Below are 72,089 nucleotides of genomic sequence, written 5' to 3'. Positions count from 1 at the left end.
ACTCTTTCTTGAATCCTGATCTAGGGTGTTTTGTTTTTGTTTTTGTTTTTCCTTATTTGCATTTTGGGTCACACCTGGCTATTCTCAGATTTATTCCTAGCTCTGCACTCTGGCATTACTCCCAGTGGTATACAAGAGATCACATGGGAAGTTGAGGATCAAACCTAGTATACAAAGCGAACACCCTACCCTCTATACTATTACTCCAAACCCTAGAAATTATTTTTTCATAAAAATATAAACTAACATTTTCATTATTTACATTTCTGACTGATGATCAGTAAAAAACTCATGTAGCTAAAAGAAGGTAAAACTAAAAACAACATGAGTATTTATTAGCGATGCAGATAGAGAATTCAACTATTTGTCTATGTATTTCAGAATTAATTTCCATTGGTTATATCACTAAAGTTAATTTATACAGTGATAGGGGAAACATATGTGGTTCCAAGGATTAAACCTAGTTAAGCCATATACAAGAATAGCATTTTACCAACAGTATTATCTCTCAGGTCCAATTTCCAATTTTAAGAAACACTGTAAGCAAAAGGGTTAACACATAGTTGTAGTGAGGTGAAGAAAAATATGTCAAATCAGACTATTAAATCCAGCTAATTATCTTGGAAATATTAAAGATATATGTTTTACCAAAAGCAAAAGTTGAAATTAGAGATAGCTCAATAAGAAAATATTTTTAATTTTTTGAGTTAAATAAACACAAAGATAGATGAAAAATGAGGTGTACCCAAGTGTCTGAAACCAGATGTGTGGGTAAAAAATGTGGCACATATACACAGCTATTAGAAAAAATTAAGTCATGATATTTTCTTATACGTGGATGGATATGGAAAATAGTATCCTGTGCTAAATGAGTCAAAGGGAGAAGTAAAGACATAGAATGTTGCATTCATTTATGGAACAAAAAATGGTAATAATAACCAAAATCAAGAGATAAGAAGGCCAGGAGGACTGACCCAGGTATAATAGTTGGAAATGATCACTCTAGACAAAAACTGGGTGCTGAAAGCAGGTAAAGTGATATATATGAAATCCCTTCAGAAACTATATTGCAAAGCACAATGTTTAAAAAAGAAGAAAAGAAAGGGGAGAGGCTGAGGGAATGGAGGAAGAAAGCAAACTGAGGACATTGGTGTAGGATACACAGAGATGAATGGATGGGTATTAGACATTTTAAGCAAACTCAATCATGAACTTGGTAATTGTATTTCAAGGTAATTTAATTAATAATTTATTAAAAAAGGAATTTAAAAAGGCTAGGAATGTAGCTTAATGATAGAGTATAATATTGCTACTTACATGTGAGGCTCTTGGTTTGGTATTTGATACCCACAAAATTCTTATTATAAAAAAATTAAAATTACAAATTAAAATAACAATTTCAAGTATACCATGTATATAAATAAAAATGTTAAACTATATTAAATCAAGTGAGAAAACAATGGAATAAAATATTATAATCTTAAAAATAGTTTAAAATTATACTTTTTAAAATATACTGTTATACTTTTAAATATATTATAAGAAAACATAAAATATAGAAAGGTAAACCTATTATAAACCATAGAAAACATTTTGGGATAAAATGAAATACCAAAAGTTAATAATTTTAAAACATATAACAGAAACAAAGAGTAATGAAATAAAAAGTAGACAAGTAGAAGATTTATCCAATCAATATCACCACATGTAATTATAATATAAATAATATTAAGTTAAATACTTCTTTAATGTACATATATGTAGGGATATTTTTGTGCAGATATTTATGAAGTGTTTATTTTGTTATTGGAATACATAAGAAGATCCACTGGATCCAATTATCAATTCTGTACACAATACAAATAATCACTACAATGTGAGTGGATAAAGAAATTTTATGGTGTGTACACAGCAGTAAGAAAAGACAAAATCCTGCCTTGTTCTATAACTTAGATGGAAGTGTGGAGACACTGGAAAGACAGATGTTGTGTGATTTTACTCAGATATGGTATACAAAGAAATATAGCAAGGGAATAATCAGTACCCAATGAAAACAAACCCTTGGATTTGATAACATAATTGAGGTTACAAAATGGATTTTGCATGGGACTAGGTTGGTAAAAAAAAAAAAAGGTGAATTATAAATGACATAAAAGAACAGTAGTAGAGGGTCTTTGACACTTTTTGGTAATTGAAGTTACAACAATGTAGACCAAAAGCATTACTATGACCTCAACTATGTATGTACCCACAATTAAAATTAAGTATAAAAATGAATCAAGGTAACTGGTATGGCTGTATGAAAACAAGAGCCAATGAAATAGTGACTACAAAAAAGTCACTTTGGATTACAACCATCTATCATTTTACAAGACTTTAATCAACATCTCACTCAGTATAACAATGGTTCTATAACAATAATCTGTAGCCTAGTATGGAGAATGTTATATAGCTTCTATAATTATGCTTTATGCTGTTCATAAAACAATTAGATCATCTAAAATGAATTTCTATATCTACACTAAGTATAAAAAATACAAGAGAAGCCATGGGTCATTATCAGTTTTTACGGCAAGAATTAATTTAAATATTAGAGAAAATTTAATTAAAAATAAGAGAATTAGTTTATCATGAATATGTAATCCCTATTTATCCATGTGGCTAATAACAAAGCTTAACAAAACATAATACTAAATTTGACATAACTGGATAAAAAGTACATACTCATAATTGTAGGTAAAATGCTAGCTCTTAATCAAACCAATGTCAATGAGAGTTAATCAAGAGACCCAAACTATAAAAAGCCATACACAAAATGGACCCATTATGCTAGAGTACAGGAGGCGAAAGGGGGAGGTACCGATGCATGCTGGAAGTTATGGGTGGAAGGAGGTCAATTCAGGTGTTAGGAATGGCCCCAATTCACTGGTCCTAATTCAATGTTATGAAATTCAACTGTGAAAAACTTGTAAAAAAAATTTTAAAAATTAGATAAAAAATGCTAGCTCTTCATATGATTGACTCAATGAAATAGTTATTAACTAAAATATATTTATAAATCATTTTGAACCAAATTTACCAAGTTGATACTTTGTAGCACACATATTAAAAGATTACAAAATACTCTAGTCATATGGATATTAGACATTCATCATTATAGATCACATCATGAGTTACAGAATAATCTCAATAAATTTAGAGTTTAAAATCATATAAAATGTTATTTGATTATAGCAAAATTAAAATTAGAATGTGTATAAATTTGAAATTAAGCACATATATATTCCACAATCCCAAAATATAACATTATATACTTCATTAAAATATTTTAAAGAGGAATGGAATAGTCTTATTTTAATTTTTAAATATCACTGACTTCTGTGAAAATAATAACTTCTGAAGATACAGTATTGAAGAAGATAAATAAAAACAGCAAATTATATAAGTACTTCAGATAAGATATAATAATAATAATAATATGAACTAAATTCAACATTAATGAGGACAGGAAAAAGAAAGATTTTAGATAAATTCCAAGCTTGAATCACATACTAGAAAGCTAATAAAGCAAACTGACTGGCAAGAAACCAACAAAAATATTAGTATGATGGTCACCAGAGAAAAAGGGAAAGTAAACTTAGGAAATTAATGAGAGAAATTTATTTTTGCTAAAGTGAGATTTATTTTATTTTGTTATTTGTTTTAATTTTTAGACATTGTTATTTACGATACTTTTATCAAAAGATAACTATACTTATAAGATGGAAAATCAATCAAGAAAAATGTCAATACAGGTCAAATCCAAATGGGTTAAAGAACTTAATATCAGGCCCGAAATCATAAGGTATATAGAAAAATATGTAGGCAAAACACTCCATGACATTGAGACTAAAGGCATCTTCAAGGAGAAAACAGGACTCTCCACACAAGTTTAAACAGACATAAAAAAAAATGGGATTATATTAAGAAGCTTCTGCGCCTCAAAAAGAAATAGTGATTCCCACTGTAGCTTCAATTTGTCCCCTTTCCTTGCATCTTTGTCCTCATAAAATAAAAATTAAAAAAAATATTGACTAGCATACAAAAGCTACACACAAAATGGGAGAAACTATTCACCAGTACTCATCAGATAAGGTTCTAATATCTAATATATACAAGGTACTGACAAAACTTAATGGGGGAAAAAAACATCTAAGTCCAAAAACTGGGGAGAAGAAATGGACACTTCCTCAAAGAATGGTCAAAAGGCACATGAAAATTCTCCACATCACTAATCATCAGGGAAATGCAAATCAAAACAACACTGATTCCATCCCACACCACAGAGAATGGCACACATCACAAAGAACAAGAACAATCAGTGCTGGCAGGGATGTGGGGAAAAGAAACTCTAATTCACTGCTGGTAGGAATGCCGTCTAGTCCAGCCTTTATGGAAAACAATATGGAATTTCCTCAAAAAGCTGGAAACTGAGCTCCCATATTATCCAGCTATACCACTCTAGGAACTCAAAAACACAATAAAAATGCCTTCTTCACACCTGTATTCATTGATGCGCTATTTACAATAACCAGAATCTAGAAACAACCAAGATGCTCTTCAACAGGTAAAATGGCTAAAGAAACTGAGGTACATATGCACAATGTAATATTATGTAGCCCTCAGGAGAAATGACATCATGAAATTTTTCTATACATGGATGGACATGGAGACTATTATGCTTAGTGAAATAAGAGGGAGAGAGATAGATGCAGAATAATCTCACTCATCTATGGGTTTTAAGGAAAATAAAAGATATTATTGTAATAGTACCCAGAGACATTAGAGATGAGGGCCAGAGGGACTGGCTCATGATATGAAGCTCTCCAAGAAGAGTGGTGAGTGCAATTAGAGAAATGACTATACTAACTATCATGACAATGTTAATGAGTGAAAAAAATAGAGTGACTGTCTCAAATATAGGCAGGGGGCGGGGGATGAGGGAGATGGGGGGGCATTGGTGGTGAGAATGTTGCACTGGTTAAGGGACGATGTTCTTTTTATGACTAAAACCCAACTACAATCATGTTTGTAATAATGATGCTTAAATAAAGGTATTATTTAAAAATATATACTTATCGCAAAATAATCAAGAAAGCCATAAAATAGAACATAGAAGCAAAGGGGTTGGGGAAAATTGTAGAGAGGCTATTTTAAAGAATTGGGGGGGGGGGAATTTTAATATTAAAATTAAGAATACAGTCTCTGTATTTATTCACTTACATGAGCCTAACAAAAGTAACTTTTCCATGTTGTCTTCATCTTCCAAAATTAAGAAGTTGGTATAGGTTCTCAAGATACTAAGTTGGAAAACTATATATACTATTTAATGAATAAGTATAAGTTAAAATAAACATGCTATTTCATCAGTGTTTATGATAATAAATCTCCTTGTTTCATAGTTTGCAAAGCAGCATATTTGTAAATGTGTCACTTTTGACTCTGATACTGTCCTCATCTTTTGCCTTGCTGAAAATATATATGCTTATTTCTTCACTAATTTTATTTCTAATATTTTCTGCTTTGGGAATATTTTTTGACTTTCTGATCTAGCTATCAATATATTATAACATGATATAATTTCCATTATGCAAAATTCAATCCCAAAAGTAGGCTAAAAAAAGTATGTTTGACAAATGTGCAGATACATAGTATTTCATTCCACAAATAAAGAATGTCATTCTAGAAAATAAACCTAAAATTTACTTTCTTATATCCATGCATTTGTAGGATCAAATTTTTTCCACTTGTATAAACTGTTCATAATTTGTTGTAGATAATTAAGTCCTTAAAGTTCATTTTCATTATGCACAAACAAAATGTTGTCAGCATTCTACCAAACTTAGATACCATTATTATGCATAATACAAATAGCACTATAATGTCCCTAAATAATAAATAAAATAAAAATTTTACAGCATTTAATTTTTTATCAAATGACAAGAAAATTATACTCAGCTGCATCAGTTTCAAGTATTGAATGCATAAGTACATAAGTACATAACTATATCTTCCACTTTACTTCTTTAATTTTGCTTCTTTTTTTGGGGGGGGGTCACATCTGGCAGTGCTCAGGGGTTACTCCTGGCTCTATGTTCAAAACTCGCTCCTGGCAGGCTCTATAGAATGCCAGGATTTCGAACCACCATCCCACCATCCTTCTGCAAGCACGGCAAACACCTTACCTCCATGCTATCTCTCCGACCCCTTTAATTTTTTCTTAATTACTTTCCACTCATAGTTATTAAGGAGCTTTGGTATGTTAGGACTTAATAGACCTAACACTCAAGTAATATACCAAGTTTTTTTAATATTATATTATTTTTTGCTTTTGGATTTTACCTAGTGGTCCTCAGAAATTATCTCTGGCTCAGTGTTCAGGGATCTCTCCTGGTGGACTTGGAGGACTATATGAGGTGATAGATATTGAATTTAAGTCAACCATATGCAAAGCAAGTGAACTATCCACTGTATATATGTCTTGGACCCCTGGGATTTAAGTCTAAACCAGATAAACAATGCCACTTCTGTATTTAACTGAAGAAACTAACTTGTTTTTCCTAAAACACCAATTAATTCAACTCATAAAATGGCAATCTTTTTTTAGATAGCTTATTAATCTGTGCTGTAATTCATGTAAAAGGGACGAGGTAGGTTATATAATTGAAAATTCATACTTAATAATGTGGCATTGTAGATGACAATTTTGCTGTAATAAGCAATTATTTTCACAATGAAATATGACATTAGCTCCTATGTATTGAAATAGCTGCATTTAATAAAATAATAACAAAAATTAATAACACAAATAAGATTATCTAACTTGTCCCCTAAATTCTTGCTACTCAAAATATGTCCATGTATCGGTTAAACTGGTTGTTTAGAATCTGACCCTTTTTACTGAGACTTTAATTTAACTAGCTTCACCCAATTGTACACCTAGATATATTTTATGTGCAATAACATATTTTTCACATATATTAAATTGAATAGGATATTATACAAAAAGGAATATTTTCTAACTTAGTTGTAACTGTGTTTCCAACTAAAAAATATAAGCTTACTAACTTCACCAAGTTTCATATAAGTATTCAGACCAGTTGATAAATGTTTTAATTTCTCAAAATCAAAAGGCAAATTTTTATAAATACTAAATGAAGTCTCATTTTATTTATTGGAATAAGTAAAAATGAATTTATGGTTTCTATATTTTGTAAAATAACTTCTGACTTCATATTTCAAACTACTTTCTTTTGCATTATAAATGTCTGCTCTGTTTAATCATCTCAGCAACAAAAAGAATAACTAATCAAAGATATATTTAGGATATATATTTATTTTATCCCATATATATCAAAAATCATTCTACTTAAAATGTAAATTTGATACTTATCTCCAAAATATAAGCAAATATCTATGCTAAATTTTAGATAAAACAAAATATTTTATTTATTCCAATGTGTTATAAATATTTAGACCTACAAAATATAGTTGTACCCTAAAATATTCATAGAAGTACAACATAAGGATTAAAACCATAATAGGTCTTCTTATCCTAAAATTAGATATGACTTAAATTAAAACAAGCCAAAAAGAAATAGACAAGAGCCAGAGAAGTTTTTCAGACATTCTTTATTGTGATTGGCTCCATCTGTAAACTGTATTAAATTTTTAAAGATTAGAATGCAGTAACTACAAGATACCATTTCTTATCCAAAATCCTTGCCTCACTTAAGATGTCAAAGAAGACAGGTAAAGACTAGCTGAGTAAAGGACAATCATAGCAAAGTCACTCTGGATTGTCACTTACTTGGTTATTATAGAATTCCTTACATACATAGGTGACATTACCATCACCATACCAATCCCTAGACATACAAAAATGTCAAGTAAAAGTAATGTTAGTTGTAAAAATATTTTAAAGTGGTCCTCTTAAAGGAGAAATATATTATACAGCAAAATACACTAGTTGACTGGAAGCAATTCACAAAATGTCACTAAAAACATAAGCTAAGTCAACTGAAATGGTAAGCACTAGTTGAAATCATGTGCTCAAATCTATAGGTTTACATTTGGCTGAGGTACAAATCTGAATTAAAGACTTCTCATCTGTACATTTATGTATATATTTTTTATACATATGATTATTCTTATATGTATTTTATTTGCTTATAATTCATGAAGTACAATTATTTTCTTATGAAATATTTGCATTATTTAATATAATGTATTAGGAAAATTCTAAACTGAAAAGGTGAAATATTCAAATGACCATTTCACTGAAAAGAATTAGACCAAAAATGATCTTGCAATATTTGAGGCTGACTGACTTTGTGGAGTAGGATATTAACTTTTCTTACCTTTGCTACATGTATGGCAGTTTTTCTATTTTTAACAATTTAATTTATAAGTTTAAATGTCCAAAATTATTCTGAGTTTAGAAAATTATATTAATATTTTACAATATTTAATAAAAATAACCACAGCTTATTAAATGTAATAACATAAAGAGACTAAAACCATTATATTAGACAGATACTTTGTAATTCTATGTAAGCATCTTTCCAAATATGTATCTTCTCTCTAATCTTCTTTATCTTTATCTTTCTTGTTTCTTGTGATATCAAACAACTCATTAATTCTTTCATTCAACAATATGTATTGAGAAATTTTTTTTTGTGGTTTTTGGGTTATACCCGGCAGTGCTCAGGGGTTTTTCCTGGCTCCATGCTCAGAAATTGCTCCTGGCAGGCACGGGGGACCACATGGGATGCCGGGATTCGAACTGATGACCTTCTGCATGAAAGGTAAACGCCTTTACCTCCATGCTATCTCTCCGGCCCCAATTGAGAAATTTTTATGTTCAATGTACTTCTGCACTGGTGATACAGCAAGAAAAAAATAGACAAAATGCCTTGAACTTTCATTACAGAAGAAAATAAAGTACAAAAATAATAATAACAATATTTGCTATGTTAGAAATGATGTGTTATGGGGAAATGATAGGAAATAGCAAACATAAAAGGGAGAGAAATGACTAACGTTAAAGAACTCACTGATTATAACAGCTGAGCAAAAAAATTCAGAAAAAAGAGCAAGAAAGTCATGCACTAGGAGTGAAGCTGATTTTAGATTGGAGCAGAGATATGTCATGTAGAATATAAAATTAAAAACTTTTTGTATTGAGCACAATGTGAGGATGATGGAAAATGGGCAGTAGGAGTTGTCTATAGTCTCTTGTTTTCTATTTTCTTTAGTATATTTTCAGTATTAGAAAAATAAATACTGTGAGCACAAACATAAGAGGAGTTTGAGACAAAATGGAGAAAAGATAACTAGGATAAGGCTGCTATCTGAGTCTAGTGTTTACAAATATAAAAAAGACCAATTATTCTCATTGATATTTCTCCTTATGTCTTTCAGTTTATTGGTTTATAGATGAATATAAATGGAATTAAGACTTTGTCATACACAAGGTAAAAGTATAGTAAGGAACTTTAGAGAACATTCAAGGGAATTATTCTATTTACTGACAAGCATGGCAATAAATTAAGCATTTGAATATATAGGGGAAAAGAGGAATACAATATATAGACATAAATATCTGAAAAAAATACTGAAAAAAGGAATTGGAATTAGATACAAAAGGGAGTATACCAGAAAAATAACAGGTAAGGCTTAGAGAGTAAAATTTTGATGTTTAGATTATGAAGATGTACTATAATTAATCGTGTCATATACATGTATATAGATAGAAAGCATATTCATGAAAGTAAGCAACTAAAATGAGAAGAAATAAATGACCAGATGGAAAATATTAAAGGAAATAAAAACAAAGGAATTCTATTACAAAGATATTACATTAGATTACAAAGATATCAAAGTAATACGCTAATAATTGTGATCTAAATAGTCTCAGTTACAATGACAGTAAATCAAGAGTTAAACACTATCAAAACTAAAGAAAAATGAACTAGGGGATTGGTAATGACAGTATCAAGTAATTGTAAATGGTTTAATCACATAGGAAGTTTCACCAGGGAAGTTTCAGAAGCAGGGAGAAAGAATAGACTGGAAGAGAACAATAAATTTTTCTTGGTTCTATGCCTAGAGACAAAAGATTACAGGAGACAAGGACAAAGAGTTTATAAAGAGACAAGGCATACGTACAAAATATAATATCACTAATTCCACTGTAACATGGCTGTAACTAGAGGACATCATGTTAAGTGAAATAAATCAGAGCAAAAAAGAAAAACTATCTCTTTCATCTGTGGAATGGAAGCAAAAATTAGGAAAAATATAGCCTGAAATAATGAAAAAAATCTGGACCTTGGATTGAAAAACTCAGTTTACCTGATGTGTCAGGGGATTTGGGAATTAAGTGACTAAGTAAAAATGATTAGAGGAGCAGAAAGAAAAGGCATTGTCTTCTGGTAAAAAAAAAAAAAAAGTAAAGAAAACACGTCATTAAAAATGTAATTATGAATTCAATGAATGAGCTTCAGAAATTGGTAGTGATTGACAAATATTATAAGGGGAATAAAAAGGAAAGTGCACAGAAAAACAGGTAAGAGAAAAATAATCTACGTATAAATGATACCAGAGTCTGGAATTTAGAGTGACTGATTTAGACAGGTTTGAAACCTATCATAAAACTATTTCTTATCTTCTCAAGGTGGTAGGCAGTGATAACACAAAGTAGGAGAAGACGGAGATGGGGCAGAGATGAAGGCCCAAGCATTCTTTGCGGGGCAGAAACCATCTTTTACAACAGCTCCAACTTCTTGATTCAAGAACACAAAGATAGTGATGTAAGACACTTCCGTTTTTATATGTGAAACTATTTACACTTATAGATAAAAGAACTCCAGAAATTTTTCTATGAAAAACACAATACTAAAAATAAAATGATCAAGAGGATTCATTAAAACCTTTATTTAATTACTTTATTCTATTATATTTGACTTTGTGCATGGGGTGACTCTCCAAGTGACAGATCAAGGCATTGAAAGGAAAGGATTTCCGAGGATTTTTTGGTTTGTTCTGGTTTAGGACCAAGCCCAACAATTCTCAGTTGGTGCTCCTGTTTTTACACTTAGGAATTGCTTCTGGCAGTGCTTTAGGGCCCATTTGGGACAAGAATTGAACTCAAGTGGACTGCATGCATGCCAATTGTCCTATCTGCTATATCTTTTCAGCCTCTATGCCAATAGTCCAACTTCTCTACAAATTCTGGAGCTCCTAGAGCAAGTGGCCACTCAAAATTCCACAATACTGAAAGTCCAGTAGGAATACATCAAATTAGATGTTCCTGAACCACTGTATGTAAACTCTAAACTAATGGGCTCAGATCAATAGATACAAGACTAATTATGGAACAAATGCAAGCCAAGCTGCTAAAATTCACAGGCCAGCCCAGTCTTCAGGCTGAAAACTCTGGGGCGCCCTCTGGAGGGAAGTGTGTGAACCTTAGATTTGCTGAAGACCCAGCAGCCACACCCACAACCCACAGCCTCCTCTATGCCAATGATCCAACTGTTCTACAGATCCTGGGCCTTCTAGAGCACGTGGCCACTATAAATTCCACAATACTGACAGTCCACTAGAAACACATCAGGTTTGATGGGTAACTAGCATAGAAGCCAACTAGGCTCAAAAATAAAAATAACAGAAAGTTCAGCAATCAACAAACCACTTAATAAATCTCAAACAATAAAGTCATGACTCTACTGTGAAGTTTCACAAATTTTCTTTTACTGAAATATTTGTTTACAATGTCATTAGCCATTTAATTTTAACAAGCAATATAAGATAAATTATTTTGTGCCTTCCAAGGGGGCAGGCTTAGCTGGGAAATTGGGGACAATGGTGGAGGTAATAAATAGCGGTAGGGTTGATTTTGGAACAACTATACTATGAAAAACGTTGTAAACCACAGTGTTTAAATAAAGTCCTAAACAAGAGAGAAATATCTAACTTAAAAAAAATAAACAAAAACAAGGGGTTGGAGTGATAGCACAGCGGTAGGGCATTTGCCTTGTTAACGGCCTATGAACCGTGGACCTCAGTTTGATACCAGGCATTCCATATGGTCCCCCAAGCCAGGAGCTATTTCTGAACACATAGTCAGGAGTAACCTCTGAGGGTTACCTGGTGTGGCAAAAAAAAAAAAAAGAAACACAACGTTTGACTGACATACAAAGTTGTTCAAATACTGGACTAATATGGAAGGTAGTGACATTCACTGTCGTCATATTCAAATATAACTTTAATAACTCCTTTTAGGGCAGGTGGCAGAAAAGACAAAAAATTTTGCCAGATGATCAATAATAGTAACGATACCTTCAAACTTTGTGATTATTTTTACATCTCTCGAATGCCAATCAAATATGTTTAATGAAATGCTATGCTGACTTTGTTAAAATCAAGATTGATTTTTTTTAAACTACTAACGCTCAACAATCCAACATCAGACTAAAAATAGCTCACAAAACTAAGTTATAAAGGTAATTCTACTACCAGAAGGGAAATATCTATTCTTCATTTTTTAACATTAACTATCCTCTGCTACATAAATATTATATTACAGAGTATAATTAATATAAAAATAAATTATGAAATTACCTTATTAGGCAGTTAGAAATAAATTCTTTATAACATATATTAGAAATTATTTCTTTTACTATACTACTTTTTACATAAAAATAAAGGGCTAAATATCAACATGAGTTTTATTTTATAAATAAATAAAATATAAATTTCACTTAAAATTGTATTATTTTTAATACCTTAAATAAAAGCAGTGGATTTCCACACTTTTTATATGTGAAGAAATATTTTGTATTTATTTTTCTATGTTGGCTTAATAACTCTAAAAGGATATTATTATAGTTTGGAAATTTAACAGTAAATTGCCTGCAAAAATATACATTTCTTTTTAAAAGAATAAATAGAATTTATTTCAGCCATTATTTTTTAAATGTCTTAGAAAGTGACTTATTATAGGAACCACTTTTAGCAGAACAGTATAAAGTTAGAAGCAATTCCTACCATATTTTGTCTTTGGCCCAGTAATCTGGGGCACTAGAGCCACTCCCACTCATGCTGAAGAGTCCATATTATGTTAGGGAGCAAGCATTCACTCAGGGCCTTTCACGTACTTTAGAACTTGAGTCATCTTTTGTGTGTCAGAAAATTACTTTTCTAAATAATCTTACTGGATGGGTAGATAAGGACTATGTAGCCAACTGGTATAAGAAAAATCCTGACATGTAAGTAAACACATAGAGAAATGTTCACCCATGCTAATAAACAAATTTATAATAAAATAATGAGCTGTCATTTTCTACCTATTAAGTTAGAAAATAATATTTTAAAAACAATACTCAGTATGGATATGATGACAGTGAAATTGATGCACATTGCTGATAATGTCGCAAATTAGAACAATATTTTTGGAGATTACATGACAAGTGATAATAATAGCTAAATTTCCTTATTCATTGATCTAGAAATCCAAAAATTTAGAACAAACCCTAATTAAATAATGAATAAAATGGTACTGGCATTGATATTCATTCCTGAGTAACAACTAGAATTTTCATAGTCAAGTAATTATTTCATATACTACTTCCATTCATTCATTGTATGTATGAATGTATATATATATATTCATTGTATGTATGAGTATATATATTCATTAAATGCAAATCTAGATATATACATACATAACATGGCCATTAAACCATGTAATTCTAAAGTCCAGGAAAGTGTTATTGGCAAAAGTGCCTGCTTTGCAAGTGTGAGGTCAAGTGATTCATCTTCAATGATGCCCACATTCATCAAGCCTGAAATTAATGATTACGCTGTTTGAAACCTCCAGCTCAGTAATAGTGTGTGTATCTCAGGCACACAGATGTCAAATGATCTTGATCCTTTAATCAAAGATTAGGTCCCCAGGAAGTCAACACATATAAATTGTACAAGCATTTCAGCAAGGTAAGTGGCCTACAGTGGGAATATGTGTGAACATTACAACTAAAACTTAGAACCCATAGTGAGCACAACAATAAAATGTCCATGTACTAGTGGAACCTAGGACTCTAAAAATGAGGATCTACTGAAACACAGGTCTGGAAGCAAACTTTGATGCAGGAAATAATCCACACAATAAAAAGGTACAAGATCGGGTTCAGGAAATTCTATAGCAAGGAATCCAACCACACAAGCTTTCTACTCCTAAGAATAAATGCATTTGTGAAAGAAGACATAAGACCTGCCTTCCTCAGACCCTTGCTTTTATTAATAAGAACCATGACACACCCTAGGGTGGGAAAGGAATACCAAGTAGGGAATAATCCAATATCTCATCACCACCCTAGGGTGGAATACGAATATTGATTAGGGTAGGACCAATATATATGAAAACCATAACTAAAGAGTAAAACCCAAGGAAACAATTAAATAACTTTATTAGCTTGAGCACATACTTTGCATGCAGGAGATCTATTCAGTTGTCAGCACCGCATGCTTATCCAATACTTGAAGAAGCAGCCACAAGTCCTACACAAAGAGCAGTATTTATAGGCCAATAAGTATAAATTTAAAAAGACACCAGATTTAAAAAAAAATATAAGTGAAATCTGGTGGACATGTATTTACTGCAACAGAAGTTTGCAACACCATGAGAACATCAAGGTCAAGAGTGTAAGTAATACAAGCAAGAATTTCTGTAAATTCTAGTTATCTCAACATTAGCAAAACACAGAGATAGAAAGTTATTACTCTATGCTTGTTTTCATTTTTGTTTTCCTTTTTCCCTTCGGTTTTGGGGTCTTACCTGACAGCACATTAAGGTTACTCCTAGAAGTCTACTCAGAGATTCTTAGGGACCAGTTGGCACTGAGAATTAAATCTGGATATCCTGTATTAAAAAGATGGGCTCAGTTCATTGAACTACCTTATGGACCTGAAAGAGAATCATTTAATGTAATCTAAATATTATATAACAACATGGGACTAGTAGACATTTGACTGAAAATGACCTCAGAACTACATCTATACTCTTATTATACTACTAAACGTATATGTGAACAAGGATTGAAAATAAAACATGAGCAAGGGGAAATGATGGTTTTTTAAAATTTTGTTATGTTTTTTGATTTTGTTGCTGTATCACACTTTAAACATTAAAGAATGAATACAGTCACACTTGGCCTTCTGTTTGAAAGGAACCATAACTGTTTTTCAGCTGTCATATCAATTACTATGGTTTCAGATTTTTTAGTTTACATTATAAATATTTGTATACAATTTTTTCTCAAGTTCTTTCTAGTTTTATTTTTCCAAAATTCTAGTGATCTATATAGGGAAGTCTATGTTAATTGAGAAAACAAATTTTCCTAATGGGAAATTGGCCTCTAAGGATAGATCCTAAGAGCACAGATATGTGATAAACTTCATCTAAAGTCACAATAATAGTTCAACATAGTCAGTATTTATAACATACCAGACACTAAATTTGGGATTACTTTAATTTTGCTATGTCATTAGTCAAAATTATTATGCAGTTAATTTTTCACTTTTTTTTAGAAAAGTAAACTGAAACTCAAAAACGCATTTTAAAATTTGCATTATTTCACAGATCTTACTGGCGAGGCCATACTTTAAATTTTAATCTTTATCTTATATTCATATTCTTCACATCATGTTTTACTATTTCCTAGGATGATATCAGTTGAGGGAAAATACTCCAGTTTCAAGAGAGAGATTTCAACAACAGATATTGCATCAAGTAATAATTAATTACCCTAAAAGATCATCTGAAATAATGGATGCCAAAATGCTGATCACTGGGCTGATATGCTGTTAGAACCAATATGCTCCCTATCTGAATGTAATGGAGCATCGTCTCATGTTTTAAGCAGTCACTGGCTAAAACTACACACTGACAACTCCCCCAGCCACTGAATTCAAAGATCCTCCATGTACCTGTATGTCCATTACCCATGACAGGGACCCTCATCAACTGAGGTCAGTTTTGAATACACTCTGTTTACAGGTCCTTGGAATCTAAATAGACCTCTCAAGCCCCACTGGTCATGCCAACATTAGGAACCATATGGACTGCTATCCCACACCAATCCCACACATTCTGTGAGCTTCTAGGAACAAACAAAACCTCAATTTAGTGCCTGAATGCCCCTGTAAAAGTCCTAGTAACTATCCAAAGGAATTAATTCTACTCCTACTTGTTTCACTGAAAAATCACTACATAGTAATAGGAATAGAATAAAAGAGGCAGCAGCAGTAGCCTGGTTATATATATATAATCATATCAGTACTCAAGCAAACAAGAATCTAAATCTCCACTGTGAGCAACAAAACTTTAAAAGTGACAGGACAGTTAAAGAACTCAACTGCACTACCAGGCAGAGAAAGAAGTCCTGGCAAGTCTGTAGTCCAACATAATTCTTGAACCTGGTCAAAAAACCTCAAAACAACACTATCTGCAATGGAAATGGAAATTGAGCCATCATTGACTCAATTACTCAAGAGAAATTAAATCAACTCAGGAACAAAATGATTCAGAATATTAAAAAATCTAGAAAACAGAACTGAAGTAGCTAAAGCATAGCAAGCCACTCTAACAACTCCAAATGTGGAGAATATTTCAGTGAACTGGCAGACAAAATACATAAAGCAGCAATAATAAAGTGGTAATATAAAACAGAAATAAAACAAAGGAATAACATATGTTACTCATGAATAGGTATAAATAGTGTTAATAATAGAAATAACAGGAGAGAAAAAATGAGAAAATGAAATAATAAGAAAAGAAAAACTGTTAGAATAAATATTAACTCATAACTTCCTCAGTCTCTAGAAGAAAGCTTCAGCATAGGTTCAAGAAATCCAAAAGTACCAAACAAATGTTTATGTTTCAAACATAAGATCACCAAGACACCTTGTAATTAAAATGGCAGAAAAAATTCAAATAGATACAGAATATTTTTAAGCATCAAAAACCACGTCATGGGGCCAGAGCGGTGGCACAAGTGATATAGCATTTGCCCTGCATGCACTTGCCTAGGATGGACTGAGATTTGATCCCCAGTGTCCCATTTGATTCCCCAAGCCAGGAGCAATTTCTGAGCACATAGCCAGGAGTAACTCCTGAGCATCAGTGGGTGTGGCTCAAAAACAAAACAAAACAAAAAAAAAATAACTTCTAATATAAGAAAAGCAACATAAGAATTCGGGGCCAGAGCAACTGTGGAATGGAAATGATATTTTCCTTACACGTGGCTAAACTAGATTTGATTACTGACATTTTATATGGTCCACAGAGCCTACCGAAAGTGGTTTCTGAATGCAGATCCAGGAGTAACCCCTGAGCAGTGCTGGGTGTTACCCAAAAACTTAGAAAAAAATAAAAACAATAAGAATCACAATAGATTTTTCACATAAATCTATACCAGCAAGAAAAGAGTGGAGTGGGAGATATACAAAACACTAAATGAATAAAAGTTTTAATCTTCCCTGCAAAGCTGTCATTTAGATTGAAGGAAGGATTTAAAAAATGCAAACAAAAGAAAGTGACATTTGATATAGCTAAACCAACCCTGCACAAATTATGAACATGCCACTTATGGAAAGCAAATGACCATTTGGAAAACAACCAAATTCCCAAAAAATATCTACACAACCCTTTATATCACTAATCTATCTTAATGTCAATGTACTAAACTCCTATCAAAAGTGGCTAAATAGGGGCTGGAGAGATAGCATGGAGGTAGAGTGTTTGCCTTGCATGCAGAAGGATGATGGTTCAAATTCTGACATCCCATATGGTCCCCTGAGCCTGCCACGAGTGATAACTGAGTGCTACTGGGTGTGACCCCCCCCCAAAAAAAAGTGGCTGAATAAATGAGGAGATAAAATCCATCAAGGTGCTGCTCACAGGAAATACAGTCCAACTCACAGAATAAATATAAGTTCAGAATTACAGATTGAAAACAATAATACAAATCAAAAATAAATAAAATATTGGACAGTAATTATTATATCATATAAATACAATTTACTATAATGAAAGTGATCACAGACAAGGATAGATACTAATAGGTTAAGATAAAAATATTGATCAACAAGTATTAACTCTTATCCACATAGATGCCCTAAATGATAGATCAAGGAAGTTTATAGTCCTAAAGAAATACATTGACAGAAACACAATAGTAGTGGAAAATTTCACTGTACTTTGGTCAGTAGACAAATAAACCGGACAGAATGTCAGTTAAGATACAAGAGCCCAGGGGTCAGAACCATAGTACAGCAGTAGGGCCTTTGCCTTGCATGCAGGATGGACCTGTGTTCAATCACCACCATCCCATATGGTCCCCCAAGCCAGATGAGATTTCTGAGCTTATAGCTAGTAATAACCCCTGAGTGTCACAAGGTATGGTCCAAAAACCAAAAACCAAAAAAAAAAAAAAATGGGGCCAGAATAGTGGCACAAGCAGTAAGGTACCTGCCTTGCCCTTGCTAACCTAGGACAGAAAGCAGGTCCATCTCCCGGCATCCAATATGGTCCCCCAAGCCAGGAGCAATTTCTGAGCACAGAGCCAGGAGTAACCCCTGAGTGTCACCAGGTATGACTAACAAACAAAACAGTAAAAAACCAAAATGATACAAGGGCCCAATAGTCCCAAGAAACTGTGGGAGAAAGACAGACTGAAAGTGGGGCCACTTTGTGACTCAAAAGAGTTATTTTCACCCTAGATAGGTCAATTCTCCCAAGAACAGTGCAACCATTCTGCTTCACTTCATTATAGTGCATTTCTGCTATTCATTAACCCACAGCACAATGCATAAAAAAACACTATCACACTACAAAAGTCACAATAGAAAACCAATACAGAATGCCAGCACGCTAAATGAAAGAGGATGGTAGTTCTGAATACCAAACTAGAGCCACCTATACAGCATCAATAATAAGGAACTCAGAGAAGACATTTTGAAGATGTTCAAGGAATTCAAACAAACCATAGAAAATACAGGCCTCGGCTGGGCTCAGAACACTCCGCATGCCAGGATTTCGTGTGCATTTGACTGGTATGATGGGGGCTCTGGGCAGGACAGCTAGCCATAGGACCCCTGGGCTGACCACTTAGTCCAGGTGAACAAGATTCCCCCCACACCAGGCGGGTCTTCAGGGCCTTGTTGATTAACGCCTGGTTAATCGGGCCTTGGGGGGAGGGGGTGAGAAATTCCTCCCTAGGCATCCAAAAACTACAGAACCGCGTGGGGGGCGCGTACTTCATGTATTCAGAATATTCCTTATTCTATGTTATGTTTTGCGTATACAGAATGTTCATTTTGTATTCTGCCCTTTCCCACACCCCTACAAAGCTCTTTTTTACTCCTTAACTCTCTAACCCCCTCTCAAACATCACTAACCTACATTACTCTTTTTAACTTCAGTAGTGTACAATCCTAATCACAGTTCAAAGCTGTGCATTGTGTGTGACAACCCCAAACTATTTCAAGATACATAAAATAGACACGTATTTCTTTAGAATATTTTGTGTTTTTCTCTGACAGCTATAATTCTTACTACATGTTGTCTTATACAGTGATGATTCTAACCACTTTTTATCTTCTGTTTTTGAGCTGTTTAACAAGGAATTTTGGTGGAAGAGTCCCCCAGTTTAATGCTTATGATTGAACCATGTCATGGGAATCATTGGAATTGTTCTTATGGCCCCCATATGCGCCAATAACACCATGTGGCATTGTTTCTTATTTGCATAGGCACATTAAAATGGGAAAATACTATACATACAAATAAGATCCTATCTAATAGAGATTGGAACACACAAATCTTGTAGTGCAAGGGGACCTTACACCCTGAACATTGACATAACGACCTGGCACAGACCTCAGAAGAAAGGGCATAATCCATTCTCCCCTGAACCAGGGAAGCCATCCACGAAGCTCAGACTTCGACCTGCTCAAAAGAGACTTCCCTTAACACTGAGAAGACTTAACAACAACAACGACCTGCTTACAGGACAGGGCTCCCTGCATTGCCCTTTGATTGTGAGGTGAAAGGAGAGGATGCTCCACATCCTGACTTCAATGTAAGATATGCAGATTCCAGGATCTTTAATACAGAAACATGATACCAACAACAGAGACTGTGTGAAAAATAAAAGTGCGTTGGCACTACAGACAATGTATTGGATTGGACGATCTAGCTTGCCTGGAGCCTAGACTTGGTCTTGTGCCAGGAAACTTCAGGGGTCTGGTCTCTTTGTACTTAGGCCAAGGTTATTTCTTTCCATGTCCCTCATATTTTGGTGGGCCTATGCAAACAACAATTGCCACTCTAACACCATTTTTACTGTGCTCCTTTGACTCTAATCCTTAAAAAGAACTCACTTAAAATTTGAGGTTAACTTAAGCTAATATGCATGTATATGGAAATGTAAGAAAATACTATGCCTGTAATGTTTAAGGAGTTATGTAAGTTTTATGGCTTTAGATTGCCTTGTGTACTGTTAAGAAATATTATAATGTGTTACAATCTGGGGACTTGAGGGACAAAGTAATTGTACATGGATTCTGTCTTATTTATCTTAATGTTCTTTGGCTGAAAGTTCAAAGTTAAGGGGACTTCTGAGAATTATGTTATGGGTGATTGTCCTTCCACTGTAACTTTACCTTGTCCTCTTTCTTTGCACCCTTGTTCTCATAATTAAAAATAAAAATTAAAAACAAAAAAAAACAAAAACAAAAAAAACAAAAAAAAACAAAACAAAAGAAAAAAAAAAAGAAAATACAGCCAATAAGACTCAAGAGGATATGGGAATAGAAATGAGAAAACTTTTAACACCAAAAAAAAAAAAAAAACAAAAAAAAACAGAACTGAAAAACTTGGTATGTTTATTGAAAAAACTCACTGGAAGATCTCACAAGCACAGTAACAGATATGAAGGACAGAATCAAAGATCTAAAAAATCAGTTGCATAAAACCTCCAGACAACATCAGAATGTGGAAAGAATCTTCAAATAAAGAGAAGTTACAAAATATCCTCCTTATGACTGAACCTCAACTACAAACACGTTTGTAATTATGGTGCTTAACTAAAGATATTATTTTTTTAAATCCTCAAAATAAATTAATAGATGATAGCACTTTGGGATAAATTTAACTAAAACAACATAAAAAATTTGAGTAAGAGATTGTGAAGAAGAAAACTCCAATTAAGAAGCAACTGTTAGGGGCCGGGCGGTGGCGCTAAATGTAAGGTGCCTGCCTTGCCTGCGCTAGCCTTGGACGGACCGCGGTTCGATCCCCTGGTGTCCCATATGGTCCCCCAAGCCAGGAGCAACTTCTGAGCACATAGCCAGGAGTAACCCCTGAGCGTTACCGGGTGTGGCCCAAAAACCAAAAAAACAAAAACAAAAAGAAGCAACTGTTAAAGACATCATTGCTAAGAAGTTCCCAGAGTTGAGGAGAGTATACACCCACATCCTGAATGTCCAAAAATTACCATCTAAAAGAAGTCCAAAGAAAAGCATCCAAGAGTACATTCTATTTACAATGATAGAGATAGATTACTGAAAGAAGCAAGTTCAAAAAAAGGAAATAGCATATAAGGAGCATCCATACAATTAAAGCTAATTTATTAAAAGCACCCCTTTGGGATTAAAGGCAGTAGTGGAATATAGTTAAAATAGCAAAATGAATATCACCATGAGTAATTCACTTACCCACTTCTTTTTTTTTTTAGAAGCTTGAAGAAAAGATATACACAGCTTCACAGATAAACAAGAGCTCAAAAATTTACAATCTCAAAAGTACCTTAAAAAAGAGAATTTGGGGCCGGAGAGGTGGCACTAGAGGTAAGGTGTCTGCCTTGCAAGCGCTAGCATAGGACGGACCGTGGTTTGATCCCCTGGCATCCCAAATGGTCCCCCCAAGCGATTTCTGAGCACGAAGCCAAGAGTAACCCCCTGAGCGTCAAAATGGTGTGGCCCAAAAACCAAAAAAAAAAAAAAAAAAAAGGATTGAATAGAAAACTTTAAGACAAGACAAGCCCTATGAACATACTAAACTTTTACAAAGAGATGATCTACATGATAATAATATCTCTCAAAGTCAATGGAATGAATGTATCACAGAATGGCAAAATGATTCATTTAATTTAATCCAACATTCTCCTGCATGAATAAGCACATTAAAATGTCAATATTTCCCAAAGCAATGCACATATACAATGCTATTCCTACAAAGAAAACATCACATTATTTCAAAGAAATAGATCAATCGTTCCTGAAATTCATGTGGAACTATAAACCTCTATGAATAACTAAATCAATCCTTAAAAATAAGAAATTGGGTGGCATCACTTTTCCCAAGTTAAAACTGCACTATAAAGCAGTAGTCATTAAAACTGCATGGTCCTGGAATAAAGACAGAATAAAGAACTGAAATAAAGGCAGAAACTCAGATCAATGGAATAGACTTAAACATCCTTATACTAGCCCTCAATATGTGATCAAGTATTCTTTGATGAAAGAGCAAGAGATACAAAGTGGAGAATGGAAAGCCTCTACAATAAGTGCTGTTGGGAAAAGTGGTCAACTACATGCAAAAAAAAAAAAAAAGTGACCTGAGATCCTTCTTGAGCACCAAGTACAAAAGACATTTTTAAATGGACTGAAGTTATTAATATCAGACCTAAAACCAAAAGCTACATGGACAAAAATATTGGCAAAATGCTCCATAACATTGAAAATAAAGGCATCTTCAGTTATAAAACATCACTAATCAAGCAAGTACAAGCAAATATACACAGATGAGAGAAAATTAAACTGAGAAGCTTCTGTACCTCAAAGGAAATGGTAACTTGGATACAAAGATTCCACAGGATGGGAGAAACTATTCATGCTATACTCATCTGATAAGGGGTTAATATTATAAGTATATAAACACAGGTAGAGCTTAACAAGAAATAAAAAACATCTAACTCCACTCAAAAATAGGAAGAGAAGATTAACAGTAACTTCCTTAAAGAAGCAATACATATGGCCAAAAGAAACATGATTGAAATACAGATGGTCAAAAGACACAACATTGCATCAGGCAGATGCAAATCAAAACAATGATGAGGTATAATCTCACACCACAGAGACTGGCACACATCAACAAAAGCAAGAACAACTAATGGTGGTGTGAATGCAGGAAGAGACTTTACTGTGGCACTGCTGATGAATCCATTCTTTTTTTTTTTTTTTTTGGATAATAATAGTGTATTCCTCAAAAAACCTAGAAATTGTGATTCAATATAACCCTAAATTACCAGTCTTAGAAATATAGCCTACGAGTCAGAGTGACAACAAAGCAGTAGAACAATTATTGCCTTACAACACGTTGCAGACCCAGGACTGACCTGGGTTAGATCCCCGCATCCCAATTGCTTCAGGCTCACTGATTTGGCTGCTAGGAGACTATCGGAGAACATTTAGGAAGGTGAGTGCAGGAGGTGGCGATGGGAAACAGAGACCACACACTCAGAAGTGAGCTTGGATCTAAGTCTTTTTATTGAGGGTTTTATATCGGGTGTTTAAGCAAAAATTTTTGGCAAGCTATGCCGGAATCATTGCTTCTGTCAGAGTGCCTACTTTGTGCCTCTCCTCAGTAGGCATTGCTGGCCCTCAGCCTCCTCTAAACCAGGGCTGTGGTACCATGTCGGACCCCCCCCCCCCCAGCCTGCCAGGAGCAATTTCTGAGCACAGAAATTGAAACAATTCCTGAGAACTGTTGGCTGTGGTACAAAAACAAAACAAAACAAAATAGAAATATAGCTGAGGGGCCCAAAAGCACAGTGCATAAAAGCTGTCTACACTCCTAGGTTCACTGCAACATTATTCATGATAGGGGCAGAATCTGGAAACAACCCAAGTGTCTGAGAACAGCTGAGTGGATAGAGGAAGCATATATGGTACATCTACACAATACGGTATATCTACACTATATAGCTGTTAGAAAAATGAGGTCATAAAATTTGCTTATACATGGATATGGATTAGGAAGGTATTATATGGAGATAAAAGAGTCAAAGGGAGAAGAATAGATGTAGAATGATCACACTAATATTTGGGATATAAAATGCATATTAAACTAATAATATCCAAAAACAATAGAGACAAGGGTCAATCCTAGTTAGTACCAGTCCATGGAAAGAGGTCTGCCACAATAGTACCACAATTAGTGTCAGATGAGACTACTATGACATTGGTAGTTGGAAATGATCACTCTGGACAAGAACTGGGTACTAAAAGGATATAAAGTGATATGTATGATATCGCATTGCAAAATGCAATTTCTAAGAAGAAAAAAGAAAAAGAGAGAGAGATGACAACAAATCTCTGCCACAGAGGCAGACAAGGGAGATGTATGAGAAAAGAAAAATAGGACATTGATGGAGGGAAATATGCAGAGGAAAGTGTGCTGCACATTGTGTAACTAAACTCAATCAATAACAGTTTTGTACCTATGTATCACATGGTAAATCAATTAAAGAATTTATTTACAAAAAATTAAAATAAAAAACTCAATTTAAAAAAGATACAAGAGCCCAATATGAGGAATTAAAGAACTGGGATTATGGGGCATATACATGGGTTTCCATCCCCAAAAGGCTAATCACATGGTTTTTGCTACTGTACATGGAACATCATCTAACAGAGAGTACACACCAAGTCATAAAACAAACATACATATATTTACAAATATAAAAATGCCATGCATCTTTTCATACTAAAATATTATGAGGGTAGAAATTTACCATAAAAAGATGACGGAAAGGCACCTACACCTGAAATTCAACAAAACATGGCTAAATAACAATTGGATTCAAGAAAAAATTCAAATGTTTTCTTAAAAATAAATAGGATTAAAATTAATTAGGAACAAAACTATCAGAATATAAGCAACAGAGCAATAGCTGTACTAAGAGGGAAATTCCTAGTGACACAGACCTACATTAGAAAAAAAGAAAAAGCTAAAATCTGCTGCTTAAACACATATTTTCAACACAGAAATAATAAGAAGTTAATTTAAAATACTGGAGTACTTAATAAAATTTAGAACAGAAATGAATTACATAGAGCTTAAGAAAGCAATGCAAAGAGTAATTCAATGCAAAGAGAATTCAGCTGTTTCTTTGAAATAACAAAAATAGAGAAATATCAGGGCCAGAGAGATAGCACAGAAGGTAGGGCATTTTCCTTAATATGGCCAACTCGAATTTGATCCCCAGCATCCTTTATGGTCTCCCCAAGTCTGCCAGGAGTAATTTCTGGGCACAGAGCCAGAAGTAACCCCTAAGACCTACTGGATGTGGTCCGAAATCACAAAAAGAAATGACAAAACACAAATGCAACAATCAAGTAAGATTTATCCCAAGTATGCAAGGATGGTTAAATATGCAAATAAAACACAACACCAGTAAAGAGAGATAATGATATGACCATATCAATTAACATAGAGAAAGTTTTTCTTTCATTGCCTTATTTAAACACTATGGTTACAAAATTGAACATTGCTGGGTTTACGTCAAAATTTAACCATCCTTCACCAGTGCACCCTTTCTGTCACTGTCAATGATGTCTCCCATTTCCCTCCCACCCCTGCCTTGCTTTAAGGCTGGCAAATTGCTTCTTGATCTGTCTGTCTGTCTGTCTATCTACTTTTTGACACTATGGTTTGGGTTTTCACTACTGTTAATGAAGGGGTGCTCTTTCTGTTAGTTTTTCCACTTTCAGCAGCAAGATCTTGTCCAGAGTGATCAATACCATCTGTCATTGCCCTAGTAGACCCTTCTCTAGCTATACTCAGCCATTCTTTGAGAAAGCTTTCAATAAGATTTAGCATTTGAATCTTCTAGGATTCAAATCACACAAACAATTAGGGGTGGAAAGAATCTTCCTCAAGAGTGTAATGACCATCTAATAAACCACAGTCAGTCTCATTCTAAAAGCATTCTCTCTTATACCAGGCACAAAGTTGGATGTCCATTCACTCCACGTCTAGTCAATATAGTATTAGAAGTCCTAGCTACCTCGGTCAGATCATAAAATAAATAAAAGGGATCTAAATTGGAAAAGAAAAATCTAATTTTCACTATTGCAGATGTCATAATAAATATAGAAAATTCTAAAAAAAGTCTTCATTAAAAAGTTCCAGAGAGGGGCCAGGAAGGTGGCGCTAGAGGTAAGGTGTCTGCCTTGCAAGCGCTAGCATAGGACGGACCGCGGTTCGATCCCCCAGCATCCCATATAGTCCGCCCAAGCCAGGGGCAATTTCTGAGTGAATAGCCAGGAGTAACCCCTGAGCGTCAAACGAGTGTGGCCCAAAAACCAAAAAAAAAAAAAAAAAAAAAAAGAAGTTCCAGAGAAACTAAACCAATACAACAAAATAGCTTGCTACAATAGAGAAAAGTCTGTCACATTTCTTTATAAAAATAATGAACTAGAAGAGAGTCATAATCCATTCAAATGCATTCAAGTACCTAGGAATCAACTTAACAAAAAAGTTGAGATATCTATATTACAAAAAACATACCACATAAGAAAGATATAAAAGTCTAGGAAAAGGAAACATTCCATGTACATACCTAAATAATTACATAAATACAATACAATCTCTATATGAGTTTAGATAACATTATTCAGGAACTTATAATAGTCAATAAGAGAGTTTGAATGGGATTATATAAGATCTGAAATAGCCGAAGGCATACTGAGAAATAAGGAACTGGGACATATTTTATTATTCAATTTGAAACTATATATAAAACTACAATATCAAAAGAAAGAAAATGGTACTGAAATAAGGAATGATTTTGTCCAATGAGTTAGAATCCAGTACTCTGGGGCCATATTTTTTACTGCAGAGAGGACAATGGCCTTCCACAAGGCATAACTTTGTTGGTCTCTGGTATACCGGAGTACTATACCAGGAGTAATTCCTTAGTGTGAAGCCACAAATTACCCCTAAGCATAAAAAAATAAATTTGAGTATTCAAAGGAAAAATTTTAAATCTATGTTTAATTAATTTTCAATAATGAAACAGGAAACAAGAACTGAATAAAGTCTCTTCAACAAATAGAGTTGGAAAAACTAAAGAGTAAAAGTGAATATATTAAAAAATGAATCTGTATCTCATACATAAAATCAGACAATACAACATGGATCAGCCCAAAATCCATGGCATACATTGAATAACATATGGCAAAAATATTTCAATACTTGAACCTCTAGGTGTTTCCAATGAAATTATTCCACTGGCAAGAACAATTGGAACAAAATTAAACAAATGTGGCTATATTAATTAAATTTTTTTTCATTACAAAGGAAACATTATCCGAGACTGAAAAAGAGGGCTGGAGTGGTGGCACAAGTGGTAAGGAGTATGCCTTGCCCGAGCTAGCCTAAGGCAGACCGCAGTTATATCACCCAGGGTCCCATTTTGTCCCGCAAGCCAGGAGAGATTTTTGAGCTCATAACCAGGAGTAAGCCCTGAGCATCATCCAGTGTGCCCCCCCAAAAAAAAACAAACTGAAAAAGAAACCAACATAGTGAAAGTATTTTTACTCAGCAATTACATAAATGTTTAAAGATCAAAGTTATAAAAATAGCTCACCAAAAAAAATTCAAACCATGAAAAACTGTAGGAAATGAACAGACACATCTCTGAAGAACATCTTTGATGGGAATGTGGTGAAAATGAACTATCATTTACTATTAGTGAGAATGTTTTGTGGTTCAACATCATGAAAAACAGCATGGAGATGTTCAGAAAAGGAAGGAACGAGCTAAGCTAAATGACCCAAAAATTCTAATCTTAGAATCTACCAAAAGATACTAAAGCAACAATTATGTTTTTACTAATAACTTTATTTAAACACCTTGATAAGAAAAATGATTGTAGTTGGGTTTCAGTCATGTAAAGAACACCCCCTTCACCAGTGCAACATCACCAGTGGGAACATCACCAATGTCCCAAATCTTCCTCCTCGCCACCCCACCCCTGCCTGTACTCTAGACAGGCTTTTGACTTCCTTCATTCATTCACATTGTTATGATAGTTCTCAGTGTAGTTATTTCTCTGACTGCACTCACCACTCTTTGTGGTGAGCTTCATGTCATGAGCTGGACCTTACAGCCCTCCTTTTATTTTTGTCTCTGAGGATTATTGCAAAAATCTCTTTTATTTTTCTTAAAAACCCATAGATGAGTGAGGCCATTCTGCATCTATCTCTCTCCTTCTGACTTATTTCACTCAGCATAATAGATTCCAGGTACATCAATGTATAGGAAAATTTCATGACTTCATATCTCCTGACGGCTGCATAATATTCCATTGTGTATATGTACCACAGTTTCTTTAGCCATTCATCTGTTGAAGGACATCTTGGTTGTTTTCAGAGTCTGGCTATTGTTAATATTGCAGTAATGAATATAGGTATGAGGAAGGGATTTTTGTATTGTATTTTTGTGTTCCTAGGATATATCCCTAGGAGTGGTATGGCTGGATTGTATGGGAGCTCAATTTCCAGGTTTTGGAGGAATCTCTATATCACATTCCATAAAGGTTGGAATAGATGGCATTCCCACCTGATGATGAAGTGTCCTATATGTATGTATGTATGTATGTATGTATGTATGTATGTATGTATATACTAGGCCTCTTTCTTCCATTTCACTTTTCAGGACTAGTATATTTTTGTTTGTTGGGTTTCAGTCTGGTTGATCTATCAAGTCAAGTTGACATGGCCGTGTTGAGGTCTCCCACAATTACTGTGTTATTATTGATGTCCTCTTTCAGATTTGTCAACAGCTGTATTAAATACTTTGCTGGTCCCTCATTGCATGCATATATGTTTAGGAGAGTGATTTTTACCTGCTGTACATATCACTTAATTAGTACAGCATGTCCATATTTGTCCCTTACAACTTTTCTTAGTATAAGTTTATGTCATCTGATATTAGTATGGCCACCACAGCTTTTTTCTTCCAGCCTTTGATTTTGAGTCTATATTTGTTCTGACTATTCAGGTGTGTTTCTTGAGGCAGCAGAAGGTTGGGTTCACTTTTTTATCCATTTCTCCACTCTGTGTCTCTTAACTGGTGCATTCAGTCCATTGACATTGAAGGAGAAGATTGTCATAGAATTTAATGTCATCATTGTGTATAAGTTTGGTGTGTCTGTTGGTCTGTCTTATCTTAAAGTAGACCTTTCAGTTTTTCCTTTAAGGCTGATTTTGCATCTGTGAAGTTTCTGAGTGTTGCTTATTCATGAAGCTATGTATCCTTCCTTCAAAATTGAACGTGAGTCAGGCTGGGTGCAGCATTCTAGGTGAAGCTTCCATTTCATTCAGTCTTGTCACAATATCCCACCACTGTCTTGTGGCCTTAAGAATTTCTTGTGACATGTCTGCTATAAGTCTTAAGGATTTTCCTTTGAACTTAATTTCCCTTTTTGATCTTGCTGCTTTCAGTATTCTATCTCTATCTGTAGGATTCATCATTATGACTAGGATGTATCCTGGGGTGTTTTTCTTCTGGTCTCTTTTAGCTGGTACTCTTTGGGCATGCAGGATTTGATTGCATGCAGTTTTTAGCTCTGGGAGTTTCTCTGTGATGATGTCTTTAACTGTTGATTCTTCCTGTGGATCCCTTTCCTGGGCCTCTGTGACTCCAATAATTTTTATGTTGTTTCTGTTGAGTTTATCAAAGACTTCTATTTTCATCTGTTCACATTCCTTGAGTATTTTTCCATTGTCTGATCGTTTGCCTTAAGGTTTTTTTCCCAATCTCTTCTGCTGTATGGATGTTTTTCTGCATTGATCTTCCAGTTCACTGATTCTGTCCTCAGGTGCTGTTACTCTGTTGGAGAGGCTGTCCATTGAGTTTTTCAGCTAAGCTACTGTGTTTTTTAGATCTGTTATTTTAGTTTGGAGCTTTCTGATTTGTCTTTGTGTTTTGTTCAGCTAGAGCTAAGTTTTCTTGATTTCCATGAGGATCCTCCATATTTCTATTCTAAACTTCTTATCTGAGAGGTTAATCAGATGGTTGATATTTTTGTGGTCATCAGAGCTCTCTTCATTCTCTATGCATGGTGTTTGTCTGAGATGTGTACCCATTGTCATGCTTGTAGTGTGATTTTTTTTTCTCTGTTGTGGTGGGGTTCATAAGTTAGAAAGAGTGTGTGGCTGAGAAGCAAAGTGGAGCCACTGTGCTCTTCTGGAGCCTCTAGGAGAGTGATTTTGCTGGGCCCTTTTCGACCCACTTAGAGAGGTTCAGGAGAAGAACAGTAGAGAAACACACACAGACAACATGCACAGTCTCTCCCAATTGGTACTCATACAGCAAGGCCAGATTCCTCCCACCTGACAAAGGTATCTGCCTTTCTCTAAAGCACCAATTAAAGGACATTTTAACACCATTATTCATTGAAGTATTTACAACAATAGTTAGTATATGAATATAGTATATAAATATAGCATATAGTATATACCAAGGTATCCAACAACAGGTGAGTGTATAATATATATGTTGTATGTATATACAATGGAATACTACTCAGTTTTATGAAATAATAAAATCATACATTTTAAGAAGCTTGGATGAAAATGGAGTTTATCAAATTTAGTGAAATAAAATAAGATATAAAAACATAAGTACAAAAATATCAAGTATCCATGTTATATAGAATAGCAGGATAAGGGAATATAAGGTATCAAAGAGGGGGAATACCTAGATAATCTGACCATATTATAGGAAAGTGGCTCAAGCTGTAAATCAATTGCCTTGCATGCACTAGCCTACAATGGACCCTGGTTCAATTCCCCCACCTTCCCATATGGTCCCCAAGTCAGGAGCAATTTCTGGGAGTAACCCCTGAGCTGGGTGTGGCCCAAACCCCCCTCCAAAATAATCTTTGAATAATAGGATTACCTGAAGAAAAGGAATTGGGGGAAGGAAAAGAATGTCTGGCACAAAAAAAATAATCACCAAAACAATCCAGAACTCTGTGTTTCTACTCCTCCAGTCAGTTTCTTTCCTTCTCCTTATTATACTCTAGGGCCAAGGATGTTTGAGACAACACCCATTTAGATCATTGCTTTTATTCATGCGGTTATTCTACATACCACATATAAGTTATATCATTCTGTACTTATCCTTCTTTTTCTGGCTTACTTCATTTAACAGAATATCTTTCAGTTACAACAATGTTATAGAAAGTGCATGATTTCATTATTACTTACAGCTATGTAGTACTCCATTGTATATATGTACCACATTTACGTGATCCATTCTTTCATTGTTGGACATCTAGGTTAAGTTCAAGTCTTGGCTATTGTACTGAGTGCTACAGTGAATGATGGTATGCATACATCATATGATCAACGATTTTCTGTCCTGTAGATAGATACCCAAAAGAGGAATTGCTGAGTATATGGCAATACAATTTTGAGTTTACTGAGAATGTCCATACTGTTTTCCATAGAGATTGGACCAGGCAGCATTTCTAATTAGCAGTAGATGAATTTCTCATTCACTACATCCTCTCCAACAGAGATTATTCCCATTATTTTTGATATGTGCCATTCTCACTGGTATAAAATGATATCTCATTTTTATCTTGATATGGATTTTCCTAATGATAAGTGATGATGAACATTTTTTATGTATCTGATGGCCACTGTCTTTCTCAGATAAATGTCTGTTCATTACCTCTACCCATTTTTGATGGGGTTTTTAAATTTTGTTTAGTTAACCTTTGTGAATACTTTGTATACCCTAGATATCAAATATTTTTCTGATGTAATGAGTGCAAAAATTTATACTTTTCAGTTAGCTGTCTATTAATTTTTTTTTGGTTTTTGGGCCACACACATTTGATGCTCAGGGGTTACTCCTGGCTATGAGCTCAGAAATTGCCCCTGGCTTGGGGGGACCATATGGGACACCGGGGGATCGAACCATGGTCCGTCCTATGCAAGCGCTTACAAGGCAGACACCTTACCTCTCATGCCACCTTCCCGGCCCCTGTCTATTAATTTTAACCCATATTTCTTTTGCCATACCGAAACATTTAAGTTTAATGAAGTCCCATTTAGTCAGATTTGATGTTATAGACCTTGCCAATGATAACCTATCATGAAAGACATCTTCAAAGTCTAAGTCTTGGAATATTATGTTTTCATCAATGAACTTTATTTATTCATGTCTAATCTCAAGATCTTTAATCCACTTTGGTTGCCTTTTGAGTAGGATGTGAGATATAGATCAATTTTTCATTTGTTACACATAGTTATCCAATTGTTCCAACACCATTTTGTTGAAAAGACTGTCTTTATTTTATTTCAAGTTCTTGGCTCCTTTTTCAAAGATTAGTTGGGCATGTGATAATTTTTTAGCTGGACGCTCTATTGTATTGGCTTATTGTTTACAGGACCTTTTTTGTCGATTCTTTAGGGTCTTTAATGTATATCGTCATGTCATCTGCAAATAGAGATAATTTAACTTCCATTTTCCCAATTTAGATTTCTTTTATCTCCTTCTTCTGTCTTAGCTATTGCTAGAACTCCTAATACTATGTAAATAAGAGTAGACACAATAGACATTCTTGCTTAGTGCCTGACCTTATTGAAAATCTTTCAATCTTTCACCATTAAGACTATATTGACTATGTTACTATCATGAGGAAGGTTCCTTCCACACTTATTTTGCTGAAGGTTTTAATCATTAATGGGTTGGGTGTTGTATCTTGACTAATGCTTATCTGCAGCAGTTGATATAATAATGAGATTTTTATCTTTCCTGTTACTGATGTGGTGGATGATGTCAGTTGATTTGCATATATTGAACTATCCTTGCAATCTGAAGATGAAACCCACTTGGTCATGATGTGTAATATTTTTTACGTGTTGTTGGATTCAGGTTGCCTAGATTTTGTTAGGGATTTTTGCATCAATATATTCATCAGTAAGATTGTTCTATAGTTTTTTATTTTTGGTTTTTTATTTTTGGTAGTATCTCTGCCACCTTTGCTATGAGTGTAATGTTAGCTTCACATAAAGAATTAGGAAGAAATATCATTTCTTTGATATTTTGTAAAAGTCTAGGATCAGTGGTAGTACCTTGTCTCTGAAAGTTTGATAAAACTTTTCCATAAACTCAACTGGTATTGGACTTTTATACTTGTGGACATTCTTTTGTTTGATTGTTTTTGTTTTGGGGCCACATCTAGTGACTCCTGGCTATGTGCTCAGAAATTGCTCCTGGCTTGGAGGACTGAAAATAAGGTTTTAATTTTTATTTATTTATTTGGGGGGGGGGCCTCACCCGGTGACGCTCAGGGGTTACACCTGGCTATGCACTCAGAAATCGCTCCTGGCTTGGGGGGCTATATGAGACGGGGGGGGGGGAGGGAGATCTAACCGTGATTCGTCCTGGGTCAGCAGTGTGCAAGGCAAACACCTCTAGTTAGCACCACCGCGCTCCGACCCCACTTGGGGAGATTCTTAATTACTCTTTTGATTTCCTTACTACTGATTGACCTGTTTAGACTTTCTACTTTCTCCTTGTTTAACTTTAGGAGATTATATGTTTCCAGAATTTGTCCATTTCTTCTAAGTTCCCTAGCTTTACATTGTACAGATGTTCATAATAAGCTCTTTCTGGGGGTTCTGTTGTAATTTCACCCTTTTCATCTCTAATACAATTTGTTTGAGCATTCTCCCTTTTTTTTTTATGAGTCTTGCCAATAGTTTGTCTATCTTTAATTCTTTCAACAAATCAGCTCTTGGTTTCACTGATTCCTTGTATTACTTTCTTAGTTTCTATATTATTGAATCCTGTTATGGTATTTATTATTTCTTTCTTTTGCTTGTGTTTGGGTTCCTTTGTTGTTGGTTTTTCAGATACTTAAAGTGTGACTTAAAGTTGTTGATTCTGTCTTTTTCTTCTCTCCTTATGCAGGCCTGTACCACTATGAGTTTAACTACTGATTTTTCTGTGTCCCATATATTTGGGTAATTTGTTCCTTCATAATTAGTCACAAAGAACCTCTATATTTATTTATTTCCTCTTTTATCCAGCTGTTGTTGAGCAGCATGTTGTTTAGTTTCCATGTGTTAGATTTTCTCCACATTTTTTATAATCAATATTGATATCTGTGGTATTTTGGTATAATATAGTGCTTATATAATTTTTGTTTTCCAGTAGCTTGTATATTTGTTTTCCATCTATTTTTCTCTGAATTTATGTCTATCCTGAGATTTCATTTACTTATTTGAATGTTTGTTTGTTTATTTATTTATCTTGGTTTGGGGGCCACATCCAGTGACTCTCAGGGTTAACTCCTGGCTATGCACTCAGAAATCACTCCTGGCTTGGGGGACTAAATATATGGGATGCAGGGAGACTGAACCATGGTTTGTCCTGGGTCAGCAGTATGCAAGACAATGCCCTACCATTGTACATCACTCCAGCCCCTATCTGAGATTTTCTTTTTTTCCTTTTTTTAAAAATATTTTTTATTTAAACACCTTAGTTACAAACATGATTGTGGTTGGGTTTCAGTCATATCAGATGACCCCCCCCATCACTAGTGCAACATTCCCATTACCAATGACCCAAATATCCCTCCTCCCCTGCCCGCCCCTACCTGTACTCTAGACAGGCTTTCCACTTCCCTCATAAATTCTCATTGTAAGGATAGTTCACCATGTGGTTATTTCTCTAACTAAATTCAACACTCTTTGTGGTGAGATTCATGAGGTTGGCTGTAACATCCAGCCCTCCTCTCCTTTGTCTCTGAAAATTGTTGAGAAACAATTGTTGAGAAACCCATGGATGAGTGAGACCATTCTGCATCTTTCTCTCTTTCTCTGGTTTTTTTTTATTTTGGGCCACACCCGGCGGTGTTCAGAGGTTACTCCTGGCTATCTGCTCAGAAATAGCTTTTGGCAGGCACGGGTGACCATATGAGACTCCAGGATTCGAACCAACCACCTTAGGTCCTGGGTTGGCTGTTTGCAAGGCAAACACTGCTGTGCTATCTCTTCAGCCCTTCTCTCTCTCTGATTTTCAAAATGTTTTATAAAAGCAAAAAATGGCTGGGTTTTGTTTCCTAATACAATCTGCTATTCTATGTCTTTTGATTAGAGAGTTTAGTGGCATTTTATATAGAAAAAATAATGAGAAGAGAAATAAATCATAGAGTTTATTTTATTTAAAATAGTATCCCAAAACATCAAGTATCTAGAAATAGATTTCATCAAAGATATGAAAGAACTATACCATAATTACTTTAAGTCACTTAATAAATACATAGATCATCTTACAAAAGGCAAAAAATAACCCAGGCTTATGGATAAGAAGAATCAATATAGGTAAAATGGCTTTCCAACCTAGGTTATTATACAGATTCAATGAAACCCCCATCCAAATTCAGATGACTTTCTTCAAGGACCTAGAAAAGTCAATAAAAAATAGTTTGTATACAGTAATAATATAACACAAATAATCAAAACAATATTAAAAATGAAGAAGTGCAGCTTTATCTCATTACCTAATTTGGAACTGTACTATAAAGCTATAGTGATTAAAACTGCCTGATATTGGAATAAAGATAGATTCTCCAAACAATAGGTCAGAATGGAAAACTCAGTGCCAAAACTTTATATGTATTCAGTATTTATTTTTGATAAAGGATGAGTACAGGATGAGTACATGAAATGGACTAACACTTTACACTAAAAAGTGCTGGAAAAATGTATAGCTACATTTAAGAAATTAAAACTTGATTCATAGCTCAGACCTTACAAAAATGAATTCCAATTATATAAAAATTCTGGAGATCCAAACCACAAATGTGAGGATATAGGCAGAATGCTTCAAGGTTTGAACCTCAAAGACATCTATAGTGATTTAATACCACTGGGAAAGGCAACAAAATAAAAAAAATAAGCCAATAGTCTTATATCAAATTAAAGAACTTCTGCATGGCAAAAGAAATATGGACTAAAACTAAGACTAAATATATTGGGGAAATACTTTCATTCAACAATTCAGATAAGACTTAATATTCAGGATATATAAAGTACTAATAAAAATTAACAAAAAATTTCAAAAAAAATTTTTTAAAAATGGGGAGAGGATGGAACCGGAGGATTGTGCAAGCAGTAAGGCATCTGTCTGCCTTGTCTAGGATGGACCGTGGTTTGATCCCCCAGCGTTCCATATGGCCCCCCAAGCCAGGAGTGATTTCTGATTGTATAGCCAGGAATAACCCCTGAACATCTGCAATAATGAGAGCTTGACTTTATCTTTTTCTATCTTGATAACCTTGATATCATTTTCTTGCAAAATTGCTATGACAAGTACTTTCAGTACTATATTGAATAGGAGTGGTAAGAGGGGGGCCAGCCTTATCTTGGGCCAGATTTTTTTTGTTTTTTTTTCTGCCACACCCGTTTGATGCTCAGGGGTTACTCCTGGCTAAGCGCTCAGAAATTGCCCCTGGCTTGGGGGGACCATATGGGATGCCGGGGGATCCAACCGCAGTCCTTCCTTGGCTAGCACTTGCAAGGCAGACACCTTACCTCTAGCACCACCTCACTGGCCCCTTGGGCCAGATTTTAAGGAAAAAAGAGAAAGTTTTTCTCAATTAACTAGAATATTTACCATGATCTTGTGGTAAATGGCCTTCACTATATTGAGAAAATTTCTATTCATTCCAATCTTTTTGAGAGTTTTCATTGTGAATGAGTTTTGGACCTTATCAAATGTTTTCCCTGCATCTAATGATAAAATTGTATAACTTTTAATTTTCCTTTTGTTGATATGGTACATTATATTGATTGATTTGCATATGTTAAACCATCTTTGCCTATTTGGGATGAATCTACTTGGTAATGGTGTTTGACTTTCTTGATGAGCTGTTGGATCCTATATACTAGGATTTTGCTAAGGATCTTTGCATCTGCATTCATCAGGGATATTGCTCTGTAGGTCTGTTTTACTATTTTTAATAATTTTTATTGAGACCAATGTAAATTACAAGTCTTTTACAGAGATATTGCAGACACATAGTGACAGTGAATTAGGGCAATTCCCATGACCAGTCTTGACCTCCCTCTGCCATTGTTCCCAGCTTGCATCCCATACCTCAAAATTTAACCCTCCTGGACTGCTAGTGTAACAGGTTCCTTTTGTGTATACCTTGTTGTACTTTGGGTCTCTTGATTCTATTGTCATTGATTTTGGGTTGGGTTTTCTGGTCTGATCATTTTTACTTCCACTCAATGCTCATGAAACTGCTTTGCTTTTCGTATCATCCACTTTTTTTCTCTCATTTTGTAGGAAGACATAGAAATATGAGACAGAACAAGAAAATTCATGTTCTATGGTTCTGTTACAAATAATAGCAGGCTGGGGCCGGCGCGGGGGCGCTAGTGGTAAGGTGTCTGCCTTGCCAGCTCTAGCCTAGGACGGACCACGGTTTGATTCCCTGGTGTCCCATATGGTCACCCAAGCCAGGAGCAACTTCAGAGGGCATAGCCAGGAGTAATCCCTGAGCGTCACCAGGTGTGGCCCAAACCCCCCAAAAAGAGAGAGAGAGAGAGAGAGAGACAGAGAGAGACAGAGAGAGAGAGACAGAGAGAGAGAGAGAAATAGCAGGCAAGAGCCCCTGTTTAAAAAAAGAAAGAAGATAGCACAGCGGTAAGGCATTTACCTTGCACGTGGCCAACACAGGACAGAGCCTGGTTCAAATCCCGGCATCCCATATGGTCCCCCGATCCTGCCAGGAGTGATGTCTGAGCACAGAGCCAGGAGTAACTCCTGAGCACTGCCAGGTGTGACCCAAAAACCAAAAATAAAAAAAAAAGATATAAAAAATAAAAAAAGAAAGAAGAAGACAAGGTTCATTTGTTTGTTTGTTTTTCTGTTTGGTTGAGTTATCTTTTTTTTTTTTTTTTTGCATAGGCACATAAGTATTGGGGTAATTGGAAAGAAAATCCCCTTGGCCTAAAAGATACAGTGTGTCTCCACCATTGAAACATACTGCTATGAGACAAACTACAGCCTGCAGATATGTTCATTGCTGAACCCCAAGCTCTTTCTTTATGGTGCCAAAAATGTTTGGCTCAGTTGTGATTGTCAGTCAGTCCTCTGAAATTAGATATCTTGTTTTTTTGCACAGATCCTAGGATAAATTCTAAGATAAAGATTTTTCTTTATGGTTCCAGATGTTCTGCTCCATCACAGTTGTAGTCAATCTTCAGTATTTTGCAGTCTTGGTTTTTGCACAAATCAAAGGTTGGAGAGTCTTCTGATATCATCTCACTGTTAGATGATGAGGTAGGGCAATCTGCCCTTAAGCAAATTGCTGCTTTTTCGTTATTGTCAGGATGTTATATGAACATACTCTGGCACAAGTTGGTGCCAGAGTGGTATTAGAAATACCCACAGGGGGAGTTTCATTCCTGGTGCTACTGCAAGAAACTATGCCAGTTCTAAAATTGGGATCTGGAGTTTGGTTGGATAGTTGATGCTTGATCATATGAAGTCTAAGTCAAGTATCCATGTCATATGTTAAGGGTGGCATCCCTATATTTATAGGTTCTTATTCCTAGTAGACGTGAACTTATTTCTATACATAAGATTTCTACATTTCAGTGTGTCTACCCAATAAGGAATAATGCCATATTATATTTTTGATGCATTGGGGCTAAAAATGACGAGCTGTACAATCTCTAAGCCCTGGTTTTGACCTAAACTTTAATTCCAAGCAAGACTTTCCTATTAGAATATTGTACTTAGTAGAACCAAAACAAGCAAAAAACGTGGGGGAAGAGAGGAAGCCACCTTTACATTTGGAAATAAACACACTAAGAGGTATAGCTATTAAGGAATTAAACATACAAAGAAAATATAGATATTCCTCATTAATTCTCTTGAGGTAATCTTGGAGGAGGTATAAGATCCAAGGCACATTTTTATCCCACACCATGGTCTTACTGAGTCTTAGACATGGTTTGCAGCATGAAGAAATCAGTAGTATGTAGGACTGTTTTTGTGAGAACTCTATCTACTTTTGTATAAGGGTGATTTTATCTTCATCAAAACTATTTGGAAGTGTTTTTGTTTCTTTAATTTTCTGGAAGAGCCTGAAATGATTGACTGTAGGTCCTACTGAATAATTTGAAATAATTTGTTAGTGAATCCATCTGGGCCTGTGCTTCTGTTTTAGGGTAGACTTTTGGTTACCATTTTAATTTCTTCATTATTGATATATCTGTTAAGATATGACAACCTTGGGAGTTTATGAATCCAAGAATTTATCTATTTTTCCAGGTTCTCTTGTTTTGTGCCATACAGTTTCTTAAAGTAATGTCTTATTACCCTTTGAATTCCTATGATATCTGTAGTAATACCTCCCCCCCCTTTTTTTGGTTTTTGGGCCACACCCAGTGGTGCACAGGGGTTACTCCTGGCTGTCTGCTCAGAAATAGCTCCTGGCAGGCACGGGGGACCATATGGGACACCAAGATTCGAACCAACCACCTTTGGTCCTGGATAGGCTGCTTGCAAGGCAAACAGTGCTGCATTATCTCTCCAAAATATCCCCTTTTTATTTCTAATTCATTTTATTAAATTTCTCTTTCCCTTTCTTTGAGTTTTTAGTGTTTTATTTATATTGTTTTTTTCAAAGAATCAACTATTGCTTTTATTATCTTTTGAATTTTTGATTTCCAATTTATTTGTCTTCCATTATTAATTAATTTTGTTGAGCCTTTCCAATTTTATAACTGAACCATTAAGTTATTTATGTTGGCCCCAACTTCCTGCCTGATAAATGCCTGAAAATCTATACTACCACTTTAGCTATGCCCCACAAATTTTGATAATCTGTGTCTTCTTTCTCCTTTGCTTTCAGGAATCTTTTTTTCTCTTTGATTTTATCTCTGAACCACTGGTTGCTCAGTAATGTGCCTTTTAATTTCCAGGTGTAAAATTTTTACTTTGTGTCTATTTGTAATTCACCATAATATCAATTCATTATGATCTGAGAAGTAGTTCATACAATTTCTATTTTGTTGACTTTATGGAGGTATATAGGCTAGCATGTAGTCTAACTGGAGAATGGCCATGTGCATTGGTGAAGAATTTGTATTCTGTTTTCTGGAGATGCAGAGTCATATCTATCCATAGCCACTCTCTTTAATTGCTCTTTTCAGAGCTAGTATTTTCTTGTTAGGTTTTAACCTGGATAAAATATCAAGAGGTGATAAAACAGTGTTGAAGTCTCCCACTATTATTGTGTTGCTATTAATGTCTTCTTTAAAATTTGTCAACAGTTGTTTAAAATATTTGCTCATTCTTCATGAGACAGAAGTGTGATTTCTCCGAGTTGTACATATCCGATAATTTTTTTATTTATTTTTTTTGGTTTTTGGGTCACACCCGGTGGTGCTCAGGGGTACTCCTGGCTGTCTGCTCAGAAATAGCTCCTAGCAGACATGGGGGACCATATGGGACACCGGGATTCGAACCAACCACCTTAGGTTCTGGATCGGCTGCTTGCAAGGCAAGCACCACTGTGCTATCTCTTCGGGCCCACATATCCCATAATTATTAAGAAATGTCCATCCCTGTCCCTTTTAACTTTTTTGGAAGGTGAGTTGATATGCCCAAGAGAGGGAGAAGCCACTGAACTCTGCTGGAACTCTGATGCCAGCACCTCTATCTGACTGTCTCCTATGCTGTGTTGCATTCTCGGTCTGATTTCATCCTGTGTGTGGCTTCATCTGCTAACGGCTAGCCTTCCCTGGAGGTGAGTTGATATGCCCAGAAAAGGAGGAGCCAGAGGAGCGTTTAGCCAATGAATACAACCACAACAAGTAGGAAAACCCACAATACAAGTGTGACAATGGGGAAACAACACAGGCCAGCGTCAGACATAGAGAATGAAGATGGCAACTCTGATGACCGGAACACGGCCAACCCTTTTAACTTTTTTAAGTTTGAAGTGTCTGTCATCTGATATTAGTATAGTCTCTCCAGCCTTTTTCACCAGTTTTTTCTGGAATGATTTTCGTCCAATCTCTGATTTTAAGTCTATATTTTTATGACTATTTAGATGTATTTTGTAGGCAACAAAATGTTGGATTCATATTTTTGATCCATTTTGCAACTTGTATCTCTTAACTAGTATATTTAATCCATTGATGTTGAGAGAGATCTTTGTCATCTTTTTATAGGATTTTTTTTTACTTTGTCTTATAATAAAGTAGACCTTTTCATTAACCTTTTTTTTTTGGGGGGGGGGGGACCATATGGGACACCGGGATTCGAACCAACCACCTTTGGTCCTGGATCAGCTGCTTGCAAGGCAAACGCCACTGTGCTATCTCTCCGGACCCTCATTAACCTTTTAAGACTGGTTTTGATTTTATAAAGTTCCTCAGCTGTTGATTATACATGAAGCCATGTATCCTTCCTTCAAACATGAATGTAAGTCTAGCTAGGTGAAGTATGAAGAAATTTTAAAGATGCATTAAATTCATTGAGTTTGTTTCAGTTTATCCCTTCACTGTCTTTGAACCTTGAAGGTTTCATCTGATAACTCTACTATAAGTCTTATGGATGCTCTTTTTAATATAATTTTCCATTTTGATCTCGTTTTCAGTATTATTTTGCTATCTATTGGATTAATTTTTGTGACTAGTATGTAACTTTGGGTGCTTTTCATTGGAAATCTTTGGGCTGGTACTCTTTGGGCATGTAGGATTTTTGTTGATGCACTCTTCAGTTCTGGGAGTTTCTCTGCAATGATAATTTGATTGTTAATATTTCACGGGAGTTTTCTTTCTGGGTCTCTTAAGTTACTTGTTGAGTTTATTGAAGACTTTGATTTTTATCTATTCACATTATTTTAGAAATTTTCCCATTGCTTGTTCATTTTTTAAGGCTCTTTTCCGACATCTTTTGTTCCAAGGAGTTGTTATGTGTCCTATCCTTCAGCTCACTGATTTTGTCTTCAGCTGCTCCTACTCTGTTGTACTTTCCACTGAAGTTTTCATTTTATATGCCATATTTTTTAGTCTTGTTATTTTAGTTTAAAGCATTCTATTTTCTACTTTCATATCCTCTTGATTCTTATTTAGGCTTGCTTAGTTTTTACATGCTTTCATTGAGTTCTATGAACATCCTCCATAATTCCTTTATAAAGATGCTAAATAGGTGGTTGGTACATTTAATGTCATCAGAGCTACTGTTTCATTCTCTAATCATGGTGAAGTCCTGCATTGTTTCCCCATTGGCCTGATTGCAGTGTGGTGTTTTTTTACAAGCTGTGCTAGGGTTCATTGATTAGGAGGATTGTACAGCTGCAAAAGGCAGAGAGAGCTAGCTCTGCCTCTCTGACAAAGTCCTTGAGGCAGTCCATTCATCTGGAGGCATGGTTTCCAGGAATACCAGATGCTACATGCAAGGAATAGCCAGATCCACCTCCTTAATTTACATTATAGGCTACATAAACTAAGTCTTTAAGGAATCCATATATTTAGTTCAGTTAATCTGTATATACATATACAAAATGCAGTATATATCATACTTAAACTTATTTTAGAACTTGCATTAAAATGGACTGAACAATCATAACTGGATAGTAATATTGATTAAGAACTGAGGATTATATTAAAAAGAATTTCCCATTTTAAAATACAGTCAACTAAATTGAAGTGAAATTTTACTAGATTTTAGAAATATTCTCAAGAACATTAATAATTCCCAAAAGGTTTTTTAGTATCTTATATAAGAAAATCCCAGATACAGTCCTGATCTTATACTGGTTTAAAAATCTGTTTTACATCTCTGAAACTAGAGTTTGAGTTTCATCAGGACTAATGCCATCTAGAGAAGCCTATTTACAGAAATTAGTCATAGTAAATGAAAACTATTTGAATTTAGATATTCATTAGCATCCTTCATGACAACTATATTACCTACCAAATCACAGTGCTGGATTAATGCCGAGAGATTGATATTGAAGCTAATTAATTATATAAATGCTTTCTTTTCTTCAACACATTCCAGAAAGGAATAAAGTTATAGATACAATTTTTCAGTTGCTCATAACTGGGTTGTTTTTGGAAAATTCAACTCAAGTATATTTTATTTAATTCTCACAACCACCCTATAATATAATACATTTAACTTTACAGTTAAGAGAAACTCAATGAGTAGTTTTATTTGCCCCCGTTAATAAGTAGCATAATGATTTTCAACTGCACACAGCTCACATTTGGTTATGTAATAGTCCAAATATATTCAGCAACATATCACTATATTAATATTACAAAAAGGCAATGATTAATGATTATGTATTTTTATTCTATGCCATACTCTGTTAAATTTAATCCTAAAGCAAACTATAATCAGGTTCTGTTTTTATTTTTATTTAAAGCGTGTTTTTTTCAAAAAGTCTATATTATATATAAAGATTACATTTTGTAGAGTCCATATACGTAAGCACTAAGAAATAGAGTGGTGATCCATACAATAAACATATTAGGAACTTCTTTAATGACTTCTTCAATAATAATATAACAATCTAGGATAATCTAATAATAATCATATTAATAATAAACATATTAGGAACTTCTTTTATAACTTCTTTAATAATAATATAATAATCTAGGAAAGATTATTTCTATCCCAAATTAAGGTCATCTAAAAATATACCATCTGTTTAACATAGTTGACTCGCTATCTAAAATAAGCTTTGGAAAAAAATAATTCTATTGTGGCAAGTTTTTTTTTTTTAAAGTCCAAGTGTCTCTATAGAAATCCAAACATACTCTGGAATAGACCTAAGAATATGTACATCTTTCTTACTCATTTCTAAAAACAATATGTACATCTTTATAGTCTTATTTCTAAGTGGGCTCAATACTTACCATTATCCCTGCTTCATAAAAATAAAAAAAAAGATCTTTGGCCTTTTCAGCAGGAACGGCCATCTTCCAGTTTTTTCCAGTAAATCACAGTCACGACCAACACAAAGGGAATGAGGAGGGGCATCCGCTAAATGTTTTCTAGACTCTTTAGAAAATATGGAGCTGTTCCTTTGGCCACATACATGTGGATTTATAAGAAAGGTGATATTGTAGACATAAGGGGAATGGGCACAAATGCCCCACAAATGTTACCATGGAAAAACTAGGAGTCTACAATGGTACCCAGGATGCTGTTGGCATTGTTGTAAATAAACAAGTCAAAGACAAGATTCTTGCCAAGGAAATCAATGTTCGTATTAAGTATATTAAGCACTCTAAAAGTCGAGACAGCTTCCTGAAGCGGGTGAATGAAAATGATCAGAAAAAAGAAGGAAGTCAAAGAGAAAGGGTTCAATGGAAGCGTCAGGCTGCTCCACCCAGAGAAGCACGCTTTGTGAGCACCAATGGAAAGGAGCCTGAGCTGCTGGAACTCATTCCTTATGAATTCGTGGCATGAGAGGCATTTTTTTTAAATAAAAGTTCACTGAACTATAAAAAAAGATCATTGGGTTAAGAAAGCTCCCAAAAAGGGGCCGGCGAGGTGGCGCTAGAGGTAACGTGTCTGCCTTGCAAGCGCTAGCCAAGAATCAGGACCGCGGTTCGATCCACCAGCGTCCCATATGGTCTCCCCAAGCCAGGGGCGATTTTTGAGCACTTAACCAGGAGTAACCCCTGAGCATCAAACGGGTGTGGCTGAAAAAAAAAAAAAAAAAAGAAAGCTCCCAAATCTGACCCTACCAAACCTTTGTCCAAATTCTAAGTTCTTCAAACATGTTATTGTCCCTGTAATGTATCTCAATAATGTGTCACAACAAACCTTATAATAATCCTTCAACATATATTGGTGATTTTAATAATGTTAAAAGTGCAAAACCACATACCTCGATTTTTCTAGCTCTGCCTCTTAAATAGAAGGGGAAACGAGGGTTCCAGGATCAAACAGATATGAGATCACTAAAAGTAAGCCAGACAAAGAGGGGTCCACCTACTCTAGCAGCCCGGGGGGTGATGGTAAGGTATATGGGTTGTAGAAAGGGAACTGGAATGGGGGGAGGACATAGTTGGTGACAGGTATTCCCCTGATTCAATGTTAATATGTACCTAAAACACTTCTATGAAAGATATGTAAGCCATTATGGAAAAAATTGTGTTTTTAATCAGAAATTTTCTTTGACTTACATGTATTATTATATTAATTATATTATATGTTATGTTATGTCACTGTATCATGTTATATTAGCTTACCTTATTTTGTTAATCAATTTTGTCTCTTGAATAAATTCTTACAATAAAAAAAGTGCAATACTGAGCAAAAGTATAGGGTACTTGACTTGCACATTCAACCCCCAGCACTACATATTGTCCCCCAAGTACTATTTGCAGAATAGTTGAGTACAGAGCAAGGAGTAAGCACTGAACATTGTCAGGTGTGGTCAAAAACTAAAATAATAATAATTTTAAAAGTTAACTACATAATTATACAGCATTACTCTGTTTTAACAGATTTAAATAAGATCTGAGATATTTTCAATCACTGCTCAACATGATTCTGAAATTTAAATGATAATCACAATCCCAAATCTCTAGAATTCTATAGGATATTGTGTTTCTTCTTGTTCTCCTATCAAGTTAAACTTTAGGATTGTAGAACTGGAGAGAGAGTGTAGAACTAGAGAGATAGGTCTTATATGCAGTCTACTCAAATTCAATCTCTGGCAAAAAAAAAAAAGTCCTCTAAGCATCATCTGGTGCTGTCCTAGAGGTTCCTGAGCACGTCTTGGGTGGCCCGGGTAGTTTCTGCAACCACAATAACCAAGATTCTCTGCATCCTTAGGCTCTTGCATTGAACTGCTGAGCAAATTGACTAAAAATCTTTGGAAGAAGTCTTCGGACCTTCTGTGTTATGCACAAAAATGTTAAAATTATAATTCCATAGTGGCACAACAGCCTTACACACTTTAGGAAACACCAATTTTTAATAAATAGTGGAGAAAATGATAAGTATATTAATTATAAAAAGTACATTGAACTTGATTTTCCTGCTCTATTGCCTCATTGCAAATAGCCAATGATGCTACAATGGAAACTAATGGGGTATGAGCACATCTAATGCACAAGACTACTTCAGCCTTCATATTAGAGGCAAAGCTTCTACCAAATTTCACAAGAAGCTACTCTGTGGTGTCATTCATTATTAAGAATTATCTTAAATCATTTAGGCAATAATAATTTTGCCGTTAAAGGAGTACTAAAAATATAGAAGGATCATAACCACTATCTTCACAGTAAGGTGCTGGAAGATATTAAAGAGGTTTAATTTATGAAGTTATTGCAGAATATAGGAATGTTCCATAAATAATATAGTTGATTATGATGAATAAAAATAGCTGCTTGTTCTTTATTGCCAATGGAATAAAATATCACAGTTTAAAACATAAAGTTCAGCTTAGACTAGGCAGACACACTTTGGTATATGTTAATGAACCTGAAAGTCAGTCGAAAAATAAACTTGAAACACTTCATAACATGAAATTCAAAGGCATTTGAAGAGAAATTCAAAGGCGATTTATCTTTTATTACTGGTAATCAAACACAAAATATTGTGCTTATAAGATCTAAATGCATTATAAACATTAACCTTTTATTCTTTTGTTTTTCCTTGGGCCACACCTGGGAGTAACCAGGAGTTACTCCTGGCTCTGCATTCAGGAATTACTCAAGGCAATGCTCAGGGAACATAAAGGATGGCAGAAACTGAACCAAGATCAGTTATGTGTAACCTAAGTGCCTGATCCACTGTACATTTTCTCTAGTGCCCGCCCATGCTGTAGGTTTTTTTTAAGCAAATATTTTTCTTTGAATAGATGTCTTTATGTTTATTACATTTTACATTTTAGTAAACATTACTGAATGTGTCTTTTTAAGTATATATGCAAAAATATTTCTAGATTTAGTGATATATCTCGCTGTATCTGGGGGAAGAGAGTTGTATAACCTAACCTCTCAGAATTTACTCATCTGTGAATGAGGTTAACAATGCGAATCTCACAAAGCTATTTACTTTTGGGATTTTTGTTTGTTTATTTACCTTGGGACACACCTAGCAGAACTCAGAGCTTATTTATTTTGTACTCAGAACCATTTCTGGTGGTACTTGGAGGGCCATATTTGGTACTGACAAATGCCCTACCTGCTGTTCCACTGCTCCTGCCCCATAAACATTAATTTATTAAGTCATGATAACAAGCTGCAGGATATTTACTGTTATTTTTTCCACTTAACATATAAATAGCGAAACCGGAGCGATAGCGCCCAGGTAGGGCATTTGCCTTGCACATGGCTGACCCAATACGGAGCTGGTTCAATCCCTGGTGTCCCCCCTAGCAGGAGCGATTGCTGAGTGCACAGCCAGAAGTAACCCCTGAGCATCACCGAATGTGGGCCAAAACCAAAAATAAAAAATAAAAAAATAAAGAATAACAGAAAAATAACTGGCTTAAATTCAAACAGTTGTTACATGTTGCCAACTTTTAAACCTAGGCAGATAAGTTCAGACTACCACATAACAATTGATTATTGTAAATGCTAAGGACGAAGAAATAAAAATATATCATTTTCATTCCTTGTTTATTTCACAACTGTAATATACCTAAACTGTACTAGACATTTGGAATGCTATGGAAGCAATCTGGAAGACTAAAGATCTTTTATTCCTGTGGAAAATATTAGTCACATAAAAATATATACATAATAGGAAGGGATAAAATGATGCCAAATGTAAAGAAGTGCTCACATTACCTAGTAATAAAGATGAGTTGAGGAACTCCTATCTAAGAAGAAATATAAAAAAACAAGGCATAAGTAAAAGCAAAGATGGTAAGGAATAGGAAAAAAAAACAGCTAACATATTTCCCAGAAATGAAATATTTTAACAAATAAACTTACTGGAAAAATCAACTGTGTGCTTAAACATTAAAGGAAATAAGACTTACCAGGGGAAATAGTATAGGATAATTTTTTGGAGAGATAGTATAGAACTAAGGCACCTATTTTGCATGAGGCTGGCACTTAGTAATTTTCCCCAAACAGAATGAGGAGCAGAGAAGAGCCAGAGGTATCACATGAGACCACTAGATATAACTCAATAACCAAAAAATAGAAAACTGGGAGAAAAAAAGAGAAATAATGTCATGCCTTTTAAGTTTTTTTAGGAAACACCATTTTTTTAAATCCTCAGAGCAATGTTGCAAATAACATAAAGCCAGAAGACAACATTAAAAAGGGATGCAATGGTCATCCTATGAAATCAGAATATCTTATTTATAAATCAAACCAGATAAATTTTACTTATGTGTATACTCACTCACTTATCAATACAAAATATAAATAGTCATCAGATTTGCATTTTAGAAAGATTCTTTGAATGAATTAATGGTTAAAATTTAAACTGTTGGGTTGAAAATATAATACAATGAGTATTATATTTGTCTTGAATGTAGATGACCTGTTTTCTATCCCACGTCATCCATATAATCCTTCAGACCTCACCGGAAGTGATCACTGAGCACTTCTATGCATGGTTTAAAAGCCACAAACAGCAATACTGAAAATTATGACCAATGCTATACTAATAATAAAGGCAAATGAAACTAAACTGAAAAACATAGACACTGGCCAAATTATTATGAACTAATCACTGGGAAGGAATATAGGAAAATGCCTCTTTCATATTCCATTCTGTTCTGATTACAAATATAGACAATGCTGCAAGTCTACCCCTATTGTATAACTGAAATTTGTTGTAGTAGTAAAATAATACTCAAAGATTTTATATTTATATCCATGGAGAGAATACAGCTCTCAGAAGGCAATAAGAAAATAGATCTGGCCAGAGCAATATTGCAGCAGGTAGGAGATTTTCCTTGCATGCAACTGTCCAGGATTTGATCCCTGGCACTCCATGTAGTTACTAGCACCACCAGGAGTAAACCCTGAGTACATAGCCAGGACTTAGCTCTGAACATTGCCAGTTGTGCTACCCCCCCAAAAAAATAGAGGATATTAAATAAAAGAGTGCCACACTGTCGTAGAAAATTAAATTATATACGTCTTTCTAGTAAAATTTTAAAGAACTTAAGTTGCTGAGATAAAAGCAGTTCTTTTTCCCTTTTGGTAATTTGTGATTTCTGATATCAATATTAATAGTGCTTTTATTTTACTGTAGATAATACATATAGCAGGACAAAAAATGTAGGAAAAGAGAATTTCGGGGCCAGAGAAATAGTATGGAGGTGGGGCATTTGCCTTGCATGCAGAACAACGGTGGTTCAAATCCTGGCATCCCATATGATCCCTCAAGCCTGCCAGGAGCGATTTCTGAGCATAGAGCCAGGAGTGACCCCTGAGCAATGCCGGTGTGACCCTGCCCACCCAAAAAAGAGAGAATTTTTGTATGGTTCATTGTAAAATTACAAGTTTATCAAGTTCAAGTCAGCTTATTAGGAAATATTAATATTTTATAGAAAAATAAATCTCACAATGTCATCTGAACCATTTATGGGAAACAGTATGAAACTTCTGTTTCCCTCAGAGGAAAAGTAACAATAGGGCTACCATATTGGCTCAGAGATTCCACTAGCTGTTATCTATCTCAAGCACACACAAAATATTAATTTGCAAATATATACATACCTAAGTTCAAGTATAATAGCCAGAACATAAATATAAATAATCAAAATGTTCAGTAAGAGGTGCATAGATAACGAAGTATGGTACAATTACAGGATGGAATATTATGTAGTTATAAGAAAAGATAGAATCTTGCAGTTTATTGCAACTTGAATCAAAATGTTAAGTGAAATATTAATAGTAAGTGAAATAATTCAGAAAGAGTGTAAAACAGTGGATGATCTCATCCATTATGGTATACAGATTAAAACCACAAAGATTATATAGTATTAAATTATAACAAATCTTTGGTCTCTGTACTACTGAGGTCGACTTAAGTGGGGAGTGAAAGAGGTAGAATTTTTCAAACCTAGGAGAGAGCTCTTGTCAAAATTCAACCATACAGCTATTCTGATTCCTGACTTCCAACTTTCAAACTCAGAAGTTGAATATTTCCAACAACTTTCCAGTCTTCTTTAGGGGTATCTTATTGTACTGAATAGGAACCACTGACTAATTCCTATGCAATGCAGTAGATTAAGGATTCCAGGTAAGTATCACAAAGCTAACGTGAATTTTTGAGAGAATTTTCATTCATTATTATTGCTACTCTGATTTAAAAAATGGACTTCCAGTCTTAGTCCTGATTTGTATTGTCCAAATATATTCAAAACAATGCTCTCCAAGTAAACTTCTGAGGGGCTTTTTGTGATAGTACAGAGAATAGGCATTTACTTGCATTGTTTACAGCCATCCTGGGTTTAATCTCAGCACACCAGACTGTCTGCCAAACACCACCAGAAATGATCCCTGAGTACAAAGTGAGAAATAAGCCTGAGTGCCCCTGGTGTAACCCAAAAATAAACATAAAAACATTAAAGAATGATAACCTTGTGATGAATAATTGGCACTGTTGACTTCATTCAAACATGAGAATTTTGATTCTGGGAAACTAGGTAACAACCTAAAAACCCCAGATATAACAAAATATATCACCAAACCTAGCAATATTTCATGTCTACATGAAAAGACACATGTTAAAAATGTCCACTATAGGGGCCGGAGAGGTGGCACTAGAGGTAAGGTGTCTGCCTTGCATGCTCTAGCCTAGGACACATCAGGGTTTGATTTCCCCCCCTCCCAGCATCCCATATAGGCCTCCCAAGCCAGGGATGATTTCTGAGAGCATAGGCAGGAATAACCCCTGAGCGTCACCAGGTGTGGCCCAAACCAAAAAAAAAAATTAAGACATTAAAAATAAACACAAGATTCAGAATAGTATTATTACCAGGAGTAGAAGCAAGACTATGGAATGGAAGAGAGATATGTGTCAATCATTTTGATAAGTTGATGGTCTCCCTGTGTTCGTTAGATAAATTTTATAAATCAATTAATAATCATTTTAAAATATAAAATACTTTATACAGGTCACATTATTAGAACGTAGGTTATAGCTAATTCAGATTTTTCCTACATATTTGATTGTTTAAATCAAAGCTATCTTGGATTATTTTTGGAAACAAGTCAACCATTGCCTTGGAGTTGGTAAAGGTCTAGAGAAAATGAGTAAAAATGGGATTAACTCCATATCTAAGAAAAATTTTACTATTTAAATAAAAGTAAAAATTGCTGGAATTCAAAATGACATTTCACTAATGATTATTCCACAAATCGACAGCATATCACTACATACTATATAAAACCTTTTTAATACATGACAGGCATTGAAAATTAAAAACAAAAGTAGATATTCTGTGTAGCCACCATTGCCAATATATTTTGCCTTTTGAAGAAAATCTTTCAGAAAGTAGAATAGTGCTGAAAAAATAAAATTAAGAACACCTTCTTGGAGGTCAAGAAAAGATATAATTTCTGAGAAGGGGAGAAGCAGTTGATCAATCACTGAAGTGCATGAGCAAACCTAGAGATACTGGGTAAATTCTTGCCACCTCTCTCTAATCCCTCCTTCCAGCCTCTTTTATACTTTAATAGTCTGCCTGAGACTCAGCTACCTGCCTGAAACAAGTAGGGGGAAAGGAAAAGGTTTCTTTTAAAACATAAATAGATGATAATCTACCAGAAATACATGCTATGTTAGAAATTAAATCTGGGACTTAACATTTGTCAGCTTTAAAACTCTAAACTCTTTCTAGTCCATTAATATTGCACGGCAAATGCTAAGTTTCAGACTTTTGTTATTTTACGTTTCTGCAACTAATAAATTAGTCAGATACATTGATAATTCATAAATGTACTAATGCAATATAAATGTTGCTTAGAGGGTTGATATTATACATTATAGACTCAACAATGTGTTTTATTTATAAACTGTGGTCTAGTTTATTCCTTTTAAATTCAAATAAACATAGAAGAAAAATAAATGCCAAACATTAACTCTTGCTTAAATTATTACTCTGACAAGTCTGAATTTTTTTTCTTTGGAGAAATTAATGATATAAAAGTAAAGAAAAAATATTAGTTATAAAAATAAGCAATAGATTACCTTAAGTAGAAGCTCTTTAAAATAACCTTACAAATAGATAAGACATGAATGTTTAGAATAAAAATAATTATTGGGGGGCTAAAGGCATGATACAGTTATCAAGTGCATATCTTACATATAGCCAAGCCTATTTGTGAAGTGGCCCATGGCCACATTGTTTTAATGAATGAGTGCTGAAAGCCCTTAAAAAGCCTTTTTTAAATATTTTAAGATAATAGTCATGACTATTACTAGTAGTTATACTAGTTTATATATAGTAATACAATATCACCAATTATAATCTACAAAAATGGTGTAGATGAAGAAAAGAATATTATCTTCCACTTAAATTGACATATCCAGAGATGGGGAGTGTCCCTGGGTGGTTAGCATCAAGGTGGCTGTCATTTGAGGAAGAAAAATGTACAACACTATAAAGGCAGGTTTGGGGCCCTCAAGTTTTATCATTCTATGTAGATTTAACTTTATACTAATCCAAATGTTTGCCAGATTATCAAAGGAAATATAAACTCATTATAATTTTGTAAATATCCAGTGTTTGGCAAAAGATGTTCGTACTATGTGTATTCTTTTTATCCAACAACTGTCAAAATTAATGTATTCTAAATGTGAGGTTTTAAATATAACACACCAATTTACTCAAAAGGTTTTGTACAGACTTATTTTTTTAAATTTTCATATTCACATTTTTGTTGCCAGTACTTTTATGTTTTCAATTTGCTCAGAACTTCCTTTTATATTTAGCATGCTCTTTCAGTATTATCCAAAAATCAAAAAAAAATAACACCTGAGATGGAGGTAAGATTCTATTATCCTACAGTACCTCTTAATAGAAAAATGCTAAATTTGGATGGGGGACAGCCCACTGGCTGCTTAATGTTTGCATAATATAAATAAAGCCACTTCAAACTGATTTTTAAATTCTTTGAACTCAACTAAGCATTATTTCTTCAAATTTTGAATGCATTTGGTCACAAACCTTACGAAATTGAAAAAGAAAGAAAAGAAAGAAAGAAAGAAAGAAAGAAAGGAAGGAAGGAAGGAAGGAAGGAAGGAAGGAAGGAAGGAAGGAAGGAAGGAAGGAAGGAAAGGAAGGAAGGAAGGAAGGAAAGAAAGAAAGAAAGAAAGAAAGAAAGAAAGAAAGAAAGAAAGAAAGAAAGAAAGAAAGAAAGAAAGAAAGAAAGAAAGAAAAGAAAGAAAGAAAGAAAGAAAGAAATAAAGAAAGAAAGAAACAAATAAATAAAGAAAGAAAGAAAGAAAGAAAGAAAGAAAGAAAGAAAAAAGGAAGAAAGGAAGGAAAGAAAGAAAGAAAGAAAGAGGAAAGAAAGAAAGAAAGAAAGAAGAAAGAAAGAAAGAAAGAAAGAAAGAAAGAAAGAAAGAAAGAAAGAAAGAAAGAAAGAAAGAAAGAAAGAAAGAAAGAAAGAAAGAAAAGAAAGAAAGAAAGAAAGAAAGAAAGAAAAGAAAGGAAAGAGAAAGAAAGAAAGAAGAAAGAAAGGAGAAAGAAAGAAAGAAAGAAAGAAAGAAAAGAAAGAAAGAAAGAAAGAAAGAGAGAGGAAAGAAGAGAGAGAAAGAAAGAGAAAGAAAGAAAGAAAGAAAGAGAAAGAAAGAAAGAAAGAAAGAAAGAAGAAAGAAAGAAAGAAAGAAAGAAAGAAAGAAAGAAAGAAAGAAAGAAAGAAAGAAAGAAAGAAAGAAAGAAAGAAAGAAAGAAAGAAAGAAAGAAAGAAAGAAAGAAAGAAAGAAAGAAAGAAAGAAAGAAAGAAAGAAAGAAAGAAAGAAAGAATTGAGAGTAGGTTGGAAAAATTAAATGCCTAAAATTTAATTTCAAAATAAATCATTAAAAAAATAGTAGGAAGGGGCCCGGAGAGATAGCACAGTGGTGTCTGCCTCGCAAGCAGCCAACCCAGGACCAAAGGTGGTTGGTTCAAATCCCGGTATCCCATATGGTCCCCCGTGCCTGCCAGGAGCTATTTCTGAGCAGACAGCCAGGAGTAACCCCTGAGCACCGCCGGGTGTGGCCCAAAAACAAAAACAAACAAAAAAAAATAGTAGGAAGAGGGACCAGAGAGATAGCACAGCAGTTGCGTGTTTGCCTTGCACAGTCAACCTGGAACGGATCAAGGTTCAATTTCCGCATACCATATGGTCCCCTGAGTCTACCCAGAGCGATTTCTTGAGTGCAGAGGTAGATGTAACCCCTGAGTGCCTCCAGGTATGATCCAAACACAAAAATAAACAAACAAAAAATAGTGAGAAAACTCTCTGATTATTTCACAGCAAATCTGTCAAGTAGAAACCATGATGGTACTGGATTCATGGACATCAAGTGCAAAGGCACAAGGTTGCCAGGGATGCAGGGATACATGCTCCAGGGAACTCAAGATGCCAGATCCTGGTGTTGCAAAGCTCGAAGGGGCCCAGCTGCTGGTTGAGGCCTCGTGCCCACCCAGGGATGCCATCATGTAGCAACCATTTGCCCAGGACAGATAAAAGAGAGAAAGAGAAAACAAGTATACTATATTCTTCCTGAAATCTGAGGTCTGGGAGGAATTCTGAGAGAAATGGAGAGATAGATCAAAATTCAACAGCAAAAGATGGCCAGGGAAGCCCTGGCACAAGAAAGAAAGAAAGAAAAATGGATAAATACAAAGCAGACAGCATTTCACTGATGCTTAATCTCTGGCTCCCCACAGTCCAGCAGGTGCTGCTCTGGTAACTATACTGCCCCCAAAGTCCAACTTTTTCCTTTTATACCCAGCAAAACAAGGGGGTGTGTCCAAGGGGTGTGTCCAGGGGCGTGTCCAGGTTCAACTGTCATTACAGTGAGGATATCCAAGGGGTAAATCCAACTCTAACTGCCATACATCAACAATCAAGTAATTTTACAAACTGGTAATATCAACACAATGTACATAAGAGAAACGTATAATATACACAATGATGTAATTTTTAAATATTACAATAAATGAATTATTCATCTTATGTGACTGAAACCCTTAAAAACGATAATGCACTCTGAGGTAATTACTACGTGTCCATATTCAATCAGAAGCCTACGTTGTGTAGTCTTCCTTGAGAGTGGCCAGCATTAGAGAACTAATTCATATTGTGGATCCTTATGAAACTATCTACCTAGAAATAGATTAACTTCCATGATGCCTCATTACTATCCTCCATAGCCTTTGGATCCTAGGGGACTGTCTGATATTCAGAAGAGTTATGTCTCGGGCTTTCTCAGTGTTAGGTGATTACAAAGGTTGTTTTACTTTGGGCTTAGCCATGTCTATTGAGATAAACTCACTTTTATGTAGTTCTTATCAAATTCTATAAACTTTACAACCTTTGATTATCAAAATATAAAGATATTAATCTAGTTTTCTTTTCATGTTATAAATTAGGACTTAATAGGGTATGTAACTTGCCTACACAGCTTTAAAACAACAAAGTATTTAAATTCCTAATATATATTTCTTTTTCTATGTCCATTATTACACATTATGGACATTAGTCCATCTTCCATATGTCCCTGCTAATTCAATTATTAACAAAAAATAATAATCCAGTGGAACTGCATTAAACTCACAAAACTTCCGCAAAAAGAAGTTTCATTAACTACAAATAATGTAATGAATAAGAGAAATCATCAATATATCATATAACTAACAAGTTAATATCAAAAATATGTGAAATTAGAAGGCACAAAAAATATATTTAAAAAAAAGAGATAAATCCGAGTCATAGCACAGCAATAGGGTGCTTGCCTTGCATGCAACCGACCCAGGACAGGCCTGAGTTCAATCCCTGCTATCCCATATGTCCCCAGAATAATTTCTAAACACAGATCCAAGAGTAAACTCTGAGTATTGCCAGTTGTGGCCAAAAAGCAGAAACAAAAAATAAAACAAATAAAAATGAGAGAAAGAGAGAATTTTAACAAGTAGTTCTATACAGATGGCAAGCATGCCTATTTAACAATTTTCATCATATTTAACAATTCTCATCATATTTAACAATTCTCATCACTGATTATCAGGAAAATGTAAGCCAAACAAGGATATATCACTTCATAATAGTGAGAATGGCCTGAATCCAAAAATCAAGAGAAAAATGGTAGTGTAATTTAGTGAAAAATTAATACTTGGTCACTTGTGGGATAGAAATTGGTTTAGAGTCTAAGTAAAAACATTATAGAGAATTCTCCAAAATATTAAACAGAAATTCCATGGGAGGTAGAATTTCCTTTTTGGTATAAAAATAATAATTTTAACTAGAAGATATATGCACACATAGCTATTGCTGTGCTGTTTATAATAACTAAGATAACCAACAAACAATCCAAGTGTCAGTCACAGACAGGCAGATAAATAAGATGTGGTCTATGTTAGTATGCACAACATAGAATTTCAGTAATATAAAAAGATGAAATTTTTACCTTTTGTTACAACATAGGTGGGAATAATTCAGAAGGAGAAGGACAAGTAACAGTTGATCTCACCCATTGGTGATATATAAACAAACAAAGCCAAGGAACAGTGTAAAATGAAAACAAATACACTCTGATCACAGAATTTGGAATACTAGGCAAACAGCTAAAAGTGTTAAAAGAACTGTGATGGACGAATATTGGCACTTTGGTGGAGATAATAATATCCTAACTCTGTACTCCTGAAACACAATTTTAAGTTACTACAATAAATGCTACAACATTTTCACTTCAATTTTTTAAATTATTAATTAGTTTTTAAATAAGGCATCAGGGCCTGAGCTATAGCACAGTGGTAAGGTGTTTGCCTTGTACATGGCCAACAGACGACAGACTCCGGTTGTAATCCTGGGCATCCTTTGGGGTCCCCGAGCCTGCCAGAAGTAATTTCTGAGTGCAGAGCCAGGATAAAACCCTGAGCACTGTTGTATGTGATCCCAAAACCAAAAATAATAAATAAACAAATAAGGCATCAAACAAGCCAGAAAAATGGTTCAGTTGTCCAAAGAAACTTGAGCAGCAAGCATAAGGCTACAAGTGTAAACCCTGGCACTACCTATCACAGGTAATAAAATGATACTTATGACTCTTCTATTATAGTTATTCAGTGAGAACGAGCTGGTGAAACTCAGGGGTTACTCCTGGCTATTCGCTCAGAAATTGCTCCTGGGCTTGGGGGACCATATGGGACTCTGGGGATCAAACCGTCCTGGGTAAGCCGCATGCAAGGCAAATGTCCTACCTCGGCAACACATATGTGATACACATATTAAGGAAATGTAGGATGTTAGAAATAATTTGCCTAACACACTGTTCTGGAAAATGGTATATCCAAAATTGAAAATCAAGACTTTAATGTCCAGAGTCCATAATATTTCTACTACAAATATCTCCCAAATTTACAATATAATGATGTAATGATTAACTCCAGAAAAGTCTTTGGCATATAATAGATATATTATAGAACTAGCAGTGCCTATGTGTTATAAAAATGACAAATCTGGGGCAGAAATTGTGGCACAAGTTGTAGGGCATTTGCCTTGATACGCTAAACTAAGATGGACAGAGGTTCAATCACCCAGTGTCCCATATGGTCCCCCAAGCCAGGAGCAATTTCTGAGTGCGTAACCAGTAGTAACCCCTGAGCATCACTGGGTGTGGCCCAAAAACAAGCAAACAAACAAACAAAAAGATAGATCTTCACTGATTATCAGATACTTTGTGTTTTTTATTTCTTTTTTAATTAATTAATTTATAATGGTAACAAACTTATTCATAACAGTGTTTGGGTTTTTTTTTCAAAGACAAAATTATTCATGATTGAGATACAATAAACAACAACCCTCATCTGTACACATTTTCTGCCACCAATGTTCCAGGTTTCCCTTCCACCCATCCTCCCCACCTGCCTCTGGAACAGGCATTTTACTTCTCTATCGATTGATTGTTCTATCTATCTATCTATCTATCTATCTATCTATCTATCTATCTATCTATCTATCTACTTATCTTTCTCTTTCTCTCTTGCTCTCTTTTCTGTTTTAACACTATGGTTTGTGTTTTACTAAATCCTCCAACAACCAATGCATCTGGTATTATAAATAATCCAGAGTGTATATGTGTGTGTGTATGAATGTGTATATGTGCTGTACAGAAACCATGAATCACTAGGTTTTCCTACATCATACCTGAGTGCCAATGCAGCTACTATCCCTTAATGACCACAATCTATTTATATGTCTCTCTTCCACAAATTTGTCTATTTTTCATGTTGACAGCAAAATAAAATAATTGTGTACTATTATAATACAATATTCATAATAGATTCCATTTTTATATTTTAGCATTTTGTTTTAGGCTAATGAAATGTTTTGCTTTTGTTGTGCTTTGAAGCTATTTTATAGCAAACACCTTTTCTTTTATAAAAATGTAAGTTAATACATATTGAAAATCATTTTTTAAACAAGTACAAAACAAAGGACAAAGCCTAAGTCTTATGAGGAAAAACATAAAAGATAAAATTATCAATAGTCCATCTAATAAAAAATTGCATTCCCTAGAGGAATATATATACATATATGTGTATTTAGGTAACATCTTTCATATGTGCTCCTCAGTAAAAAAAAAATCATCATTATTGCAATACTACCAAAATTCCAAATAGGTAAATTAACATATTAACTTCTCATGGCATGTTTAGCTTTGCAAATTATTTCTGATTATTTTTTGCTTTGTTTCTTCTGTGGACTTTAAAAGTAGTTTATGAAAACCTAGAAGATAATATTTAAGATTATGCTCAGATATCATACTAGGTAGACTTGCTTAAGGGTATGTAGTCTACATCATAGATAAGTTTTTATAAATGCATAACATCATTAAAAGATATTAAAGTTGAAACTAAATGGGCATTTGTATAGACTAAAAAATATTTAAGAACGAGAAAGAGGGCTGGAGCTATGGCACAGCAGTAGGGTGTTTTCCTTACAAGTGGCGGATGACCCAAGACAGACCCGTGTTTGATCTCTGACTTCCCATAAGGTCCTTTGAGCCAAGAGTGATATCTGAGCACATAGCCAGGAGTAACTGCTACGCGTCACTAGGTGTGGCCAAAAAAAATCTCCCCACCAAAAAAAAAATTGAGAAATAAAGTTCCTTTACAATTCAAACACTATTGAAATTATACAAAATAAGTAATGTTTTAAATTTAAAAAATAATTATCCTGGGCCTGAGATATAGCATGGAGGTAAGATGTTTGCCTCTCATGCAGAAGGTCAGGGGTTCGAATCCCAGTGTCCCATATGGTACCCTGAGCCTGCCAGGAGCGATTTCTGAGCGTAGAGCTAGGAGTAACCCCTGAGCACTGCCAGGTGTGACACAAAAACCAAAAAAAAAAAATCCAATAATTTTATAAGCAGTATTAATTATACATCGTTAGACAGTTTGTACAATTTAAATTAACTACACTAAGAACCTCACCACTGTGCCAAACAATTGATATGATTGTGCATATACCTATAAGCATTTTATAAAGCATCCTGTTAATACTAAACATTTTAGAACTTTATAGTAACTCTCACTAGAGCCTATATGTTTTTGTTAACTTGTTAACATGTCACTGTACAGCATTAAAGACAATATAGCAACAGATTCATGACAGGCATTTCTGATAAAAAAAAACTATAATATAGATAAAGGAAAATGATGGGATATTTCCTATTATACTGTGGGGCAGCGAAAGCCAGAGAAGTGGTCTAAATAACATTCTAACACCCCTACATGTCCTAAGTCTATAATATTTAATATTCTCTTTGCTTTTTTGTTGTGATGAAAGGGACTTCACCAAGCTATATTCACATGATACTCAGGGACTATTCCCAGTGCTTAGAGATTCATGTGACTCTAGGAATCAAGACAGAACCTTATGAGTATAAAGTGTGTGCTCCAGTCAGTTGAGATTTTTTGATCTTGACTTACTCACAACAAGAGCAATAATGATGATGAAGAGACCTATATTTTTGCATTTGTCTTTATTTATATTAAGGCAATGATCTTTATGCAAAAAAGACAAAATTAAAAGGAAGACATAAAAGAAAGAAGTTCGAGTGATAAGTAGTAAAAGATAGAAGCATATTATCTAATGGACAAAAACTCTTTTTTTATTAATATCTTTATTTAAACACCTTGATAACAAATATGATTGTTATTGGGTTTCAGTCACAAAACTCTTACTTCCTGCCTACCAGAATAGTAGCAGAAATCTGCCCTTCCTGCAATTGCATTTAATTTTTGCCTGTCTATACTTATGTGAGACCAGTTGCGATGTCAAGGTCTGCTACTCAGCATATGTGGCACAGTAAAAGATATTTGGCGTGAAGATGATGAATTTTCAAAGTAGTTCAAGAGTAATTGAAAATAGAATTCTGAGGAAAGCTAACGTGCATCCTTATCTCCACATAAACACATCAATACTCATTTTATGCCTGCCAGCTATCTATCTGCTAGGAAACACTCAATACTGCTCCTTGTACACTGAGCAGATCATTGAGTTTTCTCTCAAAAACTAATAGTACAATCATTTGCAACAAGAAATTCTTTTTTGTCTGATGAAATAGTATCACCCCTGAGCTGCTGCCTTTATATTTCAAGAGACAAGGACTTAGTTTATTAATTTCATACCTATAATAGAAGCTCAGGTTTCCTGGTCATAATACTACAAATTCTGGATGCTGCAAGGGATCTTGGAAATCTTCAAGTCAAATACTATTATGTGGTAGGTAGCTTCATTCCTGAAAATCAAATGACATCCAAGTTACCTGATATTTTTATTATCAAATTAATTGCTATCCTTAACCTTAACAATTAATGTTCCATAATCAGAGGAGAGAGAGGAGGGAGGAAATGAGAAGAAAGAGAAGAGGGTGATCTCTTTGTAGCATGCTTCTAGTTTCCATGTAAGTATTTTTCTTAGTCATAAAATGTTTACATAAAATGCTTGAACATTCTACTTGAGACTCTAGTTCTAGTTGAAATAAATAATTTTCAAGGAAAATATTATAATCTTCCAAATAACTAAGACTGTCACCACACAAAGTAAAAAACTATGTAAGAATGCAGTATTTCATTTCATCCTCCAGCAATATCATCAGTATAAATTTCATATTTTACAGTTGAACTCCAAGTTCAAGAAACTACTTTTTTCAAAAACCTACAAATAGGGGTCGGAGTGGTGGCACAATTGGTAAGGTGTCTGTCTTTTGCACGCTTGCCTAGGACAGACGGCGGTTTGATCCCCCAGTGTCCCATATGGTCCCCCAAACCAGGAGCCATTTCTGAGCACATAGCCAGGAGTAACCACTGAGCGTCACCAGGTGTGGCCCAAAAACAAACATCAAACAAACAAACAAAAAACCCTACAAATAATCCATGGGTTTGGTAAATTAAAAATTTGCAAGAAATAAATTTCTAAAGAAATTAAATGGTGCTCGCTTCGGCCGCAAATATACTAAAATTGGAACGATACAGAGATTAATATGGCCCCTGCGCAAGGATGACAAGCAAATTTGTGAAGCATTCCATATTTTTATTAAAAAAGAGAAATTAAATTAAAATAATATAAACAGATGTTGGAAATAATATAGAGGAGATAATAGTATGAAGAGATAGGTGAGGCACAAAAAATTTTGAATTAATGAGAAGTGGACAAAATTATTGCAATAGATATTCTCAGTTTTCTCAGTAAATCAAGTAAAATATAACTGTTGTATATAAAAGAAGAAAAAAGACTGAGGACCTTAGGAGTTATTAACTGATATAAACTACTACAATTAAATGTGATTCAATGTCACAAAGAACAAGAAAATTCTAATAAAAATCCCAGAGGACCCAGTTAGTATGCTTTTAGGACCAACATTAACAAGAAAAACAAGATCTAAAATACAAATACATCATCAGGTTTCATTAGGATTTCTTCCTAATTCCTTCATTGTTGGTTGTCCTGGGCCTTAACACAGTGCCTCATACATAAAAGCCAATGCTCTACCACTGAACCACATAACCAGTCCCAGATCATGGTATTAAAAAACCCAGATCCATCACAAGTGTGAAGAGAATTCAAGACTCACGATCTCCAGTAATGTTTAGTTTTAATCACTGACTCTTGGACATAAAGTAGATGGGCAGCCAAAATATTTCAAAAATAAATTGAGGGGGCCGGAGCAGTGGCGCACGGCTTTAGGGTCTGCCTTGCGCTAGCTAGCCTAGGATGGACCGTGGTTCGATCCCCCAGCATCCCATATGGTCCTCCAAGCCAGGAGTGATTTCTGAGCACTTAGCCAGGAGTAACCCCTGAGCGTCACCAGGTGTGGCCGAAAAACTAAAACTAAATAAACTGAGGCATTAGATCCTGATTTAGTAGGAGAATATCTGCCTTAAGAGCATATACCTGTGAGTCTGATCAAAGGTTCAACTTCACATCCTCTTGTGTAATTCCTGGTGATACAAAAGAGACCTCTAGTGAACCACTTCCAAGTGTGAGACCCCTGGATATTTCAATAACAGCAACACAGAAAAAGGAAGATACTAGGACCAGAGCACATTGGGTAGGGTATTTGCCTTGTATATGGCCTATTACATTTCAATCCTCAATATTCTATAACTTTACACACAAAAAAAGAAGGTAAAATATCTAAAATTATATGTGTGATTTTTGAAGTAGGAGAGGCAAACAATTTTTTTGGTTGTTTTTGGAGCATGCCATCCAGCTATAATCCTGGCTCTACAATCAATAATCACTACTGGCAAGTTTGAAAGATTGTGTATGGTACCAGAGATTAAACTCTTTTCTGCAAAGCAAGTGCCTTACCTACTGTTTTATCATTCTGGCCTCAAAATAAATTTTTAAATAAAAAGTATCAGGCCTATCATTCAGTGATAGAGCACATGATTTGTATTTGAGTCTCTCCATTGATTTTCAGCATTTCAAATTAATTAATTAGTAAATTTAAAGTAAATATTAGGCTATCTGGTATAAAATGTTCAAATTTCTATATATATAACACAAATGTATATGTAAATTTAGTATATAATTTAGCAATTAATATATAACAATTACATTTAATATATAATGATTTTAATAACTTAAAATAATAAACTGATACTAGTTTTGTTCAATAACTGATCTGGTAATTAAAGTTAAACCATTTAAAATGGAGATGTACTTCCAAATGAGCTATAATATCTGGAAGGAGAAGGTAAAGAAATTAGAAAGTTAAGAAAATAATCAAGTATCAAAAAATGACTCAAAAGTTTTTAAAGATATTCCCCAATTAAAGTAGCAAGTTAGAAACTGAAAATTGAACTTAGTATAAATTAAAGAGAGTCACAGATCTAGGAGTGGCCTAAAAATACAAAAGAATGAAAAAGGAAACAAAGCTATAAAAATTGATCAAAAAATCAAGAGAGAGGAAAGAGGAGAGTAAAATGGATAACCAATATCAAAAGATGGTAAAAGAATCTTTCAAAGATAATTATTCAAAAATATTCAAAGATGGTAAAAGAATATTATATGAACAAAGGAAAATTTAATATAAACTTTTTATATTATGTCAGTAATAAAAGGTCCATTCCTTAAAGAGAAATATGATGTGCTAGATTGTTTGTTTTAGAGCACTTACTTTGAAGGAATAAAACCTTGAATTCCATTACAGACATTGTCCTATATGCTGAGCTTGATCAGGGAGCAATTGCCATTGAAATTTCTGGCTTTATAATTAAATTGTGTGACTCTCAACAAATAATACAATCAACCATATGACCACTAGGAAGATAACAACCAAAACATACAAGCATATCACTACTAAAGTGTGTAATAGCTAGTAAGCATCACAACAAAATTTGTGAGCCACGTAACCTAGTGTGCGACACGACCAGTCATTAGTCATCACAGATACAACAAAGGGGAAAAAATGTGGAAGGGGGGGAGGAATGATTTTCTTAGAAAGTCTTTATGATTAAGTATTCACTAAGGCAAGGTGACAGGGGTAATCATACACAAAAATATTGCAGGGTATTCCATGACTTTTCAGATCAACAGTATTATTCTTCCAGGTTCTCAGAAAACTATAAAGGTAGCTTTCATAATCCTTGATTATCATCTCCTTCTTTATTCATCCTTAATATTTTTAAACATATATGCCAGGTACATAGGTACAAAGTCAATAAAAACAGACACCATTCTAGAAATTAGAAGCTGAAAGTTTGGTTAAAAATATAAAAAGAGCCAGCTAATTTATATAATGTCAAAATTTTTTATATAATGTCAAATTTAAGAATCAACCATTAATAATTAATAAGTTAGGAAATGAAATAAATCTAAACTAACATAACTCATGCCTGATCAGTAGATAGAAGTCAAGTTTCTGTAGTATGAGCCAAAATACTTTAGTACCACAATACGGGGAAGACATATCAAGGAGAAAAAACTTTCTTGGTTCTAAGATGCCTTCTTTCTCATCATTCCCTTACAATCGCTTTCCAAATTTTTCTTTACCTTAGACATCAACTCACTTGAAAAATGAAGAATAGGCTGATGTGAGGTTTTACTATTTTCTTTCTCAATCCTTATCCTACCATGAGAAGTTATTACACAATGGGTAGGAAAAAATAAAACCCACAAAATTGAGTTAAGAATTAGGTACCTGGAGGTTAGCCAGATAAACAGTGAGTAGGGCAGTAACCTTAAATATGACCCACACTGGTTCAATCTTTGGCATCTCTGAAAGTCCCCCAAACCCTACCAGGAGAAATTTCTGAGTGCAGAACAAAGAGTAACCCCTAAGCATTGCTGATTGTGATACACAAAAATAAATAAATCATTAAAAATAATTTTCGAGTTCTGGGTATATTTTTTATTCTTCCATAGAACCTAACATAGAATCTTTTGCAGAGTAGGTATTCAATTAAAATGGATTTTTTAATTTTGAGTTTTATTTCAGTAATAAAGTAACCAAAAATTAAATGCTTACCATTTAGTTAATAAAAAAATATAGTAATAGATTTTTAACTTTTACATTAAAGAATTATTTTGAGACTTTTTGGTTTCATAAATATTTAAGTTCCATATGTTATATATGCAATATGTGATTTTGAGTCACCATGATTGAAAATAATATATCAGTGTGGCACATGTTGACATTTCTATAGTTTGAGGAACATACTATGCTAACTTTTCCTACCAGGGGCAGCTGGTTAGAAGCAATGGTAAACCACCTAGAGATATTTTAACATTTCATCCTAGATCAGACAAAATAATTTGAAAAATTTACATGGATGTCTAAAAGGAAAATCTGTCCCATTTAATTTTTTCTAATAAGAGAGAATATTTAAACAGAAAACGTGGTATTTCATTGATAAAAGTTGGACGTGGCTGATACCAGATTTCTGCAGGACCTCAACAGAAGATAATTAAAAAATCTCAAAGGCATGTAGAAAAAAAATCACAGCCTCTTCCCAGTATCTTAGATACGCTCTGGCTCTTCATTCTTTCCTCAGTTTGCCCCACATAAAGACATACCATATGTGATCCTCACATCTATCAGGCTCCTACACAATTCTGATCAACAATCAATGTAGAAATCAAACTACCAGCCCTACTTTATACTTTCTGGATCAGCATAGATAACACACAATAAAACACACTTACACAACAAAGAAACCTGTCATGAGCTTTGTTGTCAAAACATATGAGCAACTACTTGCAGTGGATCATTTTATTGATAATTAAAAGAGAAGAATACAGTTGAGTCTATAGTTTGAGTACCTCTTCCAATTTGATTGAATAGATTATAATTCTATCCCCAGAATCTTTCTGTGAGAGACGCATACAGAATCCTTCTTATTGTTAGTTAAGTTCTTTCTTTTTCTGAGAGAATATGTCACTTTTGAAGAGCTCACAAATATCCCCAGTTCAATGAAGTTTTTCTTTTCTTTTTTTTTTTTTGTTTTGTTTTGTTTTGTACTATTGTTTTCTTTTGGGAGGGCCACACCCGGCAGCACTCAGGGGTTACTTCTTGCTCTGCTCTCAGATATTACCCATGGCAAAGTTGGGAGATCATATGGGATGCCAGGAATTGAACTGAAGTCAGCTGCATGCAAGGCCAATGCCCTCCAGTTGTGCTATTGCTCCAACTCCCAATGAAGTTTTCCTTAAAGATCATCAGTAAGAATTAATTCTGCAACTGTACAAGCAAAGTGGGATTTTCACATAAAACTAAAACATTGTCACTTTAACAGCTTCTGTGGAGTTGATTTAGTCATGGCTACTTCTGTACTTTCTAAGGGCCACATAAAATATATATGTACATATTTATATATTCATATAGATATATCTATATATATGTATTACATAATTCATTCTGCTACCTATAATTTCTTTTTTTATTTAAACAAATTTATTACATACATGATTGTGCTTGGGTTTCAGTCATGTAAAGAACACCACCCATCACCAGTGCAACATTCCCATCACCAATGTCCCAAATCTCCCTTCTCCCAACCCAATCCCCGCCTGTACTCTAGACAGACTTTCTATTTCCCTCATACATTCTCATTATTAGGATAGTTCGAAACTTAGTTATTTCTCTAACTAAACTCATCCCTGTTTGTGGTGAGCTTCATGAGGTGAGCTGTAACTTCCAGCTCTTTTCTCTTTTGTCTCTGAAGATTATTATTGCAAAAATGTCTTTCATTTTTCTTAAAACCCATAGATGAGTGAGACCATTCTGCATCTTTCTCTCTCTCTCTCTCTCTGACATATTTTAGTCAGCATAATAGATTGCTGTGCTTCTTCCCTCATACCTATAATTTCTTTCCATACACATATATCTCTTTTCTTCCCTCCTCAGACTATCTTTACAAGATGAGCTTCTTGAGATAAGAAGAAAAATTGTAACCAATTTATTTCAAAATATGCCAGATTTTCCAAGAGACTTGTCATCTCTGCCTCTGAGCTTAAAGCCAGGCTATGAATGCTACTACTTGTCTGGTTTGACATCTACTAACTAGTCTAGATAAAACTCTAGATCCACTGTCTTTGTTCCATGCCAGTAAGGTTTTTCAAGGAAAATACCTTCTTGTTTCTGGCTATGAAACAGAATCCCCAGCCAGTATATAAGTTTCACCTTTAATGTATCCTTCTTTTTTTTTCTCCCCCAGTTTACAATACAGACCAGACAAAGGGCCTGGGTTGAGGTGTATATGGGTGTATTTACTGTACCTCCTCTTTCTATACAGTCAGTGTAAAGAACACAGCCTGTAGTAAGAATTGGGAAGCCTTTTCTTTTCTTTTTATTTTTTTGATTTTTTAATATATATATATATTTTTTCATGTATCCTTTTTAAGAATCATGATTGTCATATGTTTTTGATGTGAACCATGCTGTAGTAATCAAAGCATCCTATGTTCTTTTTTTTTTTTTTTTTTTTTGTGGTTTTTGGGTCACACCCGGCAGTGCTCAGGGGTTATTTCTGGCTCCAGGCTCAGAAATTGCTCCTGGCAGGCACAGGGGACCATATGGGGCGCCGGGATTCGAATCGATGACCTCCTGCATGAAAGGCAAACGCCTTACCTCCATGCTATCTCTCCGGCCCCGCATCCTATGTTCTTGGTTGCTCGTCTGTCTCATTTCCTTTGCCTGTTTATAAGGACCTGTTTCTGTTCCATACTTCAGAATACATGTTTTAGGATAAAGTATTTTACTTCCTGTTGATTCTATTGTCTTAATCAATCAAAGTATCAAGAGATCAATAACCTACTCCCCACTTTCCTTTTTTTTCTTTTCTTCTTTCTTTCTTCTTTTCTTCTTTTTCTCTTTTTTTCTTCTTTCTTTTTTTTTCTTTATTTCTTTTCTTTTTTTTTTTTTTTTTTTTTTTGTTTTTGGGCCACACCCAGCGGTGCTCAGGGATTACTCCTGACTATCTGCTCAGAAATAGCTCCTGGCAGGCACAGGGAACCATACAGGACGCCTGGATTCGAACCAACCACCTTAGGTCCTGAGTCGACTGCTTGCAAGGCAAATGCTGCTGTGCTATCTATCTGGTCCCCTTTCTTTCATTTTTTTCTTTCTCTGTTTCTCCTTCTTTATTACTATTTATCATATTTTCAGCAATAAAAATCAGTAAAGTAGAGAGGATTTAAATTAAAAATGTATATACCTACAAAGGGTGAAAATCTTAGTTCCAGCCCTGTATCACATTGCTCCTCAGCACCTGTGCCATCCTGTATGAAGTTAATAGCCTCCATATCCACCATGGATAAGCACTAAAACATCAGGCCAGTGCTGTAAAATCAAGCATTTTATGAATATCCCTTTATTCTTTTCAACACTACCTGGTAAGACTACTTTAAAGAAAATTGCTCACTAGAGGCAGAAGAGATAGTAAAACATTAGAGCATTTGCCTTGCATGTGGCCAACCTGGGTTTCATTTCATATGGTCCCCCGAATCCAGCTGAAGTGATTCTAGTGCAGAGCCAGGTGTGGCCCCAAGAAACAAAACCATATTTTTTAAAAAAGATCATTAAGCATCTCATTGCTATTTTGTCTTACTCCTTCTCAGGGTACATGTCCTCATCTTCAAGATTACTTATGTTTTTACGTTCACATTAACCTCATTGACAAACTTATAATGAATAATGACATATTAGGGAGACCATTCAAATCCATTTTAATAATAGATTAATTTTTTTCTTTAAGCACCATGATTACATACATGATTCCAGTTGTGTTTCAGTCATAAAAAGAACACGTCCTTTACCAGTGCTATCTTCCCACCACCAATGTCCCCCATCTCCCTCCTTTCTCATCTTCTCCCTGCCTATATTCGAAAGAGACATTCTACTTCTATCACTCACTAAGCCAGACCAAATCCATTATTAAGCATCATAAAAAACTGTATCTACAACAGCGATTTTCCTAATATTCCTTGACCTTTGAAATAGCAATAGAGACTTTACAGTCAAAGAATCTGATAAACCTCCAGCTATGAGAGACTACAGAGAAAGTACAGGAAGAAGAGGATCCTTGTAAGTTCCAGAACTCAGTTCAATCATCTTCTTTGTATATAATCCTCAAAGCACTACCAGAAGACATTCCTGAGCACAGAGCCAGAAAAAAGCCTATAAACATCTGTTTTTGGATGTGCCCCTCGCAAAAAAGAACCTCTAATTTTGTGAGCTTGCTTAAGTTATTTTTCATTGCCTTAACTCCATTTACTCTTTAGTACATTAAAAGAAGAACCATCCAAGTAGTATATTGTTTTAAAGATTCAGAAAAATTATATAATGATACAAGCATGCAGTAAATGACAACACTTTGGAGTAAAGAGAATATACGTAATGTGTGCCCATAGCAAGATCAATTGAAAAACAATGTCAACAATTTTTATCATAGTAGTCTCCAAACCTAACATCCCATATGTTATTTGTCTAAATTTGATCTACTTTTTCATTTTTATATAAATTATTTTGCTTGAAGAAGTGATTTGAATCCTTTAATAAAAGACCAGGAAGTCATGAATGAACTGAAACTATCCATATTTCCTATTCCAGCACATTGCTGTGTCTCTGTAAAAGTACTGATGCCATTACTTCTGCCTAGAAGATTTAACTACTCCATAAACATAGCAGGGCCAAATGAAAGCTATTTCATTAATTCAGAAAATAGATTACATTTAAGCCAAATCTCCGCCATCCTGATGAGAAAATGAGCTTGAAAATATAGCCACAAATCTGCAAGTTCAAAATGCTTGTTACCCAACCATGGACAGAAAGAAAACACCATTGATTTTATAAATCAATAAAATGAATACTGTGAATCAATACATTTAGAATAATGGCAAAGGTCACATTCCAGTTCTCCAATTTTTTATTTTGTTATACCATGTTTAAATGCTCAAACTCAATAGTCCCCATGAATAATTCTCAGGGGAATTACTAAAGAGAACCCCTAATGAAAGAACTTTAACAATTTTGAATCTTATTTGGTATACTTGAAAATGAGGGTTTCACCAATTTTATATCCTAAAGGGTTCACATGTTCCAATTGTTTTTGTAATGTCTAATCAACGTATTTGCCAATGTTTACACCTCTTATATTTATTGCACAAAATAAATCTTGCATGAACATTTCAACCCCACCCATGACAACATCTCATCCACTCATTTATTCACTAATACACTGAAATCATTAAAGGTTATGAGTCTGATGCTTAGGAAACATTTTAGAAACAATTAAGACTGAGAAAACATTGTCCCTGTTCTTTAATAGAAGCAAAAATACCAACTTTCAGTACATTGCGAGAAATCAGCAGAGATACCAATAATATTCGGTGAAAGAGCTCAGAGTTAAGAAAAACTCCCAACTTTACTACTAAAACCTGAAAAATAAATTACAAGGAGCACAAAATAAATAAATAGATAAATAAATAAAATAAAATAAAAAGATGTTTGTGAGTTAAAGCTAGATGTGAGCAGAAATAAAGATTTTTGGTTTTTTTGGGGGAAGGGACATATCCGGTAACACTCAGGAGTTACTCCTGGCTCTGAGCTCAGAAATCACTCCTGGTTTGAGAGGCCATGGGATCAAACTGTGGTCCATACAAGGTCAACTGTGTGCAAGGCAAACACTCTACCACTGTGCCATGGCTCTGGCCCAGAAATAAAAAAATTTAAAATTCATGCCAAAGTATTTAACATTTAAATTACTTAGAAGGAATTAAAAGGTCATGGAGAATAAAGAAGTAAAATGCGGTTCCTTGTTTATTTTATTGTCATAAATATGCTTACTATGAAAGAACAGAAAGTAATTAAACTTCCCACTTTATAAAGCAAAACTAAGGCCAGAGAGAGTATAGCTGGTATTTGCGCAAGGCTGATCTGGTTTTAACCCTTGGTTTCCGATATAATCTCCTGAACCCAGTCAGGAGAGATTGCTGAGTACAGAGCAAGGAGTAACCCCTGAGAATCCCAGGTGTGGCCCAAAAATAAAAAAGAAAGATTGTGTTGGGTTTATAGTATATAACATGCATGAAAAAAAATAAGAAATTAGATTGACTATAAAAGACTGAATGGGGAAGGGGAAAGAAGGCAAGATACTACAAGGAAAGATGATGTATAAATCAGAAGTTTGAGAACCCTGTGATGGACTTGGTTTTTCTGAGCTTTATTACAAATTTTTGTGTGCTTTGTGTATGTGTGTGTTGGGACCACACCTGGCTGTGATCAGAGTTTATTCTTGGTTCTCACCTCAGGGATCATTCCTGGTGTGTTTCTGGGGTGCTGAGTATTGGGGCAGGGGTCTGCCATATGCAAAGTACATGCCCTACTCACTGAATTATTATTTTTTAATGTTTTGTTTTCTTTTTTTTAATTTATTTAAACACCTTAATTACATACATGATTGTGTTTGGGTTTCAGTCATGTAAAGAACACCACCCATCACCAGTGCAACATTCCCATCACCAATGTCCCAAGTCTCCCTTCGCCCCACCCGACCCCCGCCTGTACTCTAGACAGGCTCACTGAATTATTTTTCCAGACTCCTAGAATTTACATTTCAAAATCTCACTTTGGTGAAGGATGGGCTGTGATTGGAGAACTGGGGAGTCATGAGTAGAAATGAAATGAGATTGAAATCTACTCTTGTAGACCAGGAAAGAAATGATGCTTAAGTAGATACATATGAATATT

The 72,089-nt window shown here is 34.6% G+C and overlaps 2 non-coding genes and 1 pseudogene across 2 annotated transcripts; 2 read left to right on the top strand and 1 right to left on the bottom strand.

The window, feature by feature from the left end:
- The first annotated feature begins 11,907 nt into the window (after positions 1-11,907).
- LOC126020117 (60S ribosomal protein L21-like) lies at positions 11,908-44,653 on the top strand (annotated as a pseudogene).
- A 17,172-nt stretch (positions 44,654-61,825) lies between these two features.
- Positions 61,826-61,929, top strand: LOC126021696 (U6 spliceosomal RNA). Its single transcript, XR_007500187.1, has one exon. It is a non-coding gene; the product is annotated as a U6 spliceosomal RNA (small nuclear RNA).
- Positions 61,930-67,544: 5,615 nt separating this feature from the next.
- On the bottom strand, positions 67,545-67,676 carry LOC126021167 (small nucleolar RNA SNORA51). Its single transcript, XR_007499774.1, has one exon. It is a non-coding gene; the product is annotated as a small nucleolar RNA SNORA51 (small nucleolar RNA).
- Positions 67,677-72,089: the final 4,413 nt, after the last annotated feature.

The sequence above is a fragment of the Suncus etruscus genome, chromosome 10, assembly GCF_024139225.1.
Source record: "Suncus etruscus isolate mSunEtr1 chromosome 10, mSunEtr1.pri.cur, whole genome shotgun sequence".
In the NCBI taxonomy this organism is placed as follows: Eukaryota; Metazoa; Chordata; class Mammalia; order Eulipotyphla; family Soricidae; genus Suncus; species Suncus etruscus.
This window is presented reverse-complemented; position numbering and strand designations above follow the sequence as displayed.